Source organism: Liolophura sinensis, chromosome 6, assembly GCF_032854445.1.
Source record: "Liolophura sinensis isolate JHLJ2023 chromosome 6, CUHK_Ljap_v2, whole genome shotgun sequence".
NCBI lineage: Eukaryota > Metazoa > Mollusca > Polyplacophora > Chitonida > Chitonidae > Liolophura > Liolophura sinensis.
Genome location: NC_088300.1, coordinates 31,877,567 through 31,949,655, shown reverse-complemented (window position 1 = coordinate 31,949,655; position 72,089 = coordinate 31,877,567). Strand labels below are relative to the sequence as shown.

Genomic DNA, 72,089 nt, shown 5'->3' with positions numbered 1-72,089 from the left:
ACACCCCTGTCTAACGTCACATTCCCGCCGTTGTTGTGAAAAGACGATGCTCATGTGACATCGCTGAACCTGTCATCCTGACGTAAGCACTCTCCTGTTTTCGGGAATATCCGATGAGGACCACTCGTACCTTCCTTCGGGCTATTAGCATCTGTATGTTTCACGATAAATCTACGAGGCAGTCAATAAATCTTTTTCCGGTTGCAAAGTTTCGGGGTATGGAGATTCCAGAGTTATAAAGAAGTTGGTCGCATTTCTTGGCTGAAGTTTTTGGAGTTCGGCTCTGCTGTAAGTGGTGATTCAGAGGAATCGGTTGTTTTGGTCGTTTACGTTATAGCACGACAAAAGACATTGGTAGCAACCTGCAACAAGACCATATGACATATAGCGATTTAAGTATGCGATACATGACGACAATGTTGTTTACTGAATGAAATTTGGATTCTTTATAAATTATGTCTTTACTTTACACTAGGTTTGCATTTGATTTTGTCCAAGTGACACGTGTAAGCGAAAATAACTGGAGAAGACAGTGGCTATCAATACGTACTCTTGCAATTGGATAGAAAAGACGGGATATTTTCGCTTTTTGACCTCAGTTTACAGCATGATTTGTGGGTTTCATTTCTGCAGTAGTCACTTAATTGCATCTAGCTTGTCTAGTCTGAACATGGAAGTAGGCCTGTATAGCACACTCCTTAATAGTCTAGCCCAACCAGCTTACTATACCTTTAACGTGGCAGACGGTGAGATCACACTGAAGCGTTTGCAGTGCTCCATTAAAGCTAGAATTAATATAGCAGTTACGCACTGAGTGTTTCTGCAGGTATTCTTGCACTGAAATCCTTGCACAGATTGTTGGTCTTTAGTCAGCCATGTTAGAAAGAAACCCGAAGATAAACGTTTTCCTTGATGACCATGTGTGACCTCGTTTTGACATTGGTACGTAGGCCTATAATCCATCTAGGTAGACTCAGTGTGCTATTTTATGATTCTGACATTCTACACTATCATGAGTCCGTCCTCGCCTCTCAAAAAGCTCGATTGCCCGGAGATTTCAGAGTTCCATCTCATGGCAACCTCACTCACCTCCTCTGTTCATTTCTATGCAACTTTCTGGTGGGATCTCGAATACAAGCTATCTTTTAATTTACTAATTTAATTAACTCCCTGCTTTGTGATATCCTTCAGAAAACTATTTTGGAAATGAAAAGAAAAACAAGAGAAAATCATTTAAATTATGGGCAAGTTGAACTCTTCGAGCAATTGTTCCTGACATATTTATGTGATTGGAAGACGTTGAAAAACAGTAAAATCCTAAAAATGGTGGATCCTCAGTTTTATTCCATTTGTTTTACATTTCGTGTTGGCTCACCTGTGATACACAAAAATAAAATTGGTGTTGCCTAATTGCATTTTAATTTCTGTGGTTATTTGGTTTACAGGTGTTTGAGCACATGTGGCATGTAGTACAATCCAGAAATGAAGGGTGCAGGAGCAGATTTTGAGGAGAGTGGTAGTGGAGCAAGGAACAGTTCTGAGAATGTCCAGCCTCAGAAGCCTGACTCAGGTGCAGGTGAAAATCCTGCAGGCAGTGCCCATTTTGAATGTCAAACCAACAAGCTTAGCCTGCCTAATAATAAGTCAGGTACCCTAATTCCTCAACCTCTTCACACATGAAAGAACAACTTTTCAGTGCAGTTTATGCACATTGTTAATTTGATTTAACAAAACTACATTGATAGGATTGATCAGTTTCAGGGCTTCACAAAATTTAAAAGTATGATTTTGTCAGTCAGCACAGGATAATGCCTTCAGAATATGCTTGAACAAACACCTTGCAAACATGGGAAAAGGTGGAAGAAGTACTGTATATTTGCAGCTCATTTCATTGACTGAACTTGCAGATGGTCGTGAGTTTCTTTCACACACTGGTCGGTTTCCTCCCACCATAATGCATGTGTCCCTTGTAGAAGTGAAATATTCTTGAGTACCCTAAATGACCTAAAATTTCGCCCACAAAAGTGGATCTTTACAGGCAAATAAATGTCAGAAAATATTATTTTTAGTGCTGAAACTTACAATTTTCCTGGAGAATATTATCACATGTTCCGAGCAAACCTCAAAACACCGTTCTAACATCAGTATAACTCTCAGAATCAGGAAAAATGGGCAAGCTGGTCATTGACAAAATTTGTGGTTATTTAGGGTATTTCACGACTGATGTAGTAATGCATATTGTGTGAACTTGCATCTGCAACAGTTCTAGTCATTGCTGATAAAGTGATCTCAGATGATAATGAGATTGTTTTAGATGTTGTTTGGTGCATTGGAGAGCTGACATGTGGAAAATTATGCAGAGAAAAAATAATAATAATAATAAAAAAAGCCCTAGCAAACAGTGAACTGTATGACGTTTAGACAAATAATTCAAAATGTTTGTTAGATCAATAGGCCATCAATAAAAATATGTTTGTTTGGAGTAGCCTATCTGATCCAGCAAATAATGGACCTACTGCTAATTTTCAATTGAGCTTTTGATTGAATTTCTTTATTTTTCTCTGAGTTTTAGTTTCTGTAAATCCCAATCCTTTTTATTAGTAAGAATAATAATAAAAAATTTTCATCAACCTACGCTGATTTTCTTTTTATAGAATGGCCTTATTTTCTTTGATACACACATACTGGGGAGTAGAGTCTTTGCAAATGTCAACCTATTTTCCTGATTTCTAGAGAAAATCAGTGATGAAGAAATCGTTATTGGAGAGCCGTCATCAATGGGGGGAGATGATCGTAACAAGCTGTTTGAGAGAGGGCTGTTATATGAACAGAATGGAAAGTCGGATGCAGCTCTGAAGTGTTACTTGGGCTGTTTGTCAGGATTAACCCAGACTACGACATTTCCACTCTTACCTCAGTGTCTACGTCACGTGAGTTACATGGTCAAATGCAACGTGGTAGTTGACTATTTTGAAAACACATTGAGCTTCAGAAGAAAAGGCATCAGAAGAAGAATATTGCCTTTTCAGTTCTTCAACAATCCATGTAGTAGCTTGTGTCAATTTTGTTCTGTTTTGTGTATGTGGTATAAGTTGAATGAATTGGACTTTCGGAGAGTGAAAACCTTTTAACAATATTCCTCTTAAACACCCCAATCATGCACGTACATGTATTAAGTTGTAGCCTTAAATTGTTTAAGATTCTGAAAAGTATTGTTGTTATTTCAGGGTTTAAGATTTTCAAGTCATTTTGGTGTATATATTGTTGTTTTTCCTTTTACATTAGAATAGAGCACTTGCCAACAAGTATTTCTCATTGTATATGTAAATCTGTTTTGGAAATTGTGCGTGGAGATGATGTCTTTGTCTTAAACTGTGCCTTATTATCTCTAATTTCAAATATGCTTTTTGTATTTAAGTTGGCTATTTTTATCCTTTGCAGGTTGCTGACATTTACTACAAGAAAGAGGACTGTATCCATTTTTGTCAACATGAATACAAGTATTGCAAGTCGATTAAACAGTACACATACAAAGTTAAAGTTACAAATACATCTACACTGGCTAGATCAAATTAACCTACTTGTATCAATATTATGATCCCTAAATTTCCTAGTTCTTTCTCATTGAAGCTTTTTCTCATTGTGTAAATAATTACGGTCACTTTATGTTGGATTAAGATCTAGAAAAAGTTGATAATTGAAAATAAAAAAAAGTTTTCTTTGATAAAATTCGCTCAGTCCAGAGGGCCATTCAGTTCATTCAAGCCGAGAAGCTTTTCTATGAAAATGCACTTATAGACATATCAGAGTTGCAAAAGCAGATAAGTGAGTATAAATTGTTTTTATCGTGCTGGTATTGTAATATTGCTAATGCCTAGCATTTCGTCCAAGACTGAATTTCTCAGTTTTTCCGCTTCTGAGAGACTTATTAAAACGGTGTTTTCAGGTAAATTTGGAAGATGTACCCTTGATGATAACTTAATGAAAAAAGTGTTATTTTCCATCACCAGAGGTAATGTTTTATGACATTTATTTACCATCAAAAGTGCACTTTTGAGTGCAAAATTGCAAGTCACTAACCACTCTGTGATCCAAAGTGTACTTGATTGTCTTCTGATCATTTAAATTAGGAATGCAGTCACCTCTCATTCCACTCTATGATATGATAAGTCATTGAGGAATTATGTATTTTATGTGCCTTTGTTTTCTTTTTCCATATTTTACATGTGCAAAAATAATTCAGAAAGAATCATTCTTGTACAAGTAAGTTAAATGGTGTAGTTTGTCTTTACTATATTTGTAATTTAATTTTCGCTTGTCTGCCAGTTATGCTTCATACTAACATGTTAAATAATAAATGAAGGAAAGTACAGTGTACTTTGTGTGTGTTATACTGTCAGGCCAGCAGGGTCCTGCCAGTAGCTGTAATGGTGGAGGAGATAGCCAAAATATGGAGGGTGCGAGAGCAGAAGAGTACGAACAGCTGGCCAGGCTGTGTCTGGAGAGGAAACAGTAAGTGTATGATTAGCTGGCCTGGCTGTGTCTGTAGAGGAAACAGTAAGTGTGTGATTAGCTGGCCTGTCTGTGTCTGTAGAGGAAACAGTAAGTGTATGATTAGCTGGCCTGTTTGTGTCTGTAGAGGAAACAGTAAGTGTGTGATTAGCTGGCCTGTCCGTGTCTGTAGAGGAAACAGTAAGTGTGTGATTAGCTAGCCTGGCTGTGTCTGTAGAGGAAACAGTAAGTGTGTGATTAGCTGGCCTGGCTGTATCTGGAGAGGGAACAGTAAGTGTGTGATTAGCTGGCCTGTTTGTGTCTGTAGAGGAAACAGTAAGTGTGTGATTATCTGGCCTGTTTGTGTCTGTAGAGGAAACAGTAAGTGTGTGATTAGCTGGCCTGGCTGTGTCTGGAGAGGAAACAGTAAGTGTGTGATTAGCTGGCCTGTCTGTGTCTGTAGAGGAAACAGTAAGTGTATGATTAGCTGGCCTGTCTGTGTCTGTAGAGGAAACAGTAAGTGTATGATTAGCTGGCCTGTTTGTGTCTGTAGAGGAAACAGTAAGTGTGTGATTAGCTAGCCTGGCTGTATCTGGAAAGGGAACAGTAAGTGTATGATTAGCTGGTCTGTCTGTATCTGGAGAGGAAACTGTGTGTGGCAAGACTGTGTATAGAGAGGAAACTGTGTATGGCAAGACTGAGTCTACAGAGGAAACTGTACATGTATTTGAAAGTATATACATTTTTAGTATGGCGTGAAACACATGTAAATAAATATATCTGGACCGATTGTGTGAAATAAGCTGCATTCTTCTTGTGAACGGCCGTTTTTATTCATTTGTTTCTGTTACATGTAAATTATAACCATGAAACTCAAATTTGAATGTGTAAATGTGTGATTGACATTTAATTGTAGTGTTAAAATGCACAAGGTACATAAATTATGGGAAAGTTAAATCTGATATGTCAGTAGTTCGTTTGTTAAACTTCAGTATGGTTCGTGCCTTTTTATACAGTTATTATAAACAGTGTTATAATATTAACTCAAATCAGTGGTACCTGTTCTAGTTATTGTTTGAGCATTGTGACATCTTTGTTTATTTTCTGTTGTAGACCCCACTTGGCTTTAGAATATGCCGGGAAGGTAACTCATAAGTTTTAATTAAAGTTGCCAGGAGTTGTGTCCCTTGTTTCACTCTACTGCTGATGTGTTTATTTTGTTATGGGCTGTGTTTTTGCAATTAGCTAAATTGTTGAATGAAAGTCAGCAGAAAATCAGTATGCTGGTCAAGAATAAACAGTTTCTTTGAAAACAGGTTAGTACCAGAAGTGTCATTGTACTTATTGATATATTAGTGTATTATTTGTAACCAAAGGGGGAATAGTGATCAAAGGGGGAATAGTGCACAGAGAAAAAATGGCACAAGGCACTTGCTGGATATTGGTGGAACAAAATTTATTAATGAAGTATTCATGTCATTTTTAAAGTAAACTAACCTGACTAAAAGCTTTTGTTTTGGTTTAATAAAGCATTTTGAATATTATGTGCAATATGTTCTGTTACTCACCTACTCCCATTTGAAAATATCTTACCCTATTTCCAAATAACATTATGCATGTTGATTGTTCTGACTAATCTGAAAACCTTGTTAAATAAAATGTTAAATGTAAAAATTAAATTTTACAGATCCCACAAATAACATGTACACATGTTCAGTTAAGTGACTGTGTCCACTGGAATGACATGCATTGAAAGCATGCATTTAAAATTAAGGATATCATATTGTATTTACCAAAAGTTCGACTAGTAAAAATCCACTTTCAGAATCACATGAATTCATTAAAATAATATTTTTGTTGTCAACACTGAAAAAAGTAATCAGACTTCCCTAAAAAAAATTAAAAACCGCTAAATTGTAGATGAAATTCGGTACACTTTATTTCCCCACTAGACACATACTTTTTGGGGTGAATTTTAGATTACCAGCAATGTAGTCATCTTTTTCTGTATTCTGCCTCATCCTAATGCGTGTTTTAGGCCACAAAGATAAGACAGGGTCTCTATGGTGACAATCATCCCGGGACTTTACAAAGTCTGGATTTCTTTGCATCTGTGTATGCAGAGGTCGGAAAACAGCAATATTCAGGTCAGTTTAAGACACACACAGATTTAAGATTTCTTAGATTTAAAAACAATAAAAATAAATAAGTTATGTTTTTCACTCGTTTCACATTGAAATTTAGAATCATTCCAGATTTGTTCTCTCAGCTTGTGTCCGGATTTAATGTTGGGCTCTTTACCACTGTAAAGTGTGGTAATTAAATTAAATTATGTAATTAAATCAATGGTTTTAAAATCATGGTTTTTCACATACCATATTTACCTGTAGATTCTTCCACTGTCACTAATTGTGGTTGAAAGTGTAGTCCAACGTTCTTTGAGTACCATTTGTCTTCAGCCAATGTGTTGTCCATCTCTGTACATCATCCACACGTGAGAAAGCTCCTCAGTAACCTGCAAAGGGTTGGTGGTTTACATTGGGCACTTTTGTTCTGTCACCCAAGAAACTGAATGCCATTGTTAATCAACAATCAGTGAAATTAATGAACAATGTTATGCAGGTTACATACTTGATTGAGGGTGTACTAAATCTGCAGTAGCCGCAGGAAAGTGAGTTGATGAAGACTATTTTATTTAATTATCAATAAACTACGTAAAACAGTATTACATCAACTAGTCACATGATATGTTTCAGAATCGCTGGGTCAGCTGTCCTCAGTAGAGACTGAAGCAGCCTCGCATCCGCCTCCTGCTGGGCAGGGCAAAACAGAAACAGGGGAGGCAACTCCCACATCCATTCTGAGAAACAGAAAGCGAGAGCAGAGTGAGTATGCTCGAAGATATCAAAGGTTGAATGATCATCAGTAACATGGCTTGTGTTTCTCTGTTCAGGCAGATTTATGTGTGCATTGTGTGATTACTATGAAAACTTCACTATATAAAAACTTACCCTTTTCAGTTCAATAAGCTTTTGTCACTTACCCTTTTCAGTTCAACAAGCTTTTGTTATGCCGTGATTTCCTAAAGTGATTTTATATACTGTGCCCCGACATTTAGATGTAGAGAATGAGACTTGGTGTACTGAATCGTTCAGGGAAATTACCACATGATGTACATGAAACAGGGAATTGCTTATTATAGTGAATATGGCAATCATTTGTATGAGCCTCAAGCATTGTCTATGTTGAAAATGGGGAGGTGGCATATTTTTGGAGATGGCGCTAGTGTGAAGCATGACCTTGAGCCATTGTTACATCAACTATGGATTGTCTACAAGAAAATGGACATCTACATTGTTACCATGTGTCAGTTTCTTTCGTAATGTTGTACTGTGTTTAATGTGACGTTGTCATGATAATAGGGGATATCATCATCTGAGGTCAATAAGGTGACATTAAGGCCCTACTGCCAGGTATTTGACAGGTTTTTCTTCTGGGCTCTGCCCAGATTCCTCTCAACATAATGCAGGCCGACGTTGTGTAAGTGAAATAATTTCGAGTACAGCATAAGTACACCAATCAAATAAATAAATTGGATTCTGTCAAATGCATTTTTTGGATTTAGTAGACACAATTTAATGTGTGAAAGAAAGATAAAACCATGGGAAAAAATAAAAATCAAAAAAATAAAATAAAAAAAAACCTGAAAAAAAAATATCCATGAGTTTTAAAAGTATACTATTGTCCAACTTAAATGTCCAAAGTACAGATGTTTGGGATGATATGTTGTTCAATCACATTCTCAGACAGAGCTTTATAGGCTCTTCAATTTTTATTAATTGTGAGGCCTTGGTGGAAGCTTCAACACTGTAACATGTGTCGCACATCGGACAGTTTTGTTCACCATTAATGTGTCGGTTTATTCTATGCAGTCTTCCACATAGAAAACAGGCTGTCATCGTATGGGTGAAAAGTTCTGGAGTATGACATTAACCAACAATTAAGTAAAGAAAGAAATAAATTAATATGTTTCAGATGGCATGAGAAGGAAATCTGTCAGGTTTAGAGATCATAACGAAAGCTTTGAGAGCACAGACAGTGATCACGACCAGCAAGAGCATGGTGAGTGGGTACTACAACTCAACAAAGTAGAGTTTTCAGGATAAATAGCTTTACTTATCAATAGTTGTTCTGGAATAGTGCCTTGGTGCTACAAAGAACATCAATTTTACCTAAGCCTCATAAAATTTGTGGAGATCAAAGAGATGTATATTTTGATATAGGCCTAATTATTGCAGTATTTACATACACATGCAGCTGCATTTATTAAAATTCTTGGCTCTGACCAGTTTTTACTGCTCATACATCAAATTTTTTTTTGCACCTATTTCGAATTTGCACCTGTTTCGTTATGAGTTTGGTGACAGTTAAAACTGCGATGTTGTTGTTGTAGAGGAGAGGGTATCCAACAAGCTGCTGGTGACACTGTTCCTGATCTGTTCCATACTGCTCTCCGTGCTAGGGGTGTTGTTGTACTGCCGGATCTTCATGGAGAATTCAGGGTCCTGTCTGACAGTCAAGTCCTATGTGCACTTTGCCTACATGAAGCTCAAATATTATTATTATTATTACTCCTCCACTAAACTGCTCAAATATGCCTGATACACATATGCTCGTTTTATTATGCATACTGTACTGTTGATGAAAGGTGTGTTATGGGAGATTTTCATGTCCAAAATTTGGATAACTGCTGAAAATTTGTACGGATGGGTTCCGATTTGTGGATTAGTCATTTTTTAATTGAGATCAGATTCGTCTCCTGTTGCGATGTTTTTGAACCATTTTTGAATAGTTTGATGGGTTTATGCTAAACATTGTACACTTGTGTACACACCTGAGTAATATAGTACAGCTATAATTGGCAGCACACACCGTCATGTTAATATATATACTATTTACAAAATGCACCCTAGCCAAATTCACCTACCCTTCTTACAAAGAGCTGCAGTGAGCATCCATGGGAACATAAATTGACAGTTGTAAAGAGGCTTGATATAGGGTTGGAACGGCGAGTAAAAAGGGGCCTGCAAAGGCATTGACAGGTTTTGACGATTATTTATTATTCTAACTTCACATTTATACAATCGAACTTCATGGGAAATTTCAATGGGAAATTGAAAAACATTTAGTATACGTGATACCAGTATGTTATTAGTGTATTTATATGGCTTCTTTGAAAATATGTGGTAAAAGTGATTTAGTTGTTTAGTAGCTTTGCTCTGAGTAAGATTGAATATTATGCTGTGTCATAATTGACTGTATAAGTATTTCTACCTCATCATTTGATTAGCCAAGGCTGCCTATAGTTGGCAAAACTGTTTTTTTTTTGTCTAAAGTCACATATTTTGTGAGACCTAACCCTGTGCTGATATAGAACGATACCCCTTGTGGTGAAATTCACAACATGTAAAAGGCCTGGCCTCGGCATCATGATGCAATCTTCAAAGTATCTCACATGAGGCTCAAGTCCAGCTTTACCTGCGTTTTTTCAGTGAAGAAATTTGTCAGGAAATCTGGGAACACTTTCACAAAATTTCATGAAGTCAGATTTATTGTAACTTTTTTTTCGTAAATTACCTTGTCTAGGTTTTAGCGACATTGTGCTGTGGGGATTATGAGAAAAATTACAAAAAAATCCACTTGCGAAGGTTTGGGCAGCAAGAGATCAACATACAGAATATTTGTAAGATTTTCTCTACTTCTTGGGACAACAAGGTGTTGCCAGTGTAGGTTTGCTATGCTTTATTCTGTGGATCGATTCTTCTTGATGTTTGATTTATTTTGTAAGCATATATATATCTTTCATTTATTTATAAATACAGTGTAGATTTATATACAAATTATTAATCAAAATTAATGAGCTTAAATCATTTATAGACAGCTGATCTTATTTTTGTATTATGTGCAATTTAAGCTATTACCAAAATATACAGTTAAATCAAAGGAATAATATTGAATAATGTGGTTTTGTATATATATATACATATGCATATAAGTAAAGAAAAAAAAGGGAATTTGTAGTTTAATATCTTGTATATAGTCCTACCATTATACCATTTGGTAATGATTTAAAAAATGTTATTGCGTTTACCTTTATTATTGGATGTAGAAGTTTGAGTTATATTTTGTTTATTACGATCTCGTTAGAATGTGTTGGATTATAAAGCATACTGTAAACGTCTCCCAGTGTATGTTGACTGTCAGTTCTTACCTGTGTTTATTTGTTTAATTGGTGTTTTAATGCATACTCAAGAATATTTCACTTATGGTCAGTTCCACGTAACTTGTTCACTTATGCCATTTTAAAACTTGTATCCTGTCGTATAAATTGTGTACTGCCTGAAAGAAAAAGGTGTGAGGTTCAATGACCCAGGAATGTTGGAAAAAATAATTTTGAATACACGGTGCGCCCTCTATGAGGACTGATATTGGGGGAACTGATTTAAAAAAAATTCGGTAAAATTCAAACACCAAATATTGGACACTTGTGCGTATATTTTCAAACATTTGTCAATTTGTTTTTTTGTCTCTTTGGTGAAGTGTTTTGAAAGAACACAGAAAACTTGAATCCATTTCAGATTAGTTTTAGAATTTTATGAATCAATTTTAAAAAGTATTATGTGGCACCGGTCACAGTTTGAATGAAGTTTTTTAATTTCCTAAAAATATACATGTACATATATAAAAATGTCTCACTTTGTTTTCTTATGTTAACTTGAAGAAAAGATTGACATTGTGGAGTTACGCTTCTATTTTGGGGTAATTAAAATGGCTAATTAACGTGATGGGTGCAACAGATTTCATGTCACGGGTTCTACATTAAGGCCTGTAAAACTCGTCACAATCAGTGCATTTTGGTGCAACAACTGTATTAACTGATCTAAACCTTGGTGGTGTGATGTAGGAATCTATTGCTGATTTCAGAAGTGAATATACCAATGTAAATGTACAAATTAGAAAACAAATGTTATCAATATTTGCTTTAACACCTGCAATTATTAGCTAATCTATCATTGATCACATGGTCCACCCCGTTCGGTAAGATCATTGGCATACATATAAGACGCAAATTAGAATTTAATGTAAATATTAACAGCACTTTGAAATTATTTGTTGATCGTACTGATCATTCAGAATTACACATGAAGTACGCTATCTGTACATTTCATGACAAGATCTTAGCTTTAGTAGTTTTAGTTTTAGTAGTTTTAGTTTTAGTAGCTATCACATATTCATTCATGGTCCTACATGATGTGCATGATTTGCTTTCTAAACGTACATGTCCCAGGAAGTAGTCAGAAATTTCATTGCAAATGAGACAGTTGCTCCTTGGGAGGACAGTAAAGAAAATTTTTGAAAACAATTTTCAAGAAAGAGAACATGTAGTTTCTGATACATTAATCTTTATCACAAAAGGTTTAAAGATATGTGAGAAAACCAGATTGCTACATATAAGCGTGTCTGACAACGAGAGATACACAGAAAGATGTATTTGACTACCTTTGAAATCTGGCAAGAGCCACAGGATTTTGTCAGCAGGTGTAACCGATTGTCGAAAAGCACGCTGAATGCATGCTGAATTACTTCATTTGAAACAAGTGTACTCGGTAGTTAGGAATATAAGTCATTCTTCTTTCCACGTGTTTACAAAGGACATGTTATCAGAAATGCATTGGTACATACTTGCATCTACTATAACATGAATCTAAACAATAATCAAGAGATCCATGCTAATCTGATTTAAAGTGGTTGGCTTTTCTAATGTGTTACCCCTACTCTCAAACCCTTAGAGTTTGTGAGATTTCAGCAGAATTCAAACACGTTTTAATATTTAGTCAATGTCTGAAAACTTCACACCCGCTTAACAACCCTAACTAAAACAATTCACTAGTTATAGGGACTGCTCGGCCACCATGAGAAATGTGTTCGTTGGCGTTAACCTGACCCACCTCCAAGAATGGACCATTCTTTAAAGCTTATTTTTGCGAAATGTTAATTTCTTTCAAACCCCTATGTCTTTCATTAGGAAGTATAAAAAGAAATATCCCTTTTGGCTCGCCCAAGTTTTCCCGATAGCGTTGTGTCAAGATTTTTTTTTTTTAAGAATGACCCTATGGGGACGCAGTAATTGTGAGAAAACACTCACGTGCATACATGTATATTACGGCACAATAACATTCCGTGACAGATTCACACACAACTGCTAGGGTATCTGTATGACAGGCATGGTGACAGACTGAAATGATGCGAGAGTTCCGAGGACGACCGCTCGGATTGAAACAGGTTGATTACATCTGGACATGTGCTGGTTGGTTGTTTTCTTTTGCTTTTAAGATAACTTATATGGCATAGTTTCAACCCTGTAGCACCGTAGCACCTGTCACAAGACCTGTAGCACCTGTGAAGACCTGTAGCACCTGTCACAAGACATGTAGCACCGTAACACCTGTCACAAGACATGTAGCACCCGTCACGCTGATAGAATGTATAGCGTCACGTGGAATTGACGTTATACGACAGCGACTAATATTATGGTGAGGGGAAACCCGCCTTTATTCTGTATGGGTTAATGTTATGTATAAATGGGTGTTTTGGAACTGAGGCAGCGTTTTAAGATGCTCGCCTTTCAATCCCAACCACACCAAATACGAAATCCCGGGCTAGGACAAGAAATTTGTGCATTTCCCCATCCTCACTGTTTATGTAACCCTTGTGGCAAGTAGCTTGCGACGCTCTTGTGGCCGTTCGCGCAGTCTAACGTTCATCGAAAATGCATTCTTCTTTCACCAATGTGGTGTCCATATCTGTACGTCACATATGGAACAGGTCTTCATTTAATTGACAAAGGTCGGTGGATTACTCCCAGGCAGTCCTGTTTCCTTCACATGTAAAACAGGAAGCAATGACAGAAATGAAAACTATGTAGTGTGGTGGTGAAAATTAAGTCATATGCATATTACAGTATTACACGCGAAAACAACAACAAAAACAACAACAACAAAAAGACACTTGTTTGTATGAACACAAACTTGTGTCCTTTTCAACGAAAGCCTTGTCATATCTGAACAACTGTATGTTGTGTTAAATTAACACAAGGTCTTGTGTTGAAAGAACTGAACACAAGATGTGTTGTATGTTATACACAATACTTGTGTTACAAATCCAGGACACGCTTGACCGTCGGCAATTCCACGCGCCGTTAACTACGCATGAAATGCATAAATTACCTCATTTTGGTTCAACACAAGTTTGTGTTTTCTTATTGTCTGAGTCAAACATGTATACTTCAAATTTATTTAACACATGTTTGTGTTGGGATAACACATTTCTGTATTGAATGCAAATAACACAAGTTGTATTAGATATCACAAGTGTTTTGTGTGCGTAGAGTCGGCCTGCTGCAAGGAGATGCCACAGAATTCTGTTACGGACAACATTTTTAATCGAAAGCAAAATCGGCAAGAATTCATTGTCTTTCTGTTTGTAACAGCATGCACGGGGAACTCACCTCACACAAAGCTGCTATACCAATGCCGATTGTGACCCTGGAAAGAAATCAGCCCAGAATATATAGGACTTCCAAGGAGATCCAGTGTTACTTAAGTTCACAAAATTAGATTTTATTTCACTTCATTCAGTGCGTGTTTTCTGCGAAACCTTGTTGTTTTTTAGGAAGAATTATCCCACTGGCCAACTGAGTAAAAGCACTTTATTTTGCTTGACTAAGAGTTCCATCCAAATCTTGATAGTTGCACTATATATGTCGGAAAGTTTGTCTGGTTTGTGCTTAACGAGTTAAAGTAGTTTCCGTGTGACTTCACCGTCATGTCGGAAAGATTGTCTGTGGTTTATATTTAAAGGACTGTCAGTTTCACCCCTTTTCCACCAAGTTTCCTTGCTAACATGCTTGCGGGACGATCGTCGTGAAACCTTCAGAAGGTCTTCTGTATCAGCGAAGAAAGCTGAGTGTGTGTGTGTATAAAAGATTTATCGGGTCTCTTGTATATATACAAGCTACCTATTCTGTGAATCAGAAAAACAGGTGAAAATAAATTCAAGTTCGCATGTTCGAGTCCAGCTGGGTAGGCTGCGACTGCGAGTGTGGCCATGCTGTCTTCATTCCTGGAATTTATGCAAACAAACTGCGGATGGTCGTGGGTTTCTCCCCCGGGCTCTGCCTAGTTTCCTCCCAGAATATATGCTGGTCGCCGTCGAAGTGAAATATTCTTGAGTACGGCGTAAAAACACCAGTCAAATAAATAAATAAATAAATAAATAAATAAATACAAGTTAGATGGAATAGAGCACGAAATCCTGCCTTGTAAAAGTAGCACTTAATAGCAAATTACAACTGCAGGACATGCCAGAGTACAGTCTCCTGCATATAACATTCGTTCCCGTTGCAAGAAGCGAAAGCTGGTCATGCTGGAAATGCTGCCAGCCCGGAGAAGAAAGAGAACGGTGTCTTCTGATAACTGGTGGGTACAAATGGTTAGCTATTCTGATCCGACATACTGAAATTTTCTTACGAGAATTACATCTGACATATGGGACACAAGGCAGTAATCAGTTATGCATGCAGTAAACCGTTATACGGCCATTTAATTTATAATCCTCCAGACGCGAACTCAGCCTCAGTGAACATTTCGAAGATTTTCTGTTCTTCTACATACCTGTATGAAACAGCTTTATTGTTAAATTAGACAAAAGTGTTGTTCTAAAGAACACGAGCGTTTTGCCGTTAGCTATATATAAAGGTGACGTAAGATTGTGCCGGTATATACCCAACATAGAGGCGTTATGGCTCTAGACCATAGGGTATTCTTTGATTATGGAGACGGGCTTATATGAAGATGTTATCTGTACCAAACTGTGAAACTACCAATTTGCAGAGAAAAAGCCTGGCCCAGGGGCACAATTTCCGGGAGTCCCTAAATTAGGCCCCTAATTCGGGTCCATCCTGAAAAAGCCCCCTTCGTAACGGCGGGCGGACAAGTCGGTAGCAGACGACAGTCACCTCCGGCGAAAGCCTCGAGTTATCTTCAACAAATATTGATTTCAGTGTCGTTTTCCTAACTAGAGTGGAAACCTGACCTAGTGATGATAACTGTTATAAAGCTAGTTCTGGAAAACAAGGGGTATTAGCGGTGCGGTGAATGACAGGCTGGCTGCTTCAAACCCCACCACTTAGAGCAGATCAGTAGGCTGTTAGTTACATTGGGGAATTAACGCCAATTTCCAGTCGGTAAAACCTGCCCTCAAACAACTCGTGGGCACCATAAGCAAATTTCTGTCTAGATTATAAGACGGCTAAAAGAAAGCGTGCTTATTTGGCGATCCTTCAAGCGCTATTTATTGAAAATTAAAAAAAAGAAGACAGGAAGAAATAACACCTTACAGAAATTACGGATGGTTGCAAATGACACCTTTTTACATCTTCGTCTATTCTTGGTGTGTGAGTTCTTGATCCAGGGAGTTTAGAATTGGATCTCGTCTAGGAGGGGCAGAGAAACACAGATATATTCTATAATAGGTATACGTGGAAGCCATAAACAATGAAACCTATACAGTACCTTGCATGTAAACATCTTTGTGTACCTACACTTTAAATGTGTGCCAAACTGTGCGCGCATCTCTGATATACACATTTTATCATACCCAGCCTCTCACCAATGCGGTCGTTGTGAGTTCATGCTGACTTCCTCTCTGGCCGTACGTGGGAAGTCTTTCAGTAACCTGCGGATGGTCGTAGGTTTTCCCCGGGCTCCGACCTGTTTATTCCCCAACATGATTATAAGTAAAATATTCCTGAGTACAGGCGTGAAATACCAATCATATATAAATAAATAAACTTATTTACACCCCGAGTTGTACACAAACGCTCGTGTTATTAATAAACATAAAGCACACTTGCATGATTTGCATGCAAAGCCCTATTTATAGAAGAAAAAATCTTTTCAGTGCTCACAAATATAATACATAAAAATGGTTCTTTAAATTGGCAAAATAGGATGATTGGCCTTAACATCCAACGTCTACACATCGGTTTAATGCACACCCGCGGGAAATAAATAAACCCCGGAATAGGCTTAGAGCTTATTTCTGCTCACATATCAGCTCGAGTGCGTGCCCGTGGCTCTGTTTGGAGGATATTGAAGTATTTTATTAACACCTAAGATATAACAGACTTAGTGTGAATTTTTGATCGTAGTTTGATTGATGTGTTCTACCGACATTTTATTCGGTGTGAGTTTATACCAAGGAGTGAACTAAACGTTTATGATTAAGAGAGGATTTAGTTTGAACTTGGGGGCTGTGTTACATATTTCTGATTCAGTGTGGGTTCCGTTTGAGAGGGATGTGGCAAATGTTTATGATTCAGAGTGGATTCGTTTGAAAGGGGTGTGTCAGGTATTTCTGATTCAGTGTGAATTCAGTTTGAAAGGGGTGTGGCAAATGTTTACGATTCAATGTGGATTCAGTTTGAGAGGGGTATGTCAGCTGTTTATGATTCAGTGTGAATTCAGTTTGAAAGGGGTGTGGCAAATGTTTACGATTCAATGTGTATTCAGTTTGAGAGGGGTATATCAGCTGTTTATGATTCAGTGTGAATTCAGTTTGAAAGGGGTGGGGCAAATGTTTACGATTCAATGTGGATTCAGTTTGAGAGGGGTATGTCAGCTGTTTATGATTCAGTGTGAATTCAGTTTGAAAGGAGTGGGGCAAATGTTTACGATTCATCTTAGTACAGGGGAGTTGACCATGACCGAGAGGTTAAGGCGTTCATTTGTGCATGGGAAAACATTAAGTTCGTTGGAGACCACTCTTTCTTTCCACCAGTATATCACGTACGTTACGTACGTCTGATAGTTAATCCGCCAGTAACTTGCCAAATGTCGGTGGTTTACTATGGGCACCCCAATTTCTTCGAACCATGAAATTGTTGCTGAGTATACATGGGGCTGAACATCAATCAAATCAACTGATTAATATAAGACTGTAATAAATATTAATTATCAATTAGCAGTTGATTCATTGGTTTATGTTTTAGCGTGAATACAAATATAAGAATGTGCCAAATGTTTATGATTTAAGTAAAAGTGGATTCAGTTTGATAATAGCGCACCAAATATATATGATTATCTGTTGTGGATGTATAGACCAACTTTTGATGAATTCCATTGTGAGTTCAGTCCAAAGTAGGAGTGTACCAAATGTTCATGGAGTTATGCTCATTTAAAATAATTGTTTAATCATTAACGGTTCGGTTATTTCCATCTGTCAATCTAGTTGCAATTACGACAATTTTTTATTCCGACCATATAATCATAGCCAAGTTCAAACGATGAAATGAGTCATGAAAGATGCAGTTTTAAGAGTTGTTTTAATGCTTCGCAACGGATAAAGTGTAAAATCCATCTCTGTTTGAAACATGGGGTTCTCGGTTTTAAAAACGGCGATGAAGTTGAAGGTCTTCTCATGCGCTATTATGTTCGTGTGTTCGGAAGCGGCCATTCCAAGGAACCGCATGCCTTAGAAGGGTTCGGTTAACTGAACGATTAACCTTCGTTGTTAAGAATTAGGCAAGTAGTTGATGAGAAAATGTCGTTGCTGATATGTTGGCAATGAGTTTGATTGTTGCCCTAATGAGAAACCTATCAAACTGAAATCGACGCTTTATCTCATTACTTACAATCCATTTAACAGGCGTAATCTCTCAGCGAACATCTTAAAATACCATACACAGATAAATTACATTATCTAATTTTATCCACGTGCCACATCGGTGATGTAACGATGAAGGCCAAATATACGCCAACTACATCCATTTTTAATCTTCACAAACTATTCAAATGAATACAAACTTTTAAACTCCGTATAGGTACGTCAAAACATCAAATGTTTTAGAATTAACTTCCAACTATAATATATACATATAATGGAAATAATACAAGTATAATCATATATATATATATATATATATATATATATATATATATATATATATATATATATATATATATATATATATATATATATACGAAAGAAGACACACGAGGTGTGGGTTCAAGACCGGCCTCATTGTTAGTTAGGCAATGCTATTGACGGCGATCGTGACAACCCATGCGCAGTCTTACTTTCGTTGATGACTACTTCAACAAATATGGGGAGCCAATTTGTGTACACCATGCGTAGAAAACTTGTTCAATAATTTGTCAAATGATCGAACGTTTACACCTGGTTTCCCCCACCCATAAAACCGACCGCCTTCGTATAAAGATCATTCCTGATTATATACTTTCTACAATGCCTAATTGCACACCATCCGTGCACGTGATGGAAATCATAAACAGCTAATTGGTGACCTTTGACACATCGCATAGGTGAAAGGTTAAAACCATCTCAACCATGGCGGCCATTAAAATTTTTGTTTTCCACCGGAGCTACACTGAAAAAATACACCATTACATAAAAACTGGGGTGAGTAATTGCAAGTTTGTTTTCACAACAAATCTTGTTAAATAGAAGTGATTTATTGGCAACGTGCCATTTAGCGGTGGAGACCAGCTGGAAACTGAGTTTTATGTACACGGAAGGTAAGATCAACCACTAGGCGGGATAACGCATACTTAATAAGCTCAGCCGCCTTCTCCCCTCCCTGGTAACCTTCTGAACATAAATATACAATTTTCCCCAATTTTCTAATATGGATGAATTGAAAACGTCCGCTCTGCGCCCGTACTTTAACCTGAGATTGCGCAGGGAAGGGATCCCATCGACGACAAAGGTTGAGGAAACATGTGCCACAACCAGGAACACGAGCAGCTACAAACAACAGCGTGTCGGGTGGCTGTGTTTGACTAAAGACAGACAGGGAAAATAAACTGCCATTAGCTCCCAAGTCGGACCACCGAAGACGAGCGTAACCCGACCCTCTCAGGGATGCCATCCTATAAGATATATACTACGAGAAATGAAAGCCAATTAGTGCTCATAGAGTTTGGCAAGATTTTGAATAAATTTTCTTCTATATATGAATATAAATATTTATTTACTTTTTTTCTCTTCAGGTGGTTCGAGTCCTGTTCGATACCTTTGTATAAAGGTTACCAAGCTGAATTGACCATCATCGTTTTTTAGCAATGAATGAATAATACAATACCAGTTTGTCCAAAAACGTCACCACAGAATATTCAAAGATGAACAAAAGATTATATACACAGCTTAGGCCAGCATAACAATAAGCGTGAAATGTTTCCTATTCTGTTGGTCTGCACCAAGCTGCGGGTGGTCGTGGGATTCCCCCGGGCTCTGCCCGGTTTCCTCCAACCATATCGCTGGCCGCCGTCGTATAAGTGAAATATTCTTGAGTACGGCGTACAAAACCATCAAATAAATAAATAAATAAATAAATAAATAAATAAATAAATAAATAAATAAATAAATAAATCCTGTTCTGTTTGGCCTTCGGTTCCAGCCCGTCAATGGAGGACACCTGGTTTGTTTATTTATTTATTTGACTGGTGTTTTGCGCCGTACTCAAGAATATTTCACTTTTAAGACGGCGGCCAGCATTATGGTGGGAGGAAACCGGGCAGAGCCCGGGGGACACCCACGACCATCTGCAGGTTGCTGGAAGACCTTCCCACGTATGGCCGGTAACCTGGTTTAGTGTCATTCTTTTGTGGCCGATTGGAAACTTGACAGAGTTCATTTGGCTTAATTGCAGAAGATAACTTCAACATCGAGAATTAAGCAGCAGTTTCCGAATGTATGGTTGGAATTCAAACGCAAATTTGATTTCATTTGATTTCGCATTCGGAACAAGGATCGCCTTTTTATATATACTGGGCACCAAACACCAATACTGCATCCAGCTGTCTGATGCGATATTTATTTATGTGTATGATTTATGATTAATAGCGGGTTCAAGAATATTTCACTTTTATGAGGGATGTCAGGTTTAAGTGTGAAAGAAACAGTGTCTTGGGAGTAAACCACCGCGCTTTGCTATATACATGAAGATACCTTGGCTGATTTAGGGCCGCAGCCGAATTAACGAGAGCCGGAGAGCCTACATCTACCAGGTTGATCGCCTCCCATAAACCTAACAACCGTCATATAAAGTCCAATTTCTTGGCGTGTAAACTAAAATAGACTAAATTAAAATATATTCCAGAAACTGAGAATTAACGTGGGTTTAATCCCGGAAAGATAATATATAAGTGCTGCAAGGAAGATAATGTAGGTGTTATCCTGGAAGGATAATGTAAGTTTGTTCCGCAAAAATCAATGGAGGTGTTATCCTGTAGGATAATGTATGTATTGTTCTGGAAAGTCTATGAAGGTGACATCTTGGAAAGATAATGTATATGTGTTATCTTGGAGAGATAATGTATGTGTCATTCTGGAACAGCAATTTGTGTCTTACTCTGGAAGGATAATGTATGTCTTACTCTGGAAGGACAATGTATGTGTTATCCTGGAAGGATAATGTATGTTTTATCCTGGAACGATAATGTATGTTTTATCCTGGAAGGATAATGTATGTGTTATTCCCACCTTCAAAATATAATGTATAGCTGTTTTCCCCTCAAAATATAGGCGTGTGCAGAAAGATATAATGTAAGTATTTAGAAAATCAATGTACGTATTTTATCCCGAAAACATAATGGAAGTCTAATCCCGGAGAGTTCATCTATATAGATGAACGTGGGTCTTATCCCGGAGAGTTTATGCATATAAGTGTTATATGCAATGTAGATGCTATCCCGTGAGGTTCACGTAGGTCTAATCCCGAAGAGTTCATGTATATAGGTGTTATATACCATAGAGATAGGTTATCCCGTGAGGTTCACATAGGTCTAATCCCGGAGAGCTTATGTATACAGGTGTTATATGTCATGTAGATGCTATCCCGTGAGGTTCACGTGGGTAAATGCTATCTCGTGAGGTTTACGTTGGTCTAATCCCGGAGAATTTCAGTATATAGGTGGTACATGCCATGTAGATAGGTTATCTCGTGAGGCTCACGTAGATCTAATTCCGGAGAGTTCCAGTACAGAGGTGTTATATGCAATATAGATGCTATCCCGTGAGATTCACGTAGGTCTAATCTCGCAGAGTTCAAGTATATAAGTGTTGCCATCGTGAGGTTCACATAGGCCTAATACCGGAGAGCTCATGTATATAGGTGTTATATGCCATGTAGATAGGTTATCTCGTGAGGCTCACGTTGGTCTAATCCCCGAGAGTTCAGGCACATAGGTGTTATATGCCATGTAGTTGGGTTATCTCGTGAGGTTCACGTAGGTCTAACCCCGGTGAATGCATGTATATAGGTGTTATATGACATGTAGATTTCCAGAGGCTCAAGTAGGCCTAATCCCGGAGAGTTTATATATATATATATATATATATATGTTAAATGTCATGCAGAGAGGCTATAGCTAATGTGCAGAGGTAATCTAGATAATTAATACAGACATCATCCAGGACAACTGATGTACCTGTTAGCATGGAAAGCTGATACAGGTACTACATACTGTGGGCAGCTCATGAAGGTTGTCCGAGCGGAGAAGTAGGGTGACAGGAAAGGTCGGCTAGCTGAGAATGACAGAAGATCCACTGGCCTGCCGGTCCTCCGCCACGCGCGCCGTCCGATCCATAACGAGGCTAATTCTCACCGCCTCGTCGCCGTACATGCCAGTGGGTGCACTAATTAACGCTGGTTGGTAGATCTTGGTAGAAATCAAGTTGGCGTGCTTCGCGAATCCTTATTATGGACGGTTGTTACTTTTATTGGCTATTGTTATAAGGGCCATTTCTTGTCTTAACCAAAGCAACTCAGGGAGTTGTCACAAGAATGGGTCTTTGACGCATATATATATATATATATATATATATATATATATATATATATATATATATATATATATATATATATATATATATATATATATATATATATATATGATAAACCACCGGTCCAAATAATCGATGACAGTTATAGTTGGAAATATGTCATCCAAAACCGAATCCGAAGCCATGTTTGTTGTTTTTGTTTGAACAGATTAAATGAGTATAAGAAGTGACAATTCGTCAGTGCACCATGCTATATATGACAATTAATGTTTACCTGGCGTAACAGTTTGGCAGAAAAAAAGACATTTTTATGCCCCTGTATGTATAGACCACGCGTTAAATATTGATAGGCAGTGGGGAGGTCTGGCAACAAACTGCGGATGGTCGTGGGTGTCCCTCAGGTTCTGCCCGGTTTCTTCCCTCCATAATGCTAGCCACCGTCGTATATAAGTGAAATATTCTTGAGTACAGCGTAAAACACAAATCAAATAAATAAATAAATAAATATTGATAAGTTTATATATAAAACATTTGCATGGCTTTATTATAGCAACTATCTAATAAACGACATCATTGAAAGAGTTACAATATTTAGCAATATTCATCGTTATAACAGTACACTTTTTCTTTAATGCAAATAAAGTTAAGATATATTAAACTGATCCTCTGACTTTCCCAGATGGAGTATTTTTGCCCAGCAACAATACAGTTAGCTCATACATACATGAATGGATCTCGATTACACTCAAAGAACTAACCTATACATTTTAAAAGAAAACTAAATATCCTATTACTCTATCATACAATCTTTATGTTGAATTAATAGAATATGTGTGTTGCATTTAACCGTAAAATCTGCTGCATGCATTGAAAGAATAATCAGCTGCAATAACAGAATATATTCCAGCATCATGCCATTAGTCTCAGACAATAGACTTTCTGTTATATTTAACAGGTCATTTTGTTTTAGAATAATTTCGCATCATCTATATGTGCAACGGAAGAGAGGAATGTTAATTATCATTATGCACGCGCGACACGCGACACGCGACAGATAAATAAAATATGTCTAAGGAAAAGGTATCAGATTTCCCTCTAAAAGATTATATCCTCTGTCGAAATAAATACTCATAGATGCACGTACTGCAGTTCCATATGTTTCTCGTCCACAAGGCATCCAAACAACACCAAAAGACATTGTATTCTGTATGGTCACCATTATGTTATCATAAACAATGTCTGTGTCGTTTAAATTAGTACCTTTTCACAATATTTATATTTGCTACAGGCAGAAACACCATTTATCCAACACAAGAGAATGCATTGTTAAACCTTACTGGCATTAGAGTTGTTGACATGCTTTTTTAATGTTATAAAGCCCAAAATATATTCATTTTCTTTAAGATGAATTTTTTTTCAACTTTTCCAAAATATGTATTTAGGCCTATAATGGTGTTTTACGCCATACTCAAGAGTATTTCACTTATACGATAGCCGCCAACATTATGTTTGGAGGAAACCAGCCAGAGCCCATTTGAAACCAACGACCATCCGCAGGTTGCTGGAAGACCTTCCCCTGACAGTGCTAGACATAGCCAGTATGAGCTGGACTTGAACTCACAGCTGGGCTTGATCTCCGGCCGTATGTGAGAAGGCCTGCCAGCAACCTGCGGATGGTCGTGGGTTTCGTCCGGGCTCTGCCCGGTTTTCCTACCACCATAATGCTGGCCGCCGTCGTATAAGTAAAATATTCTTTAGTACGGCGTAAAACACCAATCAAATAAATAAATAATAAATTCACAGCGATCGCTGTTTCGTTGCGCCGCGCTGGCGAGCTGCCCACCTTCGACCACGGAGGTGCCCACAATGCGTGAAAGTAATTCTCTTTATACTGTGAGAAAATATGGATGGAGTGTACAGAAACTCTGCATGGTGCTCTTATTCTTGATTGTGTCTGATTTTACTTAACCCGGGACTAAAACCGCCGTGTTGGATACAAGAACAACTGTAACCAAAGTACAGCTGAGATATACATGTTATAGTGTCTTACAGTCTTTATCTTTCCTGCATCATTGAAAACTGTTAACTTCTTCCATTTAAATGACCCAGTCCTACCTTGTTAACTATATGCAATACACTTTCTTTGTTCTTCGGAGGCTTGTATTAAACGTTGAGTATGTCGTTCCCATGTACCAATTCTCTTTGCCGATTTAACCTGCTTCATTATACATGAATCCAGCAGGATTTAAGAGCAACTCACATGTTGTTGCTGAAATAAATCAAGCTAATCCCTATAGAATCTATGTAACACGATATACAACATATTGTTAAACACACCCTTAACAAGAAATAAAACCAGCTGTTAAATGTGAACTCATGTTAATCTGACTTTCATTAAATCCATGAGTTTTAACAACTGCTTCAATTAAAACTATTTAAATACATTGTTTTGACCATAGGGAGCTGTTGTGATTTTGTTTTTTATACTTGATTCTTCTTTACGAATGTTGTCATATACAAAATATTATTTTTACGCTTGAAAATTCCGATAACGCATGCATATTAGATGCAATACGACAAGAGGCAAAAACACTTGGGAAACCATTGTCCAGAAAATATAGAGAAAGCCGTCATGAAAATATTATTATCTCGGATGTTTATCGCTCCATTTTGAATGATGACTTAATAAGTTAAGGGCCAAAGGGTCTACATACTTATACCATTCTTCTCTGCATAGGTTTCACAGTTCCTGATTTAATGCAAATCCGCACGCAGAAAAAAAAAAGTTTCATTGCGTCATGCACCTATGCGAAAAACACAAATGTTTCAAAACCTGCGGTTGTGGCTCTAGTGCAATAAATGCGCTGGATGTTAACGATAATTACCAGCATTAAGGTGGAGGTGGGTGGGGGAGGGGGGGATTAAACGAACTAAGATCATATGCAGTGAAATGTACATGTACAATGAAGTGTATAACATTTTATGTATTTTAGTAATCCATTACGAGTTAAAACCCATGAAATGAATGAACTGAATAAGTATAGGCCGATGAAGATCTACTATTGTTGTCTTAATTTTATTAGGGCGGAGTTGACAGGTGATCAAACAAACACACACATTAAACGGTGACTTTACAAATATCTATCTATTCGGACTGCCGAACAAACGAACAAAAAAACTGACACTTCATAATGCATTGCGGTGGATGCACGCGTATCAAATAGCGATTATATAGGCCATAATCTGCGAGTGCGTAAGTGTATATGCTCCGTACCTATGTAAATGTGTTCCATTTGATCTTCACTACAAACGCATTCAGAAAAACGATATTCCATATCTTGTTGTCGAGCTTTTTCGATGGATCCTCTTGAGATCATTTGCTGTTGAGTATAAATTTGGTTAATCTGACCGGGCGGCTATACACCACAAAGTGAACAGGAGGGAATTTGGCCCCATCATTTCATCTCGGTAAATAATTAAGACGTATTTAGTTCAGACTGAAGACATATTAAGGCAAAGTCGAGCGTCATTTGACGGCGTCTTCGGATAATTTGCCGATGATGAGCGGAGACAAGAATGAAGGTATAGATCGGTTTATTGATAAAATCAGGTGCGTACAGGTGATTGGCCTCGTCAAGAGTTAACTCAGGTAACAGAGTCAAAGGTAAAACGACATCAAACAGAACAGGTAAAAGGCGATCGCCGTTTCCGATTGCGAACAGGTATACCTGTGCTCGTCGGTCTGCCATTGGAGTGATTAACTAAACTAATTATTTTGAGTACAAAGTAGTTTCTTAAAACTTTTAATCATATATAGAATAAGCGAGTGCTTTGGTTGTTATAGAAAATAGCATAACTTAATGAAGGCTGAATAAGGTTATATGCATGGGAACGGCTTGTTGATGAGCACCACCTGACATATTAACAAGGCAGGGAAGACTCGACTAGCCTTCATCTACCACAGGTACTCTCTCAAAGCAGTTGTGTACACAATACACAAGATGTGAACCACAGACGCACATAACTTGTAACAAATTTGCACGGGAACTTTAATGTGTACCTTGCATATCATCTTTATGAGTACATAATGTGTATACCAAATTGTGTACCTGTACATCTTGTTTACATTGCGGGCTACATAATCATATATGTGCATATACAAAACGGTACACATTTGCTTTTTGAGTGTATTCAAATGAGTATTTGGCTATGATTTATTAGCCTAACTTACCTGTTTAAAACGGAATTAAAATGAATTCGTGTATGACCAAAGACTGGTCTAATTTTTTTATGCAAAGACTGATGAATTTTTAGGTGAAAATAGTCTATATACTGCACGTAAAAGCTTCAACTTATAAAATAACCAAGATTGTTTTCGTGGCCGATCAAACTAGGAGGTCGTGTTTCATGAGGTCGTGTATGTATAACCGTCATTTTATTTTTATGCAATGTGATTAAAGGCCTACTTGACTGTATATACGTACACGTGTATCCTTAAAACCATGCATTTATATTAATTATTTATTTAGTTAATTATTCTATTCATTCATTTATTTCACCTGGTTCTGAAGCCGTTGGGTGGGGGGGCACAACCTCTCGCCAAGTATAGGCCCACTTGCATGAAAAGCCTTTTGACATCAGCTCCGGAGATCTTTTAATGCACAAGACAGGCGCTTGCTACAAATCTGCAAAGTAAGGCAGGGACACTTAAGGTACAATGTATATAAATGAATACTGCGATGCAGGAAGATCGTGTACTGATCAAATGCAACTGTAATAAATTGACACATTCCTCCTTTTGACTATTTGGTTTTCATTCCCATTTGCTGCACCAAGATGAACTTCAATTTCTTTTCTCGACAGGAATTCAAGGTCAAGTAAAAGATTTGACCTCTACGTAAGTAAAAGAAATATTTTCTTTGCTTGTGTGAAACATAAGATGATTAGAAGTATTTTTAAGATACTTTGACGAACCTGGCAGATGCAGACGACCCACGCTGTATCACATGACAGCAGAATGTTTGGGGGCAGTCTCATTTTGTCGGAAAAGCCGAAATGTTTACATAAAAATAACGTTATAGATACATAATCAGTTTCCCCGAGGCGCTGAAGCGTGGATCCGTGACATACTGGCCTTTCTAAGCAGGACGAATTGGGCACCTGTAAAAACCTGCCTGTGATATAATCACCAATTAAGAGAAATATTATTACTGGCAATTATAACCGGCCCCATGCGGCTTTCCCCGTAGACATTTCCACAATCTGACATCTCGGGATCTCGTTCCGCCCTGTCACTCACGTGCTAGATGATGGCAATTTACACGAAACACGTGGTCTACGTTGCCTTTAGGCCTGGCGATGACGTAAACCCTACACAGATGAAAAATAATCTACACGTAATTGCCGTGAAGCATGCATAGCGTCGAGGCGACCCAGGTGGAGGACAGCTGATCATTTGATTGGTCAAACACTAGCTGCAATCACGTGACTTTTCTCCGTATTTCTGCAACATGCACGATTATGGCATGCATATTTCGGGATGTTCCGCTGCTAAGTGCCGTTTAATAGAAACCAAATTTGACATCTTAACGTAGCAAGAAAATCAACACACTGGAGAGAAGCTACGATAATCTAATTTTAGAGTCGTGTACAAGGAACTAATAATAAATACAGTATGTAAAATATCGGCACTGGAGAAAAAGAAAGTTGTCCACGATGTGACGGAGGTGACTTAAGACGACTGCACAGAATCCGCTAATACGCTGGTTAAAACCCCAATCGGGTCACTGAGGTCAAGTGCGGTAATGATGTTTACATAAGCTAATAGTTGTGCTAATTTCCAAGTATATTTTCCCATAAAAAATGAAGGAAAAGTCAATAACAATCTTCCGCAAGAGCCATTCCACGCCTGCCACAACACGTCAACTTTCGGCAGATCTCGGTAATCTCCGGCCGCCGACAGATTGACACTTCTGACATGTTGATTTCACAGCTGACGTGGCTAGCATGTACATCGCCGCTAAAACAAATAAATAGAGTCTCTATCGCTGAGTGAGCAGCTCAATACGAGAAACTCGACACTTAAACAGAGTAAAGTTTTCAATATGTTTCGCTGTCACAGCCTGTTAGAACTAAGATACATGGTAATTTAGGCCTACGTCGAGATCGGGACCAAAATCTCGTAATGCCACGAAACTTGCAACAACGATTATGAAAACCGCTAATAGGACTTAAAATAGAGCCATTCCAAGCTGCTAAAAAGGTGCTAGGATGCCTTCAATTGAGACAAGCAGCTCTGTCTCTCGGTGGGTTGATCAGATTCTGGAAATCCATTTTTAAACGTGTACCATGCATTTGGGAACATGGGACATGGATGCAAACTTATGTCATGGACGTTTTGTAAGCTTGTTTCTTCACAACGCCGACTCGATTTGTAGCTTGCAGGAATTTGAAGAAAGTCTTCAGGAAGATCTCTCGCCTTTTCCAGCCTGATTTCAGAAGGCCGAAAAGCTTCTGTAATTGGAAGAGCTCAAATCGAGTGGACCTACAGTTTGAAAAATCTGCCTCTTTCATACACCAACAATTTCTCCCCCGATTTTTGACTCCTACGGGCCACTGAATGTTGATATTATTTAACATGGGTATTCAAACGCCACATGACCCTTAAGGTCTTGGGTTCGAATCAAGCGTCCTCCTGTTAGGTTTGTCAGTTACCCAACAAAGGGCAGTAGTTGTTTGAGGGAACTACCCACTCTTTGTCATCAATAAAGTCAATAAAGACTTATATATCCTATACGTGAATTTTTCTTTTGCTCTTCCTTAAGCCTAATCAACTAAATAAATAGTTGGAAGTAGGAGGCAAACAGCAACAAAGAAAAAAAAATTATCCTCAAGACTGATCCCCAGCTCGATATAACGGGGCATGATGCCCCTTACCAAAAGTCACGTGTAATGCAGCAGCTGAATAGCATCTAACAAACTACCTCTAAGTTTGGCACACGGTCCTAGGTGAGTCCAAACTCATAACATGTTCATTTCTTAACACGCTGCCAAACCACGTGATCTCGTTGGTCTTGTCACTAATTGACGCGCTGCCACAAGTATCACGCTATAAAGCCACAAGGAAGATTTTCTGTTGTGCCTTATATATCAAACCTCAGGAAATGTAGTGAAAAACTATTCTGCTAAATATTTTCAGAAAAGTTGTTAATAAGTATATTGGTTTTCACCTGGTTGTGGCGTGCAACAACAAAATGACTTCGTAATGCGCATTTTGTATGATCCAGTTATAGTAGATTCTGTGATGTGCAGATTTGAAACTTCAGCGTGCATTTTTCCAACGTACAGTTGATGATATAACTTCCAACATTTATTGGTAATCTACAAATATAATAGTCGTTTTCTCAATCTGGAAAATGGCGATAAGCCCATTTTGTAATCTTGTTCTCATTGAAGATTTCTTAGTACTTTCTATACTAACGTGCCTATGTATCAAGTTTCTCATCGGTGCCACGTACTATATATATCTCCATGTACTGTATATACCAATCATTTATCCGTATAGCTGTCGTAAGCAAATTTTGCCTGAATGTCTAATGGATCAGTTTCCAAACGCAATCTTCCTGCAGACAGACAAATGAACACGGTTGTAGATAGCCTTAGTCCAATTATTCCGAAGTTGATTAGGCCGTATTTCCTGTAATATGTGTATGCGATTGAATTTAAGATATGATATATTAAATCGAGCAGTGAATCATAATAAAACCAAGCACTGGCATGGCCATTTGTTAATAAAAGGACTGATGTATTATTAGATAAGTAATTATCGCAATTGACCGTTAATACCAAATTTAAATTGAAGCAACGGCTGGCTTGTGTAAATGCATTAAATTTGCAAAATATATGGGCATTGTTTCAGTCGTTGACTCATCGATTTTACCATACAAGTATATGTTTTAGAAATCTGGTACAGTAGATTTTTTGTGGAAAACCCCCGTTGTCGCAGATAAAGAGGCATTGATGACTCTCGTGCATTTGGCCGTGTGTAAATATAAAAATCTGCAGCGTATATATATATATATATATATATATATATATATATATATATGAAGAGTATCACAGAGCAGCAAGGACAGTGTATTATAGCTGACAATGGTCAATTGTAACCGGAGAAATTCGGCCTTTTTAGCTTAGGGTTACTACCACCGCTTAAGTAGACTTAGGTTAAAGGAAATACATTAATGTCAATCGCATTTTATTAGACTTTAAAACATGGCACTTGTTGCCATCTCCCTCAGCGGTCTGAGAGGCTGTAGAGCAAGGAAACAGGACTGGTTGGCTCGGTGTCAGTATACGTCACTTGTGACCGAGTGCCTGCACAGGGTGTCATGTCTGGTGTCTTCAGTATGATACTTCAGTGACACGGCACATTGGCGGCATGGACTCACCCTGTCACCAGAAGACACAACGCCTGAAATATTGTTTAAGTATCACATAAAGACCCAAACATACATACATTTTATTAGGCGTCAATTGTCAAGAAATACTCAAAATGCAGCGTCCAATCGAATGCTTAGTCCACCACGCAGGAATACAAGATATAAGAATGTAGCATAAAGAGTAAATCCAGAACAGCGACGACTGTGATAGCTGGCAAATGGTCATTCACATGCAGAAACAGTGAAATCCGGCCTCTTGTCCAGTTTACCTTAATTATAGTTTTATTCTGTGTGACAGTTTATGGTCTAGTCTATAGCAAGTTACAGGTCTCCTAACACCATGTTTTTAAGCAGAATTGGATTTTAAATAAAGGGCAGTGGTGTTAATTGCATTTTATTAGACGCCACTGATATAGTAATGTTCAGATTGCTGAAGTATATAAAAATCTGTACACACCACTTCAGTTCCACTATTATGGTAGAAAAGTTCGTCAGTGACATAACAAAGATCGGTTGTTTATTCCGGGTTATCCTGGTTTCCTCCATGCACCCATAAAAACTGATCACCATCCTATTAATGAAGCTTTAATTCTTTCACCTAAATAAAATATATAAATCAATCAACAATAGTAGCGTTTAGCTCATATATACAATATAACTGTACAGACAGTATAAATTGTGGTCATATAAATGTCCATAAAGCACATATTCTTTGCCAGTGACCGCACACGTGCTTGGCTGGAACCATCAAAGGACCAATTTGCGGGAGTGCCTTCTTCAGATATCAACAGAAATATTTTCATTTCTCCCCAAATACAAACAGGATAGGATAGACACTATACTTTGTATGCTGTTCCGGTGTTGGGGCTCAGTATTGTTTACCAGGTTAAAGAATTGTTCTTGATATTTTGACACACGTGCTGATATATTTTTTGTTGAAATTCGCATTTCCTGCATATAACAATGTCCTGGTTGGTTGTTGAGCTGTATGGTGTATAACCTTGATCGACCTAGCTTTGATGTGAGGCTGGCTAAGACGCACTTCTTGGAAAGTATAAATTTACAGTTCGTAAGAGTAACGAAGTAAACGTGCGAAAACACGGTACAATCGTTTAGATAGTGAGCATAAACGCTGTAACAAAGACACACGTGGCAGAAAGAGAGCAATCCATGAGGGTTTATAATTTATTTATTATTTCTTCATGCCTAATTTCTATTGTTTTAAGCTAACACAGCATGAATGTTGATTCACTTCTGCAAAGGTCAGCGTCAGGAGAAGATGGTAGAGAGCGAGATCGATGAAACATATTTCATGTAATTAACATTTAACGTTGGGAAACTGTATAACATTTCCATTGGATCAACGGCCTTATTCAGATATAAGGGGAAACAAATGTGAAATAAGTGCATTACAAAAAACATAGCCTTATCAGTAATGTTGTATGTTAACGTCTTGAGAGAATACAGTTACAGAGAATGCATTGGTGGACACCGGAGCCCCCGGGGTAAATCACCCTCCTCTGCCAAAAGGGCTCCAGCTGGATTTGATCCTGTGACTCCAATGTGGGGTTAATATCATCTAACGAAAGGACTTATTATATGCGAGTGGTTTGTGTGTGCTTTGGCTTCTTTGAAGCTAAAATTGAAATAAAATTTTATTATATATATAAAGTATATACATAGTGACAGTCAAAGAAGTTTTTGTATTCCTATAAAAGTAAGATATTAATTTTTTATTAACAAAATTTTCAAAACAGAGAATACTATGGAAGAATAGTGTAGATAAGTAGGAAATTTTAGTCAGGTTTTGTAAGTGGAATAGAATCTGTTTTCATTATAGAATTGAGATCAGCGAGAGCGACATATACGTCTGCCAGATGATCGGGTTCATTTAGACGTAAGCACCATCAGCAACAGCAACGACAGGAAAATGCGTTAACGATTTAATTGGTGATTTCCCACTGGCCTGCTTTATAGCTAATGTAACAATTATGGCTATAGTGTCTGGTGTAGCTTGGCGTTTTACCTTCCATGTTAGCCCGCTGCTGACACCGCTAATGGTCCATTATATATGGAACGTGAGAACGGCCATAACTGCATACCAGCTGTCAACAGGGCCCCCGGACCGAGGGCTTCACTATCTAACCAAAGCCCAGACAGAATGCAAAAATCTGGAAATCATAGATGTCTAAAAGTTAGGCCAATTATGAGATTTAAGAACTCTTCAGTGCGTTATCTCAATTAGAGTACAAGAAAGGGATCCGCAGGGAGACGGTCTCCGAAGATCTGCAGGTTGGCAGGGCCGCAGCTGGGGTTGCTTCCACCATTCCCAAATCTCAACATACCTCGAGGCAGCAGGCGAAACGCTTTGAATTCAATTTAGTAACAAACGTTAATTGTTATGCTATGGAACCAATTCCACATCAAACGATCTAATTCACTTCATTGAGACGACACCTAACGCAATAAGTATTGACAGTTCGTCGCCTGTATTTTGCGTGGCTTCGCCTAATTTGATAACTTTGGGGGCTGGCGGGGCCGACGCGTGTCATTAGTAGCTTAACTGTCTCTTCTTGTCCTGCACTCGCCACAGTAACCGGCGTGACAGCTTCATCCACAATCTCCGTAGCTCAAAGAAAAATCAGCGGAAATCTTTGTCTCCAATCATCCATGTGTCCGCCATTGTTTTTTATAATGCGAAGTGATGTCACAAGTCTCCGCCGTTTTCTCCTCAAGCAATGGACCGGCCCACTGGGCCTCCGTTCACCCCCTAAGGCCCGATGACAAGAGGGCAGCTAATTTAATTTCTCAAATCCCCTGTTAATAGAATTTTAACTACGACTCTGACTAAGTTCAGATAAAGAATACACCTAAGTTGAGGTAATTTCAGACACCACTTTAACTAATAACTCTAAACATTTAAGCTAATGGTAACCAAAATATTTACCATTGTCAGGAAGAGTGCTGAGCTGGAATTGATTGGTAAGGCAGAGAGATGGCATCGTTAGATTAACACCCTTGATAAGATAACAGGGTAAGACAAGGGGGGTATCGTTTTAACAGTAACACCTCAAACCACCCATGAAGTGCAACAAGCTGTTAAGCTTACGTTTTCGTGTTATGTCACTTTAACCACCGAGCGAGCGTGCTTCTTACGTCATAACTGTGTCATGTCAAGGCGTGATAAGCGATATTACACTCCCGTGGAAATCTCGCGAGAGCCACAGGATCTCACGAGAAGTGGCATCTGATTAGGGGAAGCCCGTCACTTAAAACAAAATTTGGATGGACGTCAGTAGCATCTCTCGATTATTATCTATTCTGACACTTATATCTCCCAAAGCATTCCAACGTAAAAATGCATCGGGAACCATAAGGAAGATTATTTCATCTTCGATATCCGTCAATAACAGCGGTGTCTTACTAATAAAAATATCAATTGACAGTCTATTTTAAATCCAAATGTTTAGATGAAAACGCACGCGAATATTAATATGAATTTAACAAAATTTTAGATGCTACACTTGATCACATTTGATTCCTTATGAGCTTAGTATGAATTGTTTTTCTCGAGGCTATTATTTTTCACCTCTGGACTCCAACAGAATTAGTAATATTTCGAGCTAAACTAGAAAATGTTTTCATGTTTGATATAGACGGAGAAGGAAATTCACCCTCAAATGTTTTTTTTTAGCATCTGGCATGCAGCAAACATCATGTACAAAAATGGAAACGCACATCAATGTTTATTTTCGTAATATTTAAAACGGTTCCCTGATATACTGGACTAATCAGATCTTGCATGCAAAAGAAACTTTGAAATTCTCTTTGGTTCTCGCTGTTGATTCTATTAACCTTGTCCAACTTCTAGAGCTGGCCACAACGCGGTCGACTCAGTGCAGCTGAATGCCCCTCCTCGACCTGAACAGTTCCGAAGAGTGCAGCAGAAAACCTGATCTAATAGAGTCGGTCGTGATTGGAATTATCAGCGTATATTTACAGAGCACCCTGTCAAAAGTCAAGGTATTAGTAACTGTTGTTGAACGTCCACTTGATTCCCTTCAATCTGTGCCGTCCGACAGACGGGCTCAATAAGGCCTTGCTCCTCTCATTTCCTAGCCGCTTCCAGAAGAATCCTTACTGGGACCGTGCGGGTAATGAAGAGTCCATCTCGATCTAATTCTCCCCCATGCTCCTCCACCAATTTTCACTAATCCTTACGTGGCAAACTTTAAACATCACTTCGGATTGAGTATTTACGCCCATTTTCTTCGTCTTTGCCGAAGCCGTAATTCGATAACAAGTCTATTTCATGCCGGCGGCTATGAGAAAAATAAGCATTGTGTAAATCGATTTGCCATAATCGTATTGAAAATTGCCGATTAAACTCCGCATTGATCGGACATATTGGTCCAATGATATGCGCAAATTTAGTTAAATTATCCGAGATTGAGTTGACTTTCTTTCCCGCTAGCTCTCACAAACAGCTTGACTGACTAGGCGAACATTTTTGGCTTCCGCGCTAAACATAATTATGTCTGCCGACGATGGCGTAGTTATGAACACTTATTCGCGTTCTGTCCACTGGCTTTTGTAGGGTTCCAATCTCGAGCATTTATACAGGGAATTTCCAACCAAAAGTCGCCGGGACTAAAATCGACAGAGCTCTAAAGTAAATGTTTTAATTAATGAGTAAAATAGTGCCTCTGCTCTCATCCTCTATCAAGACGCTACCTAAATAGAATTAATGCGCACAAGTCGTACAAGGTATTGCAATAGTTGAGAAAATAATTTTTCCACAGTAATAATTAAACGGTTATTCTGCGGTCAGAATCACGGATATTTAAATATGTGTGCTTGGTGGGAACAAATGGATATAAAACTTCCTGAGGTTTTCCTAAGCTACGTTTCAATACACTGGAAGTGTGTTTTTGAGGTCAAAGTGCATGCTTTAATTAGATTGCCATGTAAGGTATATGATCAGTTAGGCCTACAATGCAAAAAGCAACTGAGATACATATTTTATTATCGACAACTTATACATTAGCTTGGCACACGATTTGAATACAGATTTCACACATTCGCATAGAACACACCTTGCGTCATTCCAACTTCATTGAAAACTGTTGACTGCTCTTTGCATGATTTCGTCCTAATTTCTTTCTTTATATTCTATATTAATTCTTTGGCGATTTGTGTTAGTCGCCGTTTAGGGAATTTGCCTTTCGATTATTGACCTGGAACGTCCATCTTGGTTGACGGCTGGTATACGAATGTCTGTTTCGAGGCATAGATTAACATTCACAGTATAGTATTTATAGTATCAACTACATTTCCAAGTCCGTTTGATACCTTTCACTTTCTTCAATACACGTTAACTCGCATTTCTACCACACAATGTTTAAATGAGCACATGCTATCTGTTTCCCAGAACTGAAGATTCTATTGAGCCCTCACCTGACATTAAATAATGTTTCCCTGTTTCACGGTAAATACGGTAGATACGGTACAATGATACAGATGCCGGTATACCCTCTGTTTTGCATCACGTGGACAATAATGCATAAGAACTATTTCACAATAAACAATACAGAAACCATCGGCTCTGTATTACGGTAACTTGAATGTAGATATACTCCTTGTACTGTATTTGCAGTAAATATTGTAACTTTAATACCTCAATTACTGATCCAAATACTTCTGCGAATTACCCGCCAAATGTTTACCATATGTTGGAAGATGAATAAAAATATCTATATCTAGAACGTAGAGTGTAAGTCATCAGTTGTTTTCGCGTTTAACTGGCACAGTATGTTTAGAAGCATTGCTTAGGATAACTGGGCAGCCTAATCCTTATGCCGGTCATCTGTGGCATAATTAGTCTGTGTAGGCCTACTTAAGGTTACATCACGCCTGACTTGGACACTACTGCGGGGTTTGGCTGGCACAAAATTGCTTAGGCAGTCCAGGAAGTACTAACTATAAGACGAACCCATGCATGTTCAACTCTTAGATACCAAATGTACAAATGTATAATCTGTGCGTATCGTTGAAAACTTTTGACGCATGCCTTTCCCTGCATGAATTTTCGTCTTAATTTCTTTGGTGTTGAACGTTGTTTGGACATTGGTCTTTCCGATTATTTACCGACCATTATGTTGACGGTTGGTATATGAATGTCTGTATCGACACCTAGATTGTGCCTATTGCATCTCATCTTGCACCTCTATCATGCATGAATAGCATTCATGGCATCGTAGAATAAGCTTATACCTTGTCGTCCAGTTCGTAGAGAAGCCGGTTCAATGAACAAATATATTCTTCCACATAATGGACTGTTTAAATTCTTGTCCTGTCAAAGCTAGTATTCCGATACCTTACAACTGCCATCTCGGGCTTGTAAGCACACAAGGTCAATATCAGCGGTGAACATTTGGCCACACGTTCCAGGCATTGAGTTCCAGCAGGACGTCCTACAAATATAACGAACCCAACTTAGAAAAACAATTTGGAATTGGCAACTTTCTTTTAAAAAAGAGAACTTGGACTGCATTGCGGAATCAGATTGTACAGGGTTTGGCGTGAAATTTCAGCATTGGCATAATTTTTTCTTTTCGTTTCATTTGCTGCTAAGAAAAATTCGAGATTCCTTCCTTAATTGCATTTCAGCACAGACCTAACTTTCTTTATTCCTTTTTCTGCTAAAATGGAATACAGGGAAGAAAGAAAAAGTGGAGATTCCTTGCAAAAAAAAAAAACACATGCTTTATCTACCGTACCGCGGTGCCATAAAATATTGCATTGAAATATTGTGTTTTGGGAAATGTTTGTCTTTTTTTTTCAAAATTGATGATTTAAAAATATAAACCTACGCATCTTCTATGAATTCCCCTGGTTTGACTCATATAAAGTGCCATACCTCTACTTTTATCCACATTGGGATACGAGGACCATGCAACAGATCTATAATAAATCCGCACGACAAATTAGGAATCCTTCATTTGAACTTAATACGGGCTTTTACATCCGTTTTATGATCGTGAGAGAGGCCATTTGATAGATTAAATCCCGTTCTCATGCAAGTACACATTAAAAAAGTGACATTCTGAGGTTAAGCCGTATAAAGATATACAAGCCAACAAATGAGGAATGGGCCAAAGTGCTGATAAACAGTTACTGTGGGGATAGTGTTGCTTTATTGGTTTTGCTTTATCATTTATGTCCAAGTCTCTTGGCGGCTTCTTCACGCGATCGTATCAATCTTGGAATTAACGTGGATTTTGCGACCTATATGAGTTATTTATTCTTTCTCCTCGGCCTGTTGGCCTATCTTCTCCACTCGTTTGTCTTTAACATGCAAGCTGATTAGAAGAAGTGTGCAAAAAGAGGCACTTTGACCCCGTCATCGACGTTAGGGAATTTAGCAATGTGTAATTTGTAAAAATTTCTCCACTTTTGCTGTTGTTCAGCGATTTGGCACATCTTTTGCTCTCCCATTAAGCGGTAATTTACATCAGGTGGCGGGCTGTAATCGCCCGCCATTATTCTTTTCCACCATGGTCGAGACTACCGGGTACCCTTCATCAATGGGCAGGAAATGATGAAAATTAAACATTATTGAAATTAATTTGTTAATTTTGATTGTCCCGATTCGTGCACCTTGCACGCCACTGTAGCCAGGGCGGGAAGCTGATAAGATTAGCGGATTGTTTCATTCTCTGATTTGTGTCCGTCGAGAGACGCACGCTATATGGTTCGCCCCATGCACTTAGTTTCGTGCGAAGACAACCGTCAGTGAAAATTTCCTGGAGCCGACACTCCGACTCTATACAGCGGTGTCAAATTTTCGTTAACCTAGACTATAGATAGCTATTCACTTGTAAGATTTCATATTTCAAATCCTCAGAAAGAAAGAAAGACCGAAGACTATATAAGACGCCAGATAACCATATGTGAATAGGAAAACCATTGTCGCCTATGGACCAAAAAGCTTGGCAGAATTGGCGAGATTATTTTCCGAGTTCCTCCGCCTATGCTACGGCTGATTTCAGCGTGCACGCCCTTTTTAGCTGGTTATATAGCAAGTTAAAGTTAATTTCCCAACCGCTGAAGGAACCATAAATAAGGGCTTTATAGCGGCGTCTCGAAGGCCTGCTTCGGCTTGCAAATGAAACAGGGTAAAATTGGTCGTTAGGATGGCTGAGTGAAGTTTGGATCAAGTCACGCAATCTCTCCGTATAGAAACTGTGACGTCCACTGGGCTCTTGCCAACAAGACCTGGGATCAGCGAGACTTTTGGGCTTATCTTATATAGATATATATGGTGATAAGGGGCGTGGCTAAGGCTACCTTCGAATGCTTTTCAAGAAGAGTATGAATACTAATGTTAATATGTTGATGAAGCCATACAAATGTGTAACATTTTGATACTTTCGTTTATTTGTGCATTTTGCCATACTGCTTGCTTTTCTCAGTATTGCTTCAGTATATAAGAAAATCTGACCCCTGATTGCCCTCCTGAAGTCGAGTAGTTACGTAAATGGGCGTGGCTGCTATAAAGTGTATATAAAGTGAACTTGGTATATATATATATATAAGAGATTTTAAGAGACCGAGAATCTGTAGAACCAGGTACAAAAAGTAATAATCAGTTGCTAATGAAAACTGCACTCTCCATCTAGTGCTGCTTCACTGAGACGCCCTACCGGAGGCAAGTAAGGCGCCCCGCCCCAGCCATTATACTGATACGGGTCAACCAGTCGTTGCACTATCCCCTTCATGCTGAACGCCAATCGAGGAAGTTACAACTTGCTTTTTTAAGGTCTTTGGTGTGACTCGATTGACACCAGGATTCACCCTGGATTTACCACTCCCGAAGGGACGCTCTACTAATTGTGCTTTCGGGGCTGGTTTAATTAGAAGTCCAAATGATAACAGAATAATTTGTTTTGTGTTTAAAATTTTCGTTGTATCGTTATATATATATAACTTTAATCACAGGGTTTGTTTATATGTTGCATATATGGAAATCTTTTCAAGAAATGCAACTTTGCTGTTTAGTTACTTTTTACTAATATATAAATATATGTACATGTTGTCACATTATTGTCACGTTTTACTCACTTATCACGTGACAAAGATATATGTATTATCCTTGTAGTCTGTAGTCTGTTTTTTTTTATTTCTGCAGCGAAGGGTCTCCCGGGGCGGGCAATGGGTGGGTGACATATTGTACCTGCCAGTAATTATCCCTGCCCAATTTGGGGCTCAGTATTTCGCGGGGACAGGCTCACACCTTGTACAGCGCCCATTGTAACCCGCCTACCCTACAATTATCTCAAGGGGCCATTCCGCAAAGAAACGTATTATACGGTATTAAACGTTTCCACGTATTACAAAGAAAATCCCGCGACAATCCGTGTACAGTTTTACTTGACATCTCTTGTTGACAAGGGTTAACTGCGTAATTTACGCAAATCAAGACGTGACAAGGTGTCATATTAAACTGCTGTATACCACTGTTGTTGAGGCGAGAAGAATACAGAGAGAGCCGATTTAAAATTTAACCGACGCTTTTCAGCTCCGTTCATACAAATTATATTCACATTTATGAGGAATTCTTATCGAATTTCTGTTCCCTTTGAAAATCGCACGCGGTGCCATAAACCTCAAGGTACATATTAATAAAAATAATAATAATAAGTTTCATTCAAAAGCTTGCGGGATGCTGAGAATCTAATATTGTTATCGTGAGCGTTGTCAGAAAGGCTGATTACATAGTGTAATGCATTCAGGTGTGAGGGAATCCACATGCAGACCCGCTACCGCTATGTTATATATAGGGACATCGCCCTGATTCCTGAGTCGTGGACAAAACCGCCTGTACGTGGGAACGTTCAGTCAACCATGAGCAGCAACCCAATGGCACACAAACCCGATGGCGACCGGAGACCCCGTCTCTCTGTACACCAAAAAAAAAACAAAAAAAAAAAAAAACAGACAACCGGGGTCGGAGCGTTTCCCTATACCGTTGCGTTTGTCCGAACACACACAGGGTATAGAGCTGATCAAATTGACCAGAGCCACTTCAAGACAATACAGTCTAGTCTCTAAAACTCCCGCTTCATCGATGGCTGAGCTTTAAGCACAGCGATTGGGCTGTGGACATTTTTAAAAAGAATTCCGTTGTTACTTTTAATTGCTAGATCAAATAAAGCAGAACGTATAAAGAAATTCTTGACAAACCTAAGCCCGAATGGGTGTGTCAGATTCGAGTGGTGCGTCTGAATTGTGGAGAGCGAGGTGTTCTCTATAGTAGTGAATTGGTGGTATTATGGAGAAAGTTGTTAGCGTCAATCAACCTACGCTTCGTTAAGTTCTCACCATTTAAGTCTGTCTGGGTGGTATATACCGCAGACAGTCACTAAATTAACACTGCCTCCATATTATCTCGTGGATAAAAAAAACTCTGACAATGAAAAAGAAGAAACGAAGAGTTTCTGAGTTTTTAACACTTCGTTGGATATGGCACTATTGTTACAATTGTCAAAATTGTCATTGCCTGATAGGTTTCTTCAGTATGTGCTTCATCTTCACAAAAACAGTAAGTTTTTTTACCATTTGCTTAAGCTTCCCTTAAGCTATATCTATAGTTTTTGTCGGGGCGATGAAAATCTTTTGAAGTCATTTGATATTTAAAATCGAGTGTTGGTACCAGATGTTGTGAAATTCCAGTTAATGCTAGATCAGTTCTTTAACGAGAAATTAAAGTTTCTACAAATGTTGCCAGTAATTAGAAAATGATATTCTTTGATTTAACCTACACGTATATATGTTTTTTCTTCAGCATGTGACGTACAAAAACACTGTCACGTATACCGAGCGGGGCTTGAAATGAGTTAGCAATGACATACACTGTCACTCATATATTATTATACTTTGTCCGATTTTTATGAAGCTTTCCATTCACGCAACTACGTTTTTGATGGACAAACTACCAACTGTTGTGGAGTTTCACATGCCACATAACGGTGATGTATATACGCTAACATCTTGTGCCGAAACGTTCTCACCGCTGTACAACCAACCCAATCAGCATCTCTTGGAGATGGTTAATTAGAATTGGCTGTTTGTATATTTTGTTTAGCTAATGGGATGATTATTGGACACGTGTCTTCATGGCTTACTGACGAGGATGTGGGTTAGAAAAGCACAACTCCTAAACAACCCTCCTCAAATATCTTCAGTGTGTGAATACACACACGACGCCGCAGAATTCTATCTGCAGTCAGACACAAGTAACGCTATAGAGGATTATATACTATTGTGATTTTTCAATAGTTTTTTCTACACTCAACAAATAATCTTTTAATTGTAACAAAAAATCTGTTGGCCGTTTGATACTGGAATGTATTCGGTTATTATAACATAATATACTGTGGTAGGTTCAACATCTAATTCAACCTTTACGTTTAATTAATAGAATATATGTGTGTTATGTTTAACAGAATAACCTGCTGCATTAAGAGATCTATCATCATTTCTTTTGATTTTCTATTAAATTTAACAGATTAGTTTTTAGAGAGTACGTATATATAAGAGGCTTGTACTTTAACATATCTTTAATTCTGTATAGTATTCATATCCAAACACAAGGGAAGTTTTTTTCTGAAGCATTCTGAAATCAGAATTCGAAGATGAATATTGTTATTACGACAGTAATGCTGAAGACTCTTTGTGCTTTGCTGTTAGACATCTCGGATTACACCTGGCAAGTTTTGTTCCTCGATCCAGAACAAAATACAAACTCACATATATTGTAATCCTGTGCATTTTTTTAAAAGTTGATTTAACAGTAGATGTTTTTAGTATATACACGAACGTAAACACCCACACGTTGATCGCACATGTTCTCATCTCTCCGGTCCTTCGGTGGTTTTTTGTCGTGGGGAGTGAACATAATTGACTGGATCTGTGTCGGTTTTTGTTCGCGTTTCAAGGAGCTCGCGGGACCGACGCGCTTCAGCAGGCCCCGGTCTACGGTAAGAGGGCTCAAGAAAGCTTTCATTTGTAATGGCTAAACAAGAGCGTCCCTTGACTTTATCTCTGGCAAATTAATTCCAACCAAACAGTATTACGCAGTATCGTGAGAGTTCCATTCATTGACCACATCCTCCAATCGGCAGCCGGGGATGGTGGTCCGCAAACCGTCTATTGCCCCTGACAAGTACCTCCCGACAAGCAATCAATGGAAGAGATGGCTAAACGGCCCATTGGGACTTCCAGCTAAGTGCAAAATATGACTTGCGGGAAGCGATAAGGTATCCAATATGCCACACAGGCGCATACCAATCGCAGCGACGTACTGGCCGTGATTGACAAGCGGGCTTATTGATATTTCAATTAGGAAGGCGGTAATTTGTTCCGTAGACAAAAGCTAATTACAGTCAGGCTATATGGCGGTCTATAAATGACGGAAGATGGGAGGACGTCATGTGTTTCCGATGTAGGAGTGTCGGAGACGGCAGACATTTCGCCAAGAACGGGACTGACTGATGCACGTTTACCGTTATAGTTTGGAAATAAGATAGAGGGTGAAAAACGCCCGAGCTCTTACGGCGAGGGCCGTTGAGTGTTGTTTTGGGGGAAGGGAACACCGTGTCAGTAAAGTTACACCGTGCCTCGGCAGACAGGGGGCTGAAGCCGACAAAGATAGAGATTGTCAGGAAACTGTCAAGTGTCAGTTATGGTAAGGCGTCAAGAACGACTCGATCAGCGCTAACCCCATCCGCGCCTATTACTGGAAAGTTGGCGTTCGCTTCAACTTTTGACGGTCGCAGAAAATTCCGACTATATATACGGCAATTTGAGAAATTTAAGCGGTGTTGGGGGCGGAAAAAAAAGGACAATGAATATTGCCCACCCGGGCCACCCTGCCCTTAACATGGGTGTATCAGCCCACGGGACTCTGGGGCTACCCAATCCCTTCAGCAGCAGCGCGGCTTCTTTACATCAGAGATCACCTTTTGCCATCCAGGAATTACTAGGATTAAGTCACGCTCATGCTCATCAAGAAACGGGTGTAAGGACTTGCACGGGACGATCGTGCGGCTTCCAAACTGCCGACGCTTCATCCCTTCTCTCCGCTGCCTCTTCGTACATTCCCAGAACACTGGCAGCATCTCATGAACATGTTTTATCCAGTGCCAACTCGGCTATTTCCTACTCGGCCTGGAGGCCTAGTTTTCTCAGTCCGTTTTCGTCGTCCGGTTCAAGTCCGAACCACGTCAGTATGTTTGGACTGTCTTCATCTCATCAACCCAACCTCAGCAGCAATTGTAACGAGAACAACAATAATGGTAAGTCCAACAAAAAGTTACGGAAAACTATCCTCATTAAAAGTTTCATGCATTAACAACTTTAAATATTTAATTAAAGGAATGTTTCTATCGAGGAAGCTATAAGTGTTACGTTCGTCAAAATATGTTTTCTCTCCGTTTTGAAATACTTCTGTTTTCCCAAACTTTTTGGACTTTGAATACCAAAACTAACTATTAGTTGTCGCATAAATCCCTGTATATTTAAATGTTTCTTGGATAACTTAGACATGTGTTTTTGTAGTTGAATTTGCACATTTTATTTCATACATGATGATGACTGTCACATCACATGAACATGCATAGACCTGCAGTCGTTGCTGTGATATGTACATTGGATGTATTATTATTTTATTTCAATGTTATTTCAGTGCTTGTCCATTTAATTATAATTTCTGACATTACTTCAATCTCTCTATAAGTTTACACTGGTCACTAACAAACACATTCCGATGACGTTTAAACATTATAACCAGGCATCACTGAATGTATGGACGATATGTATGTATGCTCACAAGTATATGTATTGGCTATTGATGACACTAAAAGCGCCAAAGTTCACTCAAGAAAGAAATATAGGCGAATTGTTATATAGGCAGAACAACCGAATCAAGAGTAACAGCATAGAACGTTGAACGTTCATATGTTGGAAAAAGCATATTGGCTATTACCTTGTGGTAATTAACCAATCATAGTTAGTGTTTAGTCGTTTACCACGTTTTCCACATATCGATCGGTTTTCAATACGGTATAGCTTATCGATCAGTTATTCGTCGAGATACATCAGGTGTTAAGGGTGCTTCAGGTGAGAAATTAACACTGCCTGAGGTGAGATCAAATACAGGCAGCTTAATATTGAGCACGCCAGTGGAGTATTGGGCAAACAGAGCTACATTAATTCGCTAATTAAACAGAGAGCTTCTGCATTAATTCTGATAATAAATATACCTTTAATGGGTTGAAAGTGCTAGTCAGTATGTAGTCTTTGGTCTAAACTACTTCCGCTTCAGTGACTTGCAAACAAATGGAAACGTTTTGTGATTTGGAAAGATTCTGCAGGCTAAACATGAAAGACAGTAAGGTTTACATCTCTGTATAAATGTATGACTACAAACCGTTAAATCCTGCCTGTTATATTGAGTTTTATACGCGTGATTCTTACATGATTGTAGATTTGATGATTATGGTTTGAGTATATATTACTTGGACAAATAATTATGAGTCTAAAACGATTATGCAGGAGGCGGTAAAATGCTTCATCACTGCCAATGTGCGGTTAATTTCGAATTTATTAACGCTGAATGTGAAGTAATGTATAATGAAGTTAAAAGTATAAACATGTGTGATTTTATCCTCATGAACAAATCTCTTCATTGTTTTTGGGAGGGGGGGGGGGGGGGGCGAGGATTCATATATGTACACCATTGATTATTAGTACTGCATGATTAATGTATATGTTACCACACCCGTCAAGATATTGAAACCATTCTGCTTTCACGACTGGATTATGTGCTTATATTCATAACCAAAAACATGAAATTAAAGATTTACGTAAGGACAAGAAGGATTAAAAAAATGGCGCAGGGTGTTGGCAGTAGTCGAAATTTCGTCACTTATAACGTTACTATAGACTTACCAACATTGCTGTTGTTTTCAAGTTTGTTGTTATGTAATAAAATTTGCAGGAATTAAAGCTTAAATTTTTCAGGATTGTTGATTCTTGATTACTTCGGTTGAATATGTATCAATGTATACACAATTCTTCTAAAGTACAGCTCCTAGTTGACATCTGAGCCATATATACAAATGTCTTGGTGAGGTACTTGAGGATTAGGTTTGCATGCTATGGTATTTTATGTGGACAATATATATATATATATATATATATATATATATTAGACAAACCTAAAAGCACGGAGACTGCGAGTGTTATATACCAGTGCTCCGGGTAAAAAACGATCTTTATTCATAAATCCAAATATAGATATCATATGAATATTAAAACTAAGTTTTATTGTTCCTTAAATTTCTTAATGATGCAGATTTTGTTGTGTCACAAATATACGCAATAAACCTAAATTATATTAAGACTCACCTGTGTGCTATATATATATACAGTATACATATATATGTACATAATGCTCATTATATTACTTAATGCATCAGGTGCATGAGATATCGGACTGAAACAAAAATCTGACATTTACATGATCGAGTAGACGTCCATTTAAAAATTATTAGCTGCAAAGGTTTTATGTTTGTGCAAATGTTCTCAATTAGCACAATATATAGAGTACTTTCGGGATAGCGTATAGCGTGTAATAAGTACAATGTTCATTCGGGATGCACAAGAGCAAAGCGTATTTAATGTGAAATAATATAGGAAGCATCCATACAACAGTAAAGCACATCAAGAAGAAGGCTTGCTTCAAGGTTTTCTTTATACATATATCACTGAATACTTCACAACAGGGACAACGGTCAACTAATATTTCAGTGATAACTGACTATATGGTTTCAGTTTCGTTATATATGGTAGAAGTACAACGCAAGAGTAATGTGTAATAAAAAATAAATCAGATGTTGTTAGACAGTGGTAATGTGAATTTGAAGAAACTCTTGCTTGCATAAAGTTTAGGCTCTGTAGATATAGTCATTGTTTATGACTTGTTTCTGTATGTTGATCTCAAACACTACCTTTCTTGCCAGATTAAAAAACAGATAAAATAAAGAGGATATAACTAATCCATGGAGGTTGTGCAAAATAACAACACGTTCACAACATGCATTTAGCTGTAAAGAATCTATTACCGAAGTACATATATAGGCTAGAATATCGGTATGAAAAGCATGTAAGCTCTTTCAGGAGGCTAAATAGACACGCGATGTGAGATTTATGGTCGTTCATAAGAAAACACTAGGGGTATAGAGTGGATAACTAAGCCATCAGAAGAAAGTGCTATCAGTATATGATGGCTTAAACTACCAACATGACAGAAAGCAGACGCAATATATATCCGATATGCGTTTAAGCCATCTCAGTGGAAAGCAGAAGCAATATCAGATACATGTGGAAGCCACGTGGGAGGAAAACACACGCAATATCAAATGCACGTGGAGACCATCTCAGTGGAAAAGACACACAATATCGAATACATGTGGAGGCCATCTCGTGGAAAAGACACACAATATCGAATACATTTGGAGGCCATCTCAGTGGAAAAGACACGCAATATCAAATACATGTGGAGGCCATCTCAGTTGAATGAATGAATGATTATGGCTTAACGCCACCTCGGCAATATCTCAGCCATACTGTGGCGGGCATCTCAGTGGAAAGCAAACGTAATATCAGATACATATGGGGGCCATCCGGTGGAAAACACACGTAACATGTGGAGATCATCTTGCTCTAAAAAGCAAACATAATATCAGATACATATGCATGGAGGTCATATCGATTGAAAGCACACGTAATATCAAATACATATGGGGGCATCTCCACGGAAAGCACACGTTATATCAGATACGTGTGGGGGCCATTTCGGTGGAAAGCACACGTAATATCAGATACATTTGGGGGCCAATTAGAAATTAGGAATTATTTAAAAATTAGGTGAAATTGTGGCCATTGTCTAAACAAGCTCTATAAGTATAATTCATATTGCTATGACCAACATTTGTTTCCAGTACAAGCAGTACACGACAAAATCAAATGGCTATACCGGATATCTGTAACATCTGAAGTGAATGGGACTTGGGGTTAAAGTGTTTGAGGATGCTGTGAGCTGAATGCACTCAAATTGTTTGTCTCGTCACATCTTTAATTCACTCTCACTAACACAGTGTTAGTCCGGTTTGTTTTCCATGGGTTACAGCCAATCGACTTTGGGGTCGAGCTATGCTGTCCCCCTCCCAACTGCACATGGGGCTCAGGGACTCAGAAGCTTCGCGGCTTTGTCTCAGTATTAATAGGAAGGCGCCGGACTATATATTTTAATATTTGGCGGATTTTAATTTCGGATCTCATCCTCGGAACATGAGCTAATTTGTTTAGTTTGCCTTACAATCCAGTCCGGGTCGAATTTTATACTATTAGACATCAATTAATCCCGGACGAAACGCAGATAATTCCCAGCCAATTTACGCATTTCCTTTCTGCTACATTTAATTCCAATTTCATTTATCTAATTTTAAGCAATAATATTGATAGGAAAAATGGATCGACGACTTCTGGGGTTTAACAATTCTTTAAGGCGATTGTTCGCGGGAAGGTTTTTCATCGCCAAGGGATCAGCCACTCGATGGAAGCATCGCTGCAAGTTCAGTTAATGTGTATAAATCTGCTCGTCTCGCGGAACGCTATTTCGCTCTATGCGCCAGTCGAACCACTCGCCTCAATACTCCCCATATTGTGCGAGGCTGGCAACCGGTCCCCAGGGGGAGGCCACCCCAGTATTAGCCTGGGTCGGGCTTAGTGGCTAATTTTAATCAGCGCTAACCATTATTCTGCCAAAACCCGAAACAAGGCTGGTAGCAACCCGATTGACAAGCTGAAATGTTGAATGTGTGGTAGACATGACATTTCGGAATTCGTTCTGGTCTCTGTGGGCTGTGTGTGTGCCGAACAACTCAGACTCGTTCTCACTAGTCCTTTCAACTAAGGCACAAAGGAACACAGGGTCACAAAATTGTCGATTGTCCCTCAACTCGTAATATTCACCAAGGTCAATAATATAATTCCGAATTTTCGTGTTCGTAAAACTCTTGTTGGAAAATCATGAGTTTTACAACGCCCAGCGGAACAGTAAATTTGAACGAAGCAGAATTAAAGTATAAGAAAACATTTTGACGCATAAAGTGTTTATGCGTGTAAAAGAAGTGTTTGGTTACTATATGTGATTTCTAGAGATCTCTATATGTGAACTCTTGAATCTGTCTTCTGTATTGAAACTGTTGGAGCAAACATGATATTCATGTTATTTGCTATACATATGAAATTTCTCACATTAACTGGAAAGGAATTTCAAATATGTGTACATATGTTGACAAAAATACAGAATAAAGAAAAATCTCAGTGTGGTCAAACATAGTATATCCCCTTTCTACCTCAAACACACAAAAACGCTACTTTCTCAATTTTTCATCAAAGGAGGAATTGTTACGTTTTGGCTACACGATTGGCGTTCAGCTATAATCATTCATTCAAAGGAGAAACGAAAGTCACGTAAGAAATTAGCCTAAATTTTGAGACAGCTGCTGTTTAGTTCACACACTCCTGAAAACCTCGTTTACTTTCCACAAGATAAACATTTTATGGTTTATAGGTATGGTTATTCATAATACTGCATGTATTTGCTTGGTCGAAACAGTGTTATAAATAAGATAAATAATTATGTTTTGTATTCCTTATATCAGCGGCTATGGTATCCAATGTTTTCGGAGTGCATGCAATTCAGACAAAAACCATGTGTCTGATTGGAAAACCAATGGTAACATTGATCTGTAAAGCGGTCTCGTACATTGGCTGTGACATGTTATTGGATTTGACAGCGACAGTTGACCTGTTAACAACGCCAGAAACAACCATCGATGCTTCATTTGCCAGATCCATGGGCGTGTATTAGATTGAGCAATGACCTTGATATTCGATTTGACATTGATATCTGTAGTTTGTCAGTTTACTGATATCTGCGGGACATAATTGTTGCACGCACACGTACATGTATATGCCCATAAGGATAAAGGTTTGGATGAGTTTAATATCGTTAAATGCTGAAAGCCATTTCTGACTACGTCAAAATTCGAAATCTCGTCACAGTGTTTAAATTTTTATACGGAAAGTTTAAATTTTGACACTTTCGTATTAGGGTAACAGTAATGAGGTGGTAAAAGTTTATGTGGCTCTTTATAAAATCTCTCTATAATGTTATCTCAAATTTTGACTTAAGTTAGAAATGGCTTTGTTAAATCGGCCGCTGATGTAAAATACTAAGTCCTGCTGAGTCTGTTATTATATAATACTGCAATTTAGTGTTACGACATAAGATATACGGATCTGTCCTTCTACATGCACGTATAGGGCAGTGTATGGGCAATAATGACGGGTGTTAGGTTGATACAGTATTTTAAGGGTACAAATGAAGATAAACCTCAATGTTAAACTCAGTTGTTGATTTTAGGTATTCTTATAAATTACAATAAACATTACATGAGGAACTTGTCATGAGATTTGATGACTTAAATCGTTTATAAATTAATCCTGTTTCAGCGAATTACACACTCGATAAAATGTATTTTAAGGTCGTGTTTTTTTTATTGTAGGACATGCTTAAGGAAATTTTATTAACTCATTCGTGTATGAAGCAACCTTGACCTTCAGCTGACATCAATATTTCACTGACCACTCAATATAATTTGCTTTGTCGTGTATACAGAATTTTAACCCACATTTTACTAAGTCCTCAGCTATGCCGTGGAACATTTTCGTGGAACAAATAATTATGTTTTCTATAATCTTTATTCCGTCAGCGAAAAGAACCCTTCAGAGAAGTAAATACTGAAAAAAAAATTACCGATATGTACAAGAACATGTGTACCGCATACTTTAAAATATTTTTTAAAAAGTATTTTGGTAAATGTTTTGAATTGAACAGCGAGTTCTTGCAGAAGTTTAGAAATAAGGCTGACATTGAAGATTGACATGTATATAGTTTGCTAGCCTGTTGAAATCGGCACAAGATTCCAACGCAGCGTGCAACACTATATTAGCCAAAATGCGGCTGCGCGTGTGGAGTTGAATGCTGTGTTGGAATATTTGTATTCCTCACTGACCTTTTTTGGGTGCACATGTACTTATTTATTTTTTTATTTGATTGGTGTCTTACTCCGAACTATTTCACTTATACGACGGTTGCTAGCATTATGGTGGAAGAAAATCAACAGGGGAAACCCACGACCATCCGTAGGTTGCTGACAGATGTTCCTACGTACGTTGCGTACATATAATATCCTCACTCGCTAACACATATTATAAATGTTGGTCTCAATGATTTAAATGATACCGCACCGTGTACATACATGATCCTCTCTTCGTCGCATTCCTGTTCTGTATTTCTTTTTGTCCCCAAACTCTGACCTGGCAAGGTATTTAGCAGACGGTTGACAGTAGAACGTCTCTTGTAATCCAGTTAATAAAGATCTTTTTACAACTCTTAGCCAATTATTCGGATACATAATGTATGTGAATGTGAAGCGGTAACAATGACCGGTGTGACAGCCGAGTTTTCCGCACGGCAAAGCCACATTCAGACGCAGTGGGTGACTCTCCCTGAATGCAACGGGAAATCATGCAATGAATGTGAAGACGGTGTCCTTAAGAAGGTGAATCCTGCTGTGAAAATTACCCCTTTTTGATGGGAAAACGACAAATTATTTCACATTTGAAAACGGTTTGGCTAATTCCCACGAACCATGATTTTCAACGCCCTCGAAACTAGTCTCACAGTTTTTTTGGTCAGACTGTAATATAGATGTGCATCGTTCATATCTGAACTAAACAGTTATTTTCCCTAATATCTAACGTTACTATACGCCTTAAATGACTCGATTTCCGCTGTGTCTGAATTACAGCTCGAAAATTGCAATCTTTGATGAAATGAGTATAAGAAACCCAGGAATACATTTCTTTCATTTCCCATTTGATAGATAAGTTTTCTTGTAAAATTTCCCAAAAAGCACTTTACGGATTTTACATTTAACACTGTTTATTTTTTAACGTTTTATTTTTTAAGTTCGAAACATTAGTTGAAGAGTTCACGCTTATATAGTTGTTCATATTGGGTAAATATCCCTATGTAGTTAGCTGCATGCCTGGAGTTGTTATTATACAGGAAGCACAGTATATGCTACTCAATATATGCCACACAGTATATGCTACACGTATATAGCTATATAAATTTGTCCTACAAGCACAACACATTATTTAGCATGCAGTGTGTTCTACACAAACTTGACGTAAACTACCAAATGTTTTTTCAAAACCTTGATATTTCTAGCATTTTCTCAGAGACAAAACTCTAAAACTCATCAAAATTAAAATCTTGACTTGTTTACAAAATGGCACAACATTTTCAATTTTCTCCATTTAGATAAGAGTAGCGAATATAAACAAGGCTACATTTATTCATAATATTATTATTCATATTATAGAGATATATATAGGCACTTCTGCAAAACTGATGGAAGTTATACAGTATAGATATTCAAAGAGGCTTAATCATCATGAACACGTCAACTAGTTTAATCTTGATGGACATGTTTGGGTTTCTGGTTATTACGGTATCAGTTTCAATTCGGGTACCACCGCATTGAATTCCAGCTGACATACAGTCCCATTTATATATAAATGTGTTTAAAATGGCAACCACAGTAAATTAATGAAGTCAATAGAAGTTCCCTATGTTTACGGCACAGATCCAAGTCCAAGTCCAATTTATCTATATGACTGAGACACCCATATACAAGTCTCACTTGTGAACTGTAAAGCACGTTTCTATACGTACACTAAAAAAAGAATCTGTTAATTTTAACAGAAAGTCTGTTGTCTAAGTGATTGTAAAATGTATTGTGTTATTCTAGGATGGTACTGCGTCATATTCAACACAGTCCTGTTAGTCTAATACAACCTCTCCGTTGAATTAATAGAATATGTGTGCTATAATGAACAGAATATTCTTCTGTAATAACAGATTGCATTCTAGCATCACTCAGACATAAGATTTTGTGTTAAGTTTAACAAAATATTTTTTTAGGGTACATATATAATCAAAGCTAGAAGGTCGTTGCATGAATCATAATCAGTGCTAATAACGGTTTAGTTAAACACCAATATTACATAACTTTACAACTGATATGGTTATTTAATGCCAGAAAACTCAAGTATTGAATCTAGTGAACAAAGCACCGGACATAATGGCTTTCTTTAGGTGGGCTTTTGTACGAAAAAAATAAGAAAAAACATATTCTGGTATTAAAATGATTAAAGTTTTATCTCAAAGATTTGTCATTATTTTTTTTTCATAGAACCAAAACATGCAAGGACTCAATGTGATGGGCGGTTTTACAGTATTACCTAACCATATTATTTGGATTACCAATTTAATTTTTGTGTAATAACAAGCAAGATGCGTAATGGATGCATTTATAGAAGAGGCGACAAAGAAGAAAAACTGAATCTTGGTATTACAACGATTAAATGTTTTGTCCATGAATCACTGGGAAAGACATTAAGACTCAATCAGATAATGGTAATTAAAAGCTGTAGTTGTAGTGGAACACATGTAAATCCGATTGCACACGCGAGTCCTTTACGCTCTGGTTATAGAGGTGTTTCGTGTCAAGCTCGCTTGGAAGCGACTCAGTGTTTGCGGAGTTCTGGTCTTTGACGCCAGGGTCTGTATGACTGAAGTAGAACATGTTTAGCCATGTCCCTTCACCCATGCATGATGTCCCGAACATTTTCTTTCACGGAAGTACAAGGCTTCTTAACACAAGGAATTGTACATTCTGGCGACTAACCGTATCAAAAGAGGCTAAAGTCCCCTTTATCAATTACGCTATTTTAGGGGCAAGCCAGTTTGGGTAATTCTGTTACACGCCACACTGGCAATCACTTTGGCCCGCGGATTCTTGGATCACGATAATCCTATCTTCTGTCCTCTCGCGCTGAAAACTGGCTTGCTAATTCTCCAACCACCATGCCACACCGCATCCAGAGCCTTAGCTCAAAGCTACTGTTTCCTCTTCCAGCTTTTTTTATCAAAACTATGACCAGCTTTTGTCTAAATGGTTTCCAATCAGTCTGCAAATGTGACCCTGATAGAGGTTAGGTCTTGCTGGACGGTTGCCAGCGACGCGGTGCCATGACACCCTAGCTTCTTCGGTTCGCTGGCCAATCCTGCTACCACCATTACGGGATTATCGGGATTGGGACCAGCTTAGCGGGCACTACACGCCCCGCTTGTAAGATTTAGCACGTAATGGGCTTTACTGAACTCTGGGCACCAGACCAGTGCTCGCAAGCATCCCGTTCCCTGGTTCGTATCAATCATTTGAGTCAAGGTCCAGTCTGCATTATCTGAACAGTTAATCAGAAAGCTTCTACACATCTCCCAATTCAATCACCAAGACAACCTCTCACGGACAGTTATCCCAATTTAAGAGCCAACAAATTGACTACATCACAAAAATGATAAGGTACTTAGTTAAAAACAGACAGACGGGCACAAAGAAGAAGCGACCGGTTTCCCTTGCGTCATTATGCACGCTATATTTCATAACCCAGCCTTTTTAAATACCTGAAGATTACAGACAGCTCTCGACTCATTGTAGTTCATCAAAATCCTCGTCTGTCTCGGCCTATATCCTGAAGAAGCTTATCGCTGGCCCTTAGAAGATGACAGAGACGAAGCACCGGCTGTTCTGTTTATCTCTTTTTTCCCTGCTAGTTTTTACTCAAGCTTATGTATCTTTATAATTGGCAAGCGGTTCCAAAAAGGCTTTCATGTTTGCCCGTCATAATGAATAAATTGCCACATTTGCCATTAACCTGAGCATTTTTACTTAGATTGACATGAGGATTTAGCTATGATGAATTTCCACTTATTCCATGTGAAAGGCGGATAGACCAAGAATATACAGCTATACTATGCTATTGCATTAATGAACAAAGTACCAGTAGAGTTTCTGTATACTAATATTTTCCAACAATATATCCTTAAACATCTGTTCTTCTCTCTCTCATAAAAACAGTTTAATCAACTTGGTAAAACTTAGCTATTAGTTTCCAAGTTTATCATTTCCAAAATGTTAACCACAACTAAGACGGGTGTATAATTCTGGCGCTCTTTAATTCCCAACTGTAAGAAACAGCTGTCGATTATTTTGCCAAGGATCTCTTGTGTATCGGGAGGCTGAAATGTCTATTCTGTGCGACACCGGACTGGTCATGCGCACGAGCGTGTGTAAAGAGCCCAGAGGACGACCGGACACGCTCTTGACCAGAGGTCGATGTGAATAGCCTCTGATGACCATTGGTCATTGTTAGCACTAATCAAGTTAATTTAGACCAGGTACGGCTCTAGTGAGTCCTACTTTCGCTGGGATCTATTTAAGTGTGATTGTTCCCACTGAGAAAACACCTGCTTCAGGTGGCCAGTCCGTAGTGACGTCAGTCATTTTATTGCTAGTAGCTTCATAGCATGTAGGTCGCTAAAATGGGGCAAAGCATGAACCACAGAAAACACACATCGATCTGAATCCATATTTTTATACCGCCATTTATGTTTATCATACTGCATATGCAGTATAGCTGTTTGAAACACATTTATATAGGATTTGATAAGAAACATTGCCACAACTCACAATGACACAGATTCAAACTTTCCTTATTCCCATGCACACAACGCAAAGTACCATGTATATAGATACTATATATATAGCATGGTTCAAAATTCTGTGAATATCATTAAATCATCAGTGAATATTTAATGCAGCCCAAAGTGGCTTGAAAATCCAAATACATTTATTACCTGCATTTGCATGATATGGGAAAAACAATTTGTAGATAATCATCATTATTTTTATTTTCCACTATATTTATACGTCAAAATTGATGATAACAAGAAAAGTTTCTACTCAGATTCAATCATTAAAACAGAACTGCAAAAGCTCCATTGAATATAGCATTACATAAAATTCCGATTCATGAAAAAAATTGAATAATACACATTTGAACGTATACGATAAATTAGACACCAAGGAGAAAGTGATGGGCATCTGTTGATGTTTTTCTTGTCTTTTTGTGCAGGTTCGGTTACGGATTTTTGTGAAAAGTCGGACATTGTTGCACGAGCAGGAGGTGGGAAGAAGAAAAAGAAGAAGCGAAGGCACAGGTACATATATATATATATATATATATAGATTACGAAAAAAATTACAACAACAAGCAAAACTGTCTCAATTTTGATCACAACGTGGAGACATAAGGCAGCATACAAAAATTTAGATTCTCATGACATTAACTTTATACAGAATTTATATTGAATCAAAAGGTTATATAGGAACTTCCATGTAAACATGGAAATTAAATTCAATGTGGGAACCCAAATTTGTAATGTGCTGCCTTATATGTCCAGTTTTGGTGAAAAATACATTAATTTGGCCAAAGTAAACAGGAGAACAGAAAGATGTTTCTCGTTACATGTTTTCAACATCTGAAAATTCAACTTCCAACCTGAACTCCGAAACTTGCGTAAAACTAAATTATCCCATTAGGTTTTCGCTGAAGGTTTGATTTCCATGGGCGTTATATATTAGATTTTTATTGTATATGGCCAGGATTTAAAAGTAACTACACTTAACCAATCGATGAATATCTACTCACAATATCGATATTTTCCCAAGCTGACACGACTATTGTCATTTAACCAATCTTCCCTTTTATCAGGTAAATTTCTGGAAAAAAAAGAGATCATTATTACGCATCAGTATACACGTGTCAGTCTATTTGAAATAAAATCTCGTATATGTTATCATAATAACTTTATATGATTTATCCACTTTATTTTTTTCAAAACCGTTCTACGTATAGGGGTAAATATGATATAAGTGGCTGTTTCAAAACACATTTGCCAAAATATATTCTTGTTTCTGTGCATACATTGTTGTGTCTAGATTATTGATTCGACAGACGAGTTTTATCAATGTAAGTTGTATAAATATTAAATTCACATTATGATCGGTTACTGCTATCTTGTGCCGGCCGTACGCATCAACCGCTTCCACACACCGTCTCCGGGACACTTTCATTTAACTAATTACATCCGGGCATCTCCAGGGATAGGAGTTCAGGTCTCTTAATAGCACGGTACATTGTCCTCACCCAACCCTATTCCCTTTTAACCACATAGTTTTATCTGGATATAACTGTTATCTAAGCATGTGGACACACTTTAGATATCCCCTACGGCTCTGCATACAGACCAATTAAGATTTTGTCTGTTATTAATATTTAAATGTTGATAAGGCACATATAATGTAGTTTGAAGTACATTTATAGTTGGCATAGCCTATACACATTTTCAACACAAGGCCATGTAAGTTCATACTGTATACTATACTAATTACAGACGGGATGGTTAATCCGTACGCTTAAACACACAAAGTCACAAACACAGTAAGTGTTGTCTGCAAATGTATTTAAAAATAAATTTTAAAAATATATATGCCTGACAAACTGAAAGAATTTATAATTTTGAATTGAGTTTTAAATAATAATTATTTTTTAAATGAATAAATGAAAAACAAAAATTTGTATAGAAACGTTGTACGTGCAATTACTAAAATAGTAGCAGTTAATTAAAAACGATGTCCCCTATATAGGAAATACATTTGAAGATATGAATAGGTATAATGTAAAACTGGTTGGTGTAACAAAAAACTAACTTTGCGATGTAAATTCTTTGCTTTGTGATTCACTGAAAATGGCTCTTCTTCACCTATAAATGCTTGTCAATTTATCTTTCGTTAGTAAGGTCTTCATTGTGTAGGGAATGCAGTACAGCTGAAGAAGACGAATTACATCCGTCGTCGCATTATTAAGAACCGTTATATACTAGTCATATTGTAACGGAATCATCCGAGAAGTATTTTAAAGACAATGAACGTCGGGGCCAAAAGGGTTTGATTTCAAATTTCCTCGTTTAGATTAGAGGAACTAATTTTCCACCCAAATAGAATCGGTAGAACACGAAGTGATTGTTTGGGGACAATAGCTAGAAGTATTGGATTAGCGCCCGCCACCGGGGGAATGATCACAAAAGATATGAATTTATTAGAGTCGGTGGATAAAGCATGGACGACCGGCAGCCAGCTTAGGTCTGTCTCATGGCCGATTACCCGGTGCGAATGGAGGCGGCCATGGACATCCATCACGTTATGGCCGGTCGCTTCTCCACTGCTTCATGTTCAATTTATTAAATCAACATGCGGATAATTAAATGTAAAAAGCAGCCTTTCGAACTAGAAAGATTGGCTGGTCGATGATGGAGATGAGTATACGCGGACGAATACAGGAAATAGTCCTCGTAAAAACATGGCCGCGAATAACGATAATCCTACAGCTTGTTGAACTGCCTGTAACTTGTTCTAATGCCGTTATAGCGCAGTCGGCTTATTATTCAAACGGCCGACATCATCTTCAACAAACAGTTCATCCTCTTACAGCGTTTTTAATTAATTCTATCGAGATTAATTATGTCCTTCCGGGTCACGACTGACAAAAGTTGAAGAGACTGCTCGTGTGAAATATTTCATCGTCTGACCACGCGCCAACTAGAGGACGCTTTTGTTGCTGTGGTAACGCCACCGGGGCACGCGCGTTTTTCACCGTGATAGCTTCGCCACGCTGCCATTACAGGCAAAAGCGAGAGAATATTAAATTTTACTTTTGCCATAAACCACATTGTTCTCAGAGATAATACAAAGGAACAGTGATTTGGTTCTCGTCCTTCTTGTTCGTGTTCTGGGTGCATATTTCTTTATCCCCATAAATTTTGTCCCATTTTATCCCCAATAATAGCAACTATACAAGCGGTAATAAGCAACGGGTACATTTAAAATTTTCTGTAGACTTGGATTGTAACTACTTCTTAATCGGAAAGCCAGATTCTATTGACATGTCCCGAAAACGTTCAGTTAAACCTACGCGAACCTTCTTTTTGCACTCAAACGAGCCTTAAAAATAGAATCTAGATTGTTTTTTTTTTCATTTATCAGATTGTTACACAATTAAGATGATGGCTAAAGTATTTTGCTTTCATCCTGCAATATAAATTTTAAATAAAGGACACCAGTGAAAGACAGTTTAAAATAACAATGAAACAAAAGTGTATACTTCCATCGTCATCCTTAACTTGCTGTTTTCTTTTCATACTACTTATGTGTAAGTTGAAGGTATATATGTGTAAAGTATGTGTGAGTTGAAGGTATATATGTGTAAATTATGTGTAATTTGAAGGTATATATGTGTAATGTATGTGTAAGTTGAAGGTATATACTTGTGTAAAGAATGTGTAAGTTGAAGGTATATATGTATAAAGTATGTGTAAGTTGAAGGTATATATGTGTAAATTATGTGTAAGTTGAAGGTTTATATGTGTAAATTATGTGTAAGTTGAAAATATATATGTGTAAAGTATGTGTAAGTATGACGGTAATTAGTTACATCATTATTTAATTCCAGAACAATATTTACCAGCTATCAGCTAGAAGAACTAGAAAAGGCCTTCAAGGAGGCACATTACCCAGATGTGTATGCTCGTGAGATGTTGTCCCTAAAGACAGATCTACCTGAGGACAGGATACAGGTAAGCTTGTAACGCTACCTGTTCAGGTGTGAAAATGACCGTTATATTCTGTGTTCTTCGTTAGAAGGGACGTTGCAGGTGACGGGGCACAGGAATCGAAGTGTATATGGCCATTATTGATGGGAGCTTAGAGATGCAGAAAAACAATAATTTTCATGTGGAAAAGATTATATTTTTTATGCAGGTTTATGTACATTAAACTCGGCGAACGAAATGTTGAGCTATAGAACCTTAGACATTTTTTTGACGATTGAGGAAAGAGAATTCGTACATTTCATTTTTTGAAAGTAGATTATGAAATCACTTAGAACAATGAAACGCTGTTGTTCTGTATATGTAACAAAGCCTTTGATTTGGGGTGTTCACATGTTAGCATTTTTAGGGTTGAATTTTTAGCAAAAGAAATGAAAGCATACAGCCTATACGACTTTCACATGGGCTCATTTTACACACACTGTATAGTGAGGTGATATATGCACGGGGTGATATATGCATGGGGCCGATTCCACAAAGCTAACTTTAACTTAAGTCAAAACTTGAAATACGATTTTAGAGTTTATTATTGGGCTCTGTAAATTTTGACCACCTCAACAATGTTATCTTAAGACAAATTTATCAAAATATCAAGTTCCATCACCAAATACTAACCACTGTGGCAGGGTTTTAAATTTTGACTTAAGTCAGAAACTGTGTGTGTTGAATAGGCCCCTGGTATCACTGCTGTAGACTATGCCTGAATGATCCGAGATCTTGCATTTGAAGGTATCGTTGAATAACGTGAATGGTTCACAGACTACGTTTGAATAGGGCATTTTATCCCTTACATTTAGAAGATTAAAAGTCGTCATAAATTTCACACGACTGATGGGAATATTATAAAGTTTAAAAGCTTGGTTTCATTTTCAAAATGTAAGCTGAGACGAGCATGCAGCTCTTTAGGGGGGCAGCGTTGTTGTAGTTTGTTGTTGGGTATCGTGCCCTTCTTGTTCTTGATTGTGGGGTGCATTTTTGAAATGGGCTTGCGTTGAAGCTTATGACTGCACATCGATCATTATGTTCTGTTTTTAATCATGGTGACACTGACTTTGGTGATATACTGGTATATTTTATTTGATGGTTCTCCATCAACAAATAAACCATATACATTAAAGTCATTGTCTAATTTTGTAATGGCCTTGATGTGGCAGGTGTTTCTCGATACAATGTACTTTACACGAACTCAACGAGAAGTACATGTAGAAGTAGAACTCAAGGTCAGTGACCGTAGCACTCTCCAAGACAGACGATTGTAGCTTGGCTTTTTATCGATGGAAAAGCCATACGTGTTGACCGAAGTTTAAAATGTATTCGCCGTTGATTTTAGCAGCTGTCGTTAAAATAACAAGTCTGTTCTGAGCCAATTAAGATAAGAAAACAGATATCAGTTACCTTGCAATGGATCTTGTGTGGGAGGTTAGTGCTGCGGATTTGCTTGGGGAGTGGATGGCTATAAACAGGTCTATACACACATGAAAGGCCTTTAAGCTGAGAAATAGGTGTTATATCAGTCTTTATAGATAAGGGAAAGCTTTGCTGTAGATAAGAAGGTCTTGTTCTGTACTGTATATGTATATAGCAAAATTTTGATCTGGATTTTATACGACCTTTACACTCCAAAAATTAATCTCTTCATTTTAACAGAATTTCTGTTCTCTGAGTGATAGTAGAATGTACTAGTATCCTGTAATCATAAGATAATATTCTGTCATATTCAGTTCAATTTAATTCTTTTCGTCTAATAGAATCTTTATGTTGAATTAATAGTTTATGTGTCTTATATCTAACAGAATAATTTGTTTCAATAGCAGAATACATTCTAGCATCAATCAGACAACAGATTTTTCTAACAGATTAATTGTTTCAGTGTAGGAACTGGAACTGTTTGAAGATGTATTTAATTGCCCGCATGCTCTAATGAGACAATCTGTATATAGGGTATCTCAGTCTAGGAATCTCCAGAATGAGCATTTGAAGATCAGTCTTTTAAGTGAAACGGAATTGAAAATGTAAATCCAGGTCAATCAATAGGCTTTATAACCTATAGCACGATGCAAGAATGGCTACGAATAGTTCTGGGGCATATAGTACGGTATACGCTGGTCACAGATTAACATGCACCAGGGTATCCAAAACTGATACCGTGTTAAAAATCATATACAATTATCTAAAAAAGGACGTAAATATCCAGATATGCTTATAAGGTGAATAATGTTAATGTATGAGAGACAGAAGGTTTCATGTAGACGGTGTCTGGGTACATATGTCTTTAAAAATATATGACCTTTGTAAACTGCATCGGCCGTCGTTATTTATCTATACATGTGATCTGTGAAGGAAAAAGGAAAAGCGGTGATACGCAAGCTTTTCTTGATTAAAAAAATGTTTGGCATTGCAAACAAAACAAAAATGTCATTTTAAGTTTATATAGATTAATTTTATATTGAAAATGATGGAAATGAATGCATATCTTTTGCTGTGATACGCATTATACTTATTTATTTCTGAGAAAAACCTAATGCAGCCGGCCCTGGAAGAATGGAATAAACTTGCCAAAGGGTAACTTAATCAAGATAGTTCGTCTGTCATTAGAAAAGTAAAACGCTGGATATTTAGCAGTTAAGCAGTGGCCACTTTACTTGCTTATTAAGGTACATTTGCGGGTCAGAGGTGACGTAGTTTAGAATGCCTGCTTGTGACATGTCAGTTGAACAAAGCCCTTGGGGACGCGGTGGTCTTGAACAGAACAGTAGCCGTGTGAATTAAAAAGTGCTTTAGATTGGCTCGCATCGATACTTTTTCTTAATTAATCGGGGTGGTCGTTTGTCCGGTGTAGGTAATTCACCACCCATAGCTCTGGTGGCGATCTCTTATAATTATGGCCTTATGCCAGTAAACTTTTTAACACCATGACCCCGGGCAAAAGAGCGCATTGACCATTTTGGCTGTATGTGTGGGAGTCGTGCCCAGGTCAGACCGGGCCCAGTTGGGTCATCTTGTGGTTTTGTTCCTTTTGTCCTACTCACCATTTCTATACAATGACCACACGCGATCCAGATCTGTTATACATAGGCACTGCTAAGGCTGTAAGGTCGCCATGAGGCTGACACGAGAACCGCTTTTGATGAATCGGTGTGGTACAGGTCTGTCTACGACGGTACCTTGAGTGTGACAAGTGACATGATGTGGTCATCTGAAAAAGCGGAGAAATTATCGGATTACTTTAATAAGGTATCCTTTTTTTGAAATAACGTAGCAGGATGATGATGATTTTGCTTCTGGCAAACCCTATAGGCATATCGGACCTCGCTGTCTTACAAGCGTTTCCGACAAGCTTTGCGTGTCCTTCTTACACGTGTCAAATGAACAAAGGAAATCCGACGATAGTCTCGGAAATTGGCTCGTTATACCTGTGTCTTTTACACCGGATCGATTTTAATTGGCAAGGATATCCGGTATATGTTAAAACCGCCAGTTAATCATTAATTAGATGTAACGGTAGCGGGTCACGACTACAATTAAAACAGACATAACGGTAATAGAGCGGGAACGGACGGCGAAATAGGACACCGCTACTAACGGCCACTGTAATAGATACTGGGAACAAAGTAATTGGTAATTAAAGAGTTAATGAGATTATCGGTTACTGCTCAGGGCTGCGCTGTGCAAAGCCTATTGTATCAGAGAGGAAGGTGAGCCAAGTCACGGTAAAATATTCATGCGCTGTTTTACATTGCGTACAGAGGCAATTCCCAAAGAGAACCTCAGTCTCACAGTCAACTGGCAACCGGAACTTTTTTTGTTCTTGATAGGAAATGCGAAAATGTAATAAAGCTTTAGAAACATTTTCCCTGTTTTCCTGTCATGCTACACTGGTTTTGTTCAAAGGCTGACAGCGATTGTGTGGACAGTGCTCGGCAGTTTTCCAATTACCCCTGTCCATCTCTCACGTAACGGCCAATAATGGCTGTGTTTAATGGGGAGCGCGAGAGCGGCGTTTTCATCCAGCTAATAATGTTTACTTTTATAACTGCTGGCGCGTGTTTCCTTGATGAATCTCTCCTCCAAACCGTCAGGGTTTAATGTAACCGTTTGTGATAGATACGTGTAAAGTGTAGCGCGAATTTCCGCCGTTCCGATCATCACGAATAGGTGGCTAAAAGGTGTATCATGGTGTAAGGGCACTCGTGAAACAAAAGAGCTATAGACTCGTCCATTGCCGGCGGGTGAAATGATAACCCCAGTGTAATCAAGGCGATTGAGTTTGGAAGCGGTTGCAGGTCGAAGTTCACGGCCGTCGCCGGAGACAAGCGGTATCTGGCGGGCCGACAAGCTGTCGTTGAGCTCCTGGGTGGACAAACCACACCAAAGCCCAGAGGCCCTCGATGACAGTACAGGCGGCGATCAAAGAATTAATAATGGATGAGAGATGCGGCTTAAAATGTTTGTACACACTTGGAAATTAATTTCTGGTCAAACTACACTATAAGAATACATCACTCTGGCAATTACCCGTTATTAATTCCCAAATCGATCTCATGGGAGAAATGTATGTGATACGCCAGCGAGCTGTCCCCGGCTGGCCGACCCTTTCGAGCCGCCCGCTATTTACCATGGCCTCTCCCCTGATCGATTAGCCAGAACCCACAGTGACTTCTGCGAACAAAATGTGATTTCGATTAATAGATTTGTTGTCCAAATGTCGTCTTTAGCATTAGGGTAATTTTTCAATTAGACTCTAATCGTGTTTCCTAGCGGCAGATTATCTCATCGTCTCATCGCACATTCTGCTGATTGCCTCCCGCCTGTCATGCACGTTCACAAGCTCGCTTTGGTCACGCTTAAACCAACTCCGCCTCCCAATATAAATTTACAAGCCCTCTCCGCTAACACTCTATCGGTGATATTTCATCCTAGTTTTCAAATCATCGTTAATAACCTTAACTCTTGTCATCATAGCTCAACTTTGGCATTTCTTCACTCATCCTCCGCATCAGGCCTGACCTGCGCTCAGTATCTCTGCCGTGGATAATCCCCATCATTTTGTGAACCGGTACGTCCATATATACCTACTGACTAGCACGGCTCCATGAAGTCTTTATTTACACGAGTGTATAGAGATCGGCTGGATCTGTAAGATCGACATGAACTTTAAAGTATTCAGGGAAGAATGCTCTTGCTCATTCCCCCCCACCCCCCCGCCCCCAAATATGAAATTATATGATATTCGAATCGGGTTTACTTTGCGTGAAAAGGAATAAAGGGAACATAAAAGCATACAATAAACACAAAAAAGGTCGAAAAACATCTTCCTTTGCTGGACTTGTGCGCGTTTTTCATCCATACCGATGCAATAGTCGAACGATAGTTTGAATTCATGACTATAGATATGCGAGGACCAGAGTTTCAACATGGATGATGTCAACATCCAGTACTGCAGATAAAACAAGTATACTTGTCAAGATGACAGATACTGTTCTCGGTGCTTGCATGGCAGCTGGAACAACTTAGACGGCAACATTGCTAAAAGCGATTATAAAACATAATGTTTATGAGTGAACTGATGAATGTCAACATTATTAAAAAACATAATTAAAAAGCTAAATTGTTGGTGATGGGTTAAATATTATACATGCATATTGTCGCCGCACACAAGGAAATGACGATGTTAAAGCAATAACAAGCTATAAAGGATAACTCTTTCATCGATGAAGGTAGAATAAGTCTAACTGTATCATGTGACCTGTAGAAATGTTAGGCACCTATTTTTGATCACACTCACTATAACCTGGTCTTCTGAAAAAAAGTGTCATTAAAAGTACTTTAGAGCAGCCTAATGATGGAGAGAATTGAGAACCTGAATGTTTATGAACTTGAAAAGTTCCTACAGGAATGAACTGACATTTATGCCTCTGGAAAAGGGTGAGGCAGGTGAACAGTGCATCAATTTCATCTTTTTTTCATCTTTGAGGATAAAGAATTCCAACTCAAAACTCCTCTATTATATGATAGTAGTGTTTATATATTCTAACAATAACAGTAAAGAAGATATCTACAATATTATATATAAACGAAGGGAATGCTGACGACGAAGAGGGTTTGTGTGACATTGGCAAACGACAGCGAAATTTGTAAAATGGCGGCAATGACGTTAGTAAAAAAGGAATTTGAAATGTGACGATGTTAGAAAAAAATTAAAGCCCACAATGCATGGCCTTGTATAAAGTGTAAACGACCACCACAAAGAAAAACAAAAACAGTATACACGATGTCATTGATGAGGAAACGTCTCATATTACTGCGATGATTGATAATTCAAACAGTTCATTGCAAGAGGTATGTGCTGATGGGTCCTTATACCACAGTATTACGGCATTGATAATACGATCTTTCCGGTAATTTCCAGGCTATGTTTTATGATGTGTAATTTCACAGTCGCAACGACGCTAAATTCAGGATGACAGGCGGTGTAATTCGTCATATTGAAGATAAGACGAAAGTGTGTAATATCGTTATAGGGCCTGTCTATTCGTATCGTATAAAAACACTGTTAACCTATGATTTCTCACTCAGTTGAATAGCTAATAGACGTAGGCCTACTTACCTGTTATTTCCTGACACTTTTTTATATGTATATATACAAAAGATTACACTAGATTCATCATTTTACCATTCATCATTTCCAATACCTCAAATCAGCACCGTCAGTTAATCAATCAAAAGTTAACTGGTAATCTGTTCCAGTAGTTACATATCTTATCTTTACCGAACAGTGACGCGATCGCGGTAATGTATTACGGGAGTAATTAGTACAGGTAGGGCTACCGATGAGTAATGCAGATAAACCAGTAGAATTTATCTGAATCTGTACGCAGCCTTAAACCTCTGAATAATCCCGTTCAAACCTGACAAGGGTCATCCGGGTACTGTTTGGTTGCTGCATAGGTAAAAGTGCGCCAATATGTATATTTCTCTACAACCATAGCAGTTGGCTCCACGTGATATTCGAGTAATACGCACTGGATCAAACCCGGGTCGGGTCATACCAACGACTTTAAATATGGTATACTTGCTGCTGTCTCGCTTGACGCTCAGCACTGAGATGTTAGAGCAAGGAAACATGACTGGGTTGCCCGGTGTCAGTATAATGTGACTGACTGGGGTGTCATGTCTGGTGTCTTCGGCGTGCTATTTCAGTGGCGGCAGCACTTTCGCCGTGCAAAAAGAAAGCACATTTTATGTACACATATCTAATGACTCCCTGGCGTCATATGACTGATAAATTGTTAAGTACGATGTTAAACCCCAAGCATACATACATACATACATACGTACATACATACATACATACATTCACACACTGTTAACCTGACGTGGGTTTAGTAGTCGACAGTGTTAAAAGTCAGCTAAAGGGTATGTGGGTGGAACATTTAAAGCAAAGCAGCCACGACAGTGTGACAATCATAAACGAACCTTCCCTGAGTTAATAATTTTGACTCAATCTGTCTATTATTTATCGCTCTCTTAATGCATTTGCAATGACAGATTGTTGGTAACAGCAACGCTGGTATCGCACTACTTATGTATTGCAAGAGAACAATGATCTATCCAGCTTGAACCCGAGTCGCCATTTTTATGAACATGGTAACCCATTGCGCATACAGCCTATGTGTGGCCATTTCACTTACCTTTTTATATATATATTTTTCTGTCGGATTTTTATTCTGAAAAAAAAATGTTTCAAGAAAGTACCTAGCCATCCATCGTGCGTTGTGTGGCCATACATTTATTTACCAGTGTATTTTTAAGGGTTTCCAGTTTCATTCTAAACCAACATAAAGCGTTTTACATCCCAAACTCAAGTAATCAAAAAGACAAAAAGTTATGTGGGCAAGCTTTTCGACTTTTTCGAAGACTTCTCCATTACACCGTGTGAATCTATCCATCTTTGATGCTGTTGTAAACCCGACCCTTCCCGCCGTCCAAACAGGTATAAGGACAGGGCCCGGGTATTAAGACGTCGAAATCAAAGGATAAAGGAGATGGGAGTGTAATGAGAGGGCCATTAAAGTCAGTCTGCAGCATGCTTGTGATTGATACACACAGTGACAAGGAAACAGCTCTTATTTCCAATAAATAACTACCTTTCAGGGCTCGCTGATGGTTGGATTGAAGCCCGGATGTATTACTGCCATTAGGGCATGATCGGGGCGGAATTAACACTAAACGGCCACCGGACGTTTGACAGTTGGAAAGACTGGCACTAGGTCTGGGGCCAGCGGGCGAGCCTCAATTAAACAGCAGTGAATCTCCAGTGCTGATCGTTAGGCTAGTTTTCCGTTTGTTTAATGGTATTAAAGCTACTCGGGTTAGGCATTATAATAGGTATTCCATTAGAATCAAACGATGTTATTACCAGATAATTAAAGCTGAACCTTGTAAACTCCCGTGTCCTGGCTCACAGCTCCCTCATCGGACTACCAACGGCTCCTTGTATTTTTTCTCTCTCTCTCTTTCCTGCTGTAATTACCTACTGGGGCGTTATGAACGGCTGGGGACTACGTGGAAGGATCTAATAAGAAAATGTTCTTTAATTGATTAATTACGGGGGATTTGAAGACGGGTTTGAGCATGCTTAAAATTGTAGACCAGCCATCGAGGCGTGCTGCTCACCAGTTTCCAGTTAATGTCCCTCAGGCACGCTTGCAGAACTCGCCAAAGCTGTTGTCGACCCACTCCCCTCATTCGTACACGCACATAGCTCAGTCTGAACGGCCGCAACTTTCCGTAATAATAACCATTTTATTAGCCAGTCAAACACGAGATTTAAACCCAGCCCGTGTCAGCTCAGAACGGCGCACGATGGCTGCCACCGGAAGTAAAGAACTGCCATCTACTTCCTGCGCAATCAAATTAGCAAATTAGTTTTTTGTCGTCGTTTTCCGGAAAGTTCGTTTTTTTTTCTCAGCTCGTGTTGCAGTGGATCCCGGGAGCCGCCATTGTTTGCTGTGTCCCTCAGCCGGTGTATGATCGGTAACAAATGATTCTGACAAACACTGATAAACTGCTGATAACACTGGCTCTCTCCAGCCCATCGTTTGCTTATACAGCTCTGGAATATCTGATTTACATGATTGCAACAAAACATTTAACAGGCCTCCCATTGTAGTGAAGCTTCGTTACCATGACAAAAGAAGACTGCTATTGCGCAACGCCATTGTGGGAACGTGGTTTAATTCAAAGCATTCAATCGCATGTGTTGTATGAATTCATGCAATTGGACATCAACAATTTAGTATAAAAGAAGCGAGAAATAGATTACTTAAATCCGTATATTTTATTTTATTATTTAAAAAGAGAGAAACAGATTACACAAAAAAGGCAAAGCTAAAGAAATCTGATAATGCCTTTTTTTTGTTTAAGGCACAAAGAATACAGTTTGTTTTAGGTTAGCCCCAGGGATGCCGTGACAAATCATGATCCTGGTGTATATAGGGATTTACGAGGGTATACTTTGTTAGAGGACCTTCTGTCCGCTGGAAGATTTGATGGTTATGTAGTGCTCCCGTAACGGATCGTGAGTCTTTGTTTGATGGCGGCCATTATGGTGGTATGAGCACGCGGATTTCCCATCACCCTCGGACACAAGCTCTCCGGGTGATTGTATTGTCAATTAGTGAACCAGCGGATCGATGCAAAGGTGAATTTGTGTGTGAGATGGGTTAAAGCCGCCCGTGTCCCCGGTGGGTGGCTTGTGGGGCCAGTGTCGCATGACGGACCCGCATTAGGGAACACTCATTTTGCATTTATATCATTTATTTGTGTATTTACATCGTTCCGTGTCCCTACAGTTTCCATATAATGTTAATGCTCACTTCAATAATGGCTTTTCACTCCCGAATAATGCTGCGCTTGGGTTGGGCGAGTAAACTCTCCGGCCTCAAACAAATCACAGCGGGACGGGGCATGGAGTTGACTTACGGTCCCCAGCACACAACCCGGGAAATTACCTGTCAATTTACGATATTGGTATTAGATAATTTCATGCTAACGTGCTGGCTGCTCCCCGAGGACCCACCCTTAATGGTGATTGTTTACACTGTACGAACATGTCTGGATTCACACAGACAAAACTATTAGAATCCCACAGGCAACGTCAAGGGGGGAAAAAAAGCAGATCCAATGAAACAGGGAAGATAAACAATTGATTATGGGCGATAAACAATACCCTGTTAAAATTTGCTGAATTTGGCTGATATATTAGCAAAATATTTCACTGCAATCCTTGTTTCGGTTGAGCTTTTATATCTAGTAATCACACTTTCGATATTTATCGATATTCTAGCGAGAGATCTCAATAAAATAAACTCGCAGTATTTAATGTAAGTTGAGGTTTCTTGACAATGTATTTGGCAACATTATACCAATATTGCTTCATTTTCTGACATTGAAACATGTTCGACGGTTGAGTTTTATGTCTGAATTTTTGTTTGCATTTTATTATTTATGTTTGTTATAGGTTTGGTTCCAAAATCGGAGAGCTAAGTGGAGGAAAACGGAAAAGACGTGGGGCCGAAGCAGCATCATGGCGGAATATGGATTATACGGCGCCATGGTGCGACATTCGCTCCCTCTACCAGAGACGATCATTAAAAGTGCTAAAGATGGCGTCATGGATTCCTGCGCTCCCTGGTTACTGAGTAAGTAATGTTTATAACGAAGAAACAAGTCGGTTTTAGTTTTATAGATTATCACTTCGCATATATGGCGCCGAAAATGCGCCCTCATATAAGGTGAAATCAGAAATTATCGACATTAGCTTGGAGCAAGGGCCTGCTTATATCACGAAAGAGTCATTGAATATTTTTGTTACAAAGCCATGGTGTGTAACCTTCTTTATTGGAAGACGTGTTGCCGGAAGTTCTATCCAGCGACAACGCTTGCGCAAGAAAAATTACATTTCCATGGTTATTAAAGCCTTTCCTAGCTTATTGAAAGAGCGGACATTGTCTCAGAACTAAAGTATATACAGACCAGTGACAATGACATTCTTTCTCGGTAGGCCCTTATTCCAGGCAGCACATTTCGCAACAGGCACAAGGTAAGCGTTTCTTATTCATTGACAAGTGATATAAAAGCTGATGTATTCTGATGTATGCGACATATCACACTCTTTATTATTTGTATATTTTATTATGGTACTATATGCAGTTTTAAAAAACGATTTGCGTTATGTTTAACTTGCATATCTTAGGTACTACAAATGAAATATAAATGCATTAAATGTACATTATATGCACGAAAAGTAAAATGTTAAATATATATTTACGAAATTTATATTTATGATATATGTGATGTCATGGCACTCATTAAACTAGTAAATATAAAAGTTTTGATTCACCTCTCTCGTTCTTCTTATTGTAGGCATGCACAAAAAGTCCATAGAAGCAGCGGAAAAGATGAAAGATGATGACGACATATGTGACGTCATCAGTCCCGCGAGCCACGAGGAGTCGCCGTCACGTGACCGGGAAGAGATACGATCAGAAAGCATAGCCACTCTAAGAGCAAAGGCTCAACAACACAGTGAAAAAATCCGAAAAGCCATTCACCTTTCAGACAGTGACAGTTCTAATTCGGAGTCAACGGCTAAGGAAATCTTGCAAAAATACGCTAGTCGTTTTGAGCAGCCGTCTCAGAAGCAGTTAGCTAATACTGAAAAGGACATTGAGATCGCAAAAAATCAGTAACGCTCATGACAATGGTCTATATTTGAATTTGGAAAATGCAAGGCTTATATACTTCTAAACAATAACATCAGTAACTTCTCAACAACAACAACAGCTGATGCTTTTGTTTGTCAGATTATAGAAGATGTTTTAGAGGAGACTACTGTTTGAAAAGCTTGGGATTGAAACAGGAGCAATTCTCATAACGAAAAGGCATATTGAGCCAATCTAAACGGTTTGTTAAATTGCCATTTGATTACATTTAATTGTGTTCATTAAATGGTTTTGTTGGTATCCATGACATATGGGGTGCTTATAAGGACATGTTAGCGGATGCTGCTCATGTTCCTGATCACCGGAAACAAATAACCGGCGTATGTTAGTAAAATGTTATTATCGCTGTTACACATTCACCACATTTTGCCAGTGCTCGTTGTTTCTGAATGTTGTATTTCATGAAAATGAATTTTTTTCTTGAATAATTATTTCAGTAATTTTATTGGAATGTGTATTTATGGTATTCTGTACATAAAACTGTCATTAAAATCATTCCGTTACATTCCTATCACTATATATTTAAACGCTTCTGTTTTTTTTTTTTTCTTTTTTTTTTTTTTTTTGGTTTTTACTTTTTTTTTAAACAGGGGACGGCAGGAAAGTCTTGGT

General features: G+C 38.3%; 3 protein-coding genes across 3 annotated transcripts in view; 2 read left to right on the top strand and 1 right to left on the bottom strand.

The window, feature by feature from the left end:
• LOC135466430 (5'-3' exonuclease PLD3-like) overlaps positions 1-19 on the bottom strand; it is a 12,687-nt gene extending 12,668 nt beyond the window's left edge. The window contains exon 1 of the mRNA XM_064743895.1: positions 1-19. This exon is cut by the window's left edge and continues 55 nt beyond it. The gene's annotated coding sequence lies outside the window, so the exon portion shown is untranslated.
• Positions 20-193: 174 nt separating this feature from the next.
• Positions 194-11,222, top strand: LOC135466704 (uncharacterized). Its single transcript, XM_064744355.1, has 11 exons — positions 194-288; positions 1,446-1,648; positions 2,734-2,930; positions 3,442-3,472; positions 3,739-3,825; positions 4,401-4,512; positions 5,605-5,635; positions 6,530-6,638; positions 7,248-7,376; positions 8,527-8,613; positions 8,945-11,222. The coding sequence occupies exons 2-11, from the start codon at positions 1,483-1,485 to the stop codon at positions 9,151-9,153; spliced, it is 1,158 nt and encodes a 385-aa protein (XP_064600425.1). The 5' UTR covers positions 194-288; positions 1,446-1,482; the 3' UTR covers positions 9,154-11,222.
• Positions 11,223-43,761: 32,539 nt separating this feature from the next.
• On the top strand, positions 43,762-71,834 carry LOC135467096 (visual system homeobox 2-like). The gene is made up of 5 exons (XM_064744857.1): positions 43,762-44,212; positions 56,100-56,184; positions 59,535-59,658; positions 70,214-70,394; positions 71,119-71,834. The coding sequence occupies exons 1-5, from the start codon at positions 43,762-43,764 to the stop codon at positions 71,442-71,444; spliced, it is 1,167 nt and encodes a 388-aa protein (XP_064600927.1). The 3' UTR covers positions 71,445-71,834.
• Positions 71,835-72,089: the final 255 nt, after the last annotated feature.

Bases quoted from the DNA above. Each gene is read 5' to 3' on its own strand.
- LOC135466704 (XM_064744355.1), top strand. From the start codon at position 1,483: ATGAAGGGTGCAGGAGCAGATTTTGAGGAGAGTGGTAGTGGAGCAAGG. The intron at 4,513-5,604 runs GTAAGTGTATGA...TTTCTGTTGTAG, and splicing joins CTGTGTCTGGAGAGGAAACA to ACCCCACTTGGCTTTAGAAT. The intron at 6,639-7,247 runs GTCAGTTTAAGA...GATATGTTTCAG, and splicing joins CGGAAAACAGCAATATTCAG to AATCGCTGGGTCAGCTGTCC.
- LOC135467096 (XM_064744857.1), top strand. From the start codon at position 43,762: ATGAATATTGCCCACCCGGGCCACCCTGCCCTTAACATGGGTGTATCA. The intron at 56,185-59,534 runs GTACATATATAT...ATTTAATTCCAG, and splicing joins AAGAAGAAGCGAAGGCACAG to AACAATATTTACCAGCTATC. The intron at 59,659-70,213 runs GTAAGCTTGTAA...TGTTTGTTATAG, and splicing joins TACCTGAGGACAGGATACAG to GTTTGGTTCCAAAATCGGAG.